At 47.8% G+C, this 70,214-nt stretch overlaps 3 protein-coding genes across 5 annotated transcripts in view; 2 read left to right on the forward strand and 1 right to left on the reverse strand.

Moving 5' to 3' along the window:
* Positions 1–7,929, reverse strand: part of SCNN1D (sodium channel epithelial 1 subunit delta) — an 11,000-nt gene extending 3,071 nt beyond the window's left edge. Inside the window, exons 1-2 of the mRNA XM_056826206.1 lie at positions 7,606–7,929; positions 184–504 (exon numbers count right to left, since the gene is read on the reverse strand). Of these exons, the coding sequence (XP_056682184.1) occupies positions 184–494 (311 nt within the window). The 5' untranslated portion in view covers positions 495–504; positions 7,606–7,929. The remainder of the gene's footprint in view (positions 1–183; positions 505–7,605) is intronic.
* Positions 7,930–38,309: 30,380 nt separating this feature from the next.
* Positions 38,310–55,058, forward strand: UBE2J2 (ubiquitin conjugating enzyme E2 J2). 3 transcript variants are annotated; one of them, XM_001365300.5, is made up of 7 exons: positions 38,310–38,443; positions 47,436–47,566; positions 49,564–49,604; positions 51,735–51,837; positions 51,958–52,096; positions 52,977–53,057; positions 53,842–55,058. In XM_001365300.5, exons 2-7 carry the CDS (start codon positions 47,436–47,438, stop codon positions 54,124–54,126), a joined length of 780 nt encoding a protein of 259 aa, XP_001365337.1. In that variant the 5' UTR covers positions 38,310–38,443; the 3' UTR covers positions 54,127–55,058. The 3 variants fall into 3 exon arrangements, with proteins under 3 accessions (XP_001365337.1, XP_007492116.1, XP_007492115.1); XM_007492054.3 differs by lacking the exon at positions 38,310–38,443 and adding an exon at positions 38,478–38,647; XM_007492053.3 differs by lacking the exon at positions 38,310–38,443 and adding an exon at positions 43,572–43,679.
* A 10,033-nt stretch (positions 55,059–65,091) lies between these two features.
* C1QTNF12 (C1q and TNF related 12) overlaps positions 65,092–70,214 on the forward strand; it is a 15,121-nt gene continuing 9,998 nt past the window's right edge. Inside the window, exon 1 of the mRNA XM_056796047.1 lies at positions 65,092–66,454. Coding sequence (XP_056652025.1) covers positions 66,284–66,454 — 171 coding nt within the window. The 5' untranslated portion in view covers positions 65,092–66,283. The remainder of the gene's footprint in view (positions 66,455–70,214) is intronic.

Consider the following 70,214-nt stretch of genomic DNA (forward strand, 5'->3'; position numbering starts at 1 on the left):
ACCTGGAGATGGAAGGACCTGGGTTCAAATGTGGCCTCAGATGGTGGCCAAGCCCTCGCCGTTTTTCTGTTTGAGGGTGGACGCTGGGACAGGCGTCGAGGCTTTAAAACTGACCGCTTGCTTGCTGGGGGGTGGGCAAGGCGCTGCTCAGGCCCCCGGCCGCACACCTGGGCACCCCCTTACCTGTGAGGGTTCATGTCGCAGAGCGTAATGGACGGGAACATCTTGGGCTCCGAGCGGACGGACACCGTGACGATGACGGCGTACTGCCAGTACTGGTCGAAGAGGAGCCCGAACTGCCAGTAGAGCATGCCGAAGGTGGCCAGGAAGAGCAGGCTCCAGAAGGCCGTCTTGAGCCGGTTGCGGCTGGAGCAGACGAGCCGCACCGAGCCGTGGATGGTGGTGTTGGAGCAAAAGAAGTTGAACATGTCCCGGAAGGAGTGGAAGAGCTCGATGAGCTTCTCGTCCTTCTGCGGCTCCCCCGAGGTCTCCATGGGTCCGAACCTGGGGTCGAGGGGAGGAAAGCCAGCGGCCGTGATCCAGGGCTGGACACTCGCTGCCCACTCCTGGAGCTCTGGCTCGGGGCCTGGACACGGCGCTGACTCGGTGGGCTTTATTTTATTTTTTAAACCCTCACCTTCTGTCTTAGAATTCATACCGAGGATTGGTTCCAAGGCAGAAGTGTGATGGGGGTGAAGTGACTTGCCCAGGGTCACACAACTGGTTTCTCATTTTCTTTTTCAGCTCATTTTACAGATGAGGAAACTGAGGCAAACAGGCTTATGAAGTGACTGCCCAGGGTCATACAACTAGGAAGTATCTGAATCCGGATTTGAAATCAGGCCCTTCTGACTCTAGCCCAGTGATCTCTCCACTGTGCAACCCAACTATCCTTTCCTGGCAAATAATAAACACTATATAAATGTTATATTTTTGAGGGGCAGCTAGGTGGTTCAATGAAGAATGTGCTGGGTTTGGAGTCAGGAAAACCGAGTTCAAAGCTGGCCTTTGACACTTTGTAGCTGTGTGACCCTGGGTAAGTCACTTAACCTCATTTGCCTCAGTTTCCTCATCTGTAAAAATGGGGAGGTTGGACTCCATGGTCTCTGAGGTCCCTCTAGGCTCCAGATCTACGGTTCTTTAGTTTTTCTTTCTCTCTCTCTTTTTTTTAATCAGGAAGTTAATATGGAATGTAAGCTGTCTGAGGACAGGGACCATTGAATTTCTTCTTTTGTATCCCTAGTATGGAGCCCAGGGAATTAAGTGCAGGCACTTAATAAATGATTGTCAAATTGAACTGAGTGACTGCCAGAAATTAGCCTCATCATAGCCAGCCTTTGTAGAAGGCTTCAAGGTTTGCAAAGTGCTTAGCCAACATTATCTCATTTGAGTCGGGGCAGGTATTCTCACTGTACCCATTTTACAGATGAGAAAGCTGAATTTCAGGACCAAGGGTGCCTCATGAATCCTAGTGATCTATCTACAGCCTGGTTTCCATTATTTCCCTTGATTTTCCCAATGGCCTTGGAAGCTGTGTTCTATTGTGATCCCCATTTTACAGATGAGGAAACTGATATTTGGAGAGTTGAAGTGATGTGCCCAAGGTGGCCATAGAGCCAGGAAGTGTCACATTCGAACTCAAGTCAACACAATGGGTCTTCTATCTACTATGATGGACACTCCTTCTCTGTGGCGGACGTCAGGACCCACAAGGTCCACCGTGAGCGCCCACAGAGCTTGTGTCTCCACTAAGATTCCAGTCCACTCAATACAGTGGAGACCAATAGAGAAGGACCCACTAGGTACTGGGCATTGCTAGGGATGCGGCTGGGGAAGCCTTCATCGAACGGGTGGGAGAAAAAGAGGGGCTGGGGCAGGGCAATGGCATGTGGGGAGAGTCCAGGCAGGGCTCTGCTGACCTTCTGCCCACAGCCAGGGCAGGCAGGATGAGCTAGTCAGAGGGAGCGGGGAGCCAGCGCAGGAAGGGGCAGGGAGATGACCGCTCAAGTCCCTTGGTATCTGGGTCACGGGCGGGCAAGCCTGCCAGCTGGGACTGTGTCTCTGGACATTCCCAGCTGACCCTTCACCGTTCCCTTTGAGTGAATGGGATGACAAATCTCTGAGGACCCACAAGGATGGTGTGATCCAGTGGCTGGAGTCACTCACTCACTACCTGGATGACTGAGCAAATTATTTCTCTTCTCCAGACCTCAGTTTCTCCCTCTGTAAAATGAGGGGGTGGATTCGATGACCGCTAAGACCTTTCCAGCTTCAAATCGCTGGCACTATGACTTTGGGAGGCCAAGGGGCCCTGGAAGAAGGGGGGAGAGGCCAGGCTGGCATCTTCTGTATTGCCTGGGCAATGTGCATGCCCAAGGGGAAGGATCCAGGGGGCAGAGGAGGCTAGGGATATAGGCTTCCTGATGACTGGGGGACTGACCCAGAGGAAGAGCTGGATCTTAACCAATCCCTGCCCCAATCTCACCTTTCTCCTCATTCTTATGCTTCCAGGCCCCCTGGGTTGCCTTGGGAGAGGCTCATTCCCACCCTGAAAGCAAGCTGCTCTTATCAGTGGTCCTGGCTGGGCTGGGTCAGAACCAGGGCCCATGACCAGGGTGGGGAGGGCCACAAGGGCCTGGGAGAGGCTTCTTTGCCTTGGGCTGGGTGCTCTATTAAGGACAAGGAAGGTGCCCAGGCTCAACAAAGTCACTGGAGTTATCCAAGCAGTTTGATAGTTCTGATACTGAATAAGTAAATTAATTTAGGTCGAATTGTCATTTTTATTATATTAGCCCGTCCTACCCATGAACAATGAATGGTTTTCCAATTTTTTAGACCTAGTTTTAAATGCAGGAAGTGTTTTGTAGCTGTGTTCCTATAATTGCTGTTGGAGTTATCTGAAAATGTGGGGAGGCCGAGGGGACAGATGGCGGGGAGTCAGGGTCTGGGTGGGCGAGTGGGGTTCCATGAGTATTCGGGTCCCCCCTGGGAGATAAGATGGATTCTAGAAGTGTCCCCAGGCTGTAGCCTGAACCTCTCCATGGTTATCCTCTACTAGGGCCATGGAACTGGGACCTTGGCCTGGGCCCCAGGGTCAGAGGGGTGGGCCAGAGCCGGATCAGGTGATTATCCCTCCCCCCTGTTCTAGGAGGTGACTCTCCCCAGCTCCAGAGGCCAGGGATGGTTTATTTGGTTATGATTAAAAAGGTACACCTGGTCTGGCTGGGGCTGGCTTTTTCCAGGATGGCTAATCCCAGGAAAACCCTCTGTTTGCAATTCAAAGCCTTTCCCTTCTTGCCTGGTCAACCTTCTTTTTTTAAAGACCCTTATCTTCTGTCTTAGAATCAGTGCTGTGTTGCTTCTAAGATAGAAGGGCTGCAAGGGCTAGGCAAGGAGGGTTAAGTGACTTGTCCAGGGTCACCCAGCTAAGAAATGTCTGAGGCCAGATTTGAACCAGGAGCTCCCGTCTCCAGGCTAAGCTCTCAGTCCACTGAGCCCCCCCCCCAAATCATTAATACTGATAGATCATTTGACAAACTGAGCCCAGGACTGGGTTCTGCAGCTGGCCAGCCATGAGCTCAGAGAAAGAAGAAAGACCTTCAAATGGGTCGTTAAGGGACAAGGAAGTCCTGTCCTAGAGATCAGAGTAACCTTATAGATGGTCGATTCTCCTCTTGAGGCCAGGGGATAATGAGGTGATAGGGAGCAGCCTCTCACTCAAGCCTGCTGAGATCCACAATTTAAGTCCTCCTAGGTGGCCCAATCGATAGAGTGCTGGACCTAGAGTCAAGGAGATCTGAGTTCCAATCCAACTTCGGATACTTACTAGCTGTGTGATCCTGGGCAAGTCAGTTAACCGCTCTCAGCCTCAGTTTCCCCATTTGTAAAATGAGCATAATAGCAGCACCTACTCCCCAGGGTTGTTGTGAAGATCAAATAAGATAGAATTTATTTGGCAAAGAGTAGGTGCTTACTAAATGCCTGTTTTCTTCTCCACCATAGCCAGTTGGGCTTCTCTTCTGAGACAGAGCCTGGGATCCAGCTGAGGTCAAAGCTCTCGACAAGGGGACAGGGCAGATCTCTGGCTACCTCCTCTCGTCATCCATCTCTTCTGGTTCTGTTCTGATGCCACCCCTGAGCCCTTGTGTTCTCCAAATAAACCCTCTCTTGGGGAGATCCCACTGTGCTTCCTGTGTCCTCCAAGGCTTTCCCCATGGTCTCATCGGCCTGGAATTGCCAGGGTCCGAGGAGTGAGGGTACCAAGCTTCCTCCTGGTCCTGGCTGGACTGGACAGTGGGAGCTTTGGCTGCCTGGGATTCTGGGCACCCAGGAGGGTAAGGAGCCCAGGGCCATCAATGGACAGTGCGTGGCTGCTGTTGGACTTGTGTAGTGGCTCACAGATAACAAACAACTCCAGTTGGCTCCAGGAATCTTCCCTGGGGGCCTGCACATGCTCCTCTCCTGGTAACAGAGCAGGTCTACCCACATGCTCCAGAGGAACACACATATTAGTGTTGGCTTGGGTGACTCTCCATCTGGGTGGGGTTGGGAGAAAGAAGGCAGGCATGGAAATTTAGGGAAACTGAGGCATTCATTTCTCTACCTGCTGAATGGACCAGAACCCTTGGGGGGATGCTGATAAATGGGGAAGTGGGGAGAGGAAAGGGAAGAGAACAAGCATTAAGTGCTTCACAAATATTATCTCATTTGATTCTTTTTTTTTTTAACTCTCACCTTCTGTCTTAGAATCAATACTGTGTGGCAGAAGAGCATTAAGGGCTAGGTAATAGGGCTTAAGTGACTTGCCCAGGGTCACAGAGTTAGGAAGTATCTGAGTCCACATTTGAACTCAGGATCTCCTATCTCTAGGTCTGGCTCTTAACCTATTGAGTTACCAAGCTGCATCCATCTCTTACAATACTATGATTTAGGCACTATTATCATCCCCATTTTAATGTTGAGGAAATTAAAGCAGAGACATTGCCCGGAGTCACAAGTTAGCAAGTATCAGAGGCTGGATTTGAACTTTGGTCTTCCTGGCTCCAGATCCAGCATTATCTTCCGTTTGTTCCCTAGCAAGTTTGAGAACTCAGGACTGTGGCCAACTCCTGTACTCCCCTGCCCTACTGAGACAAGACAGTTTTGAGCTACATCCATAGGCATTAGTCGCCTTTCAGAAGCGGCTGGCAGCAATTTTCCCAGGTCCTATTGCCTAGTAAGATCAATCCCCTCCTTGGAGATCTTCAGGCTGCATAATCAATCACTTATCAGGTGCATCATAGTGAGGGTTCCTCTTATGCAGGGGTCTGGACCAGAAGGGATGCTGAGCAACCTTCCAACCCTCTAATTCTTCAGTTTCAGGATTCTTCTCTCATCCCATTCCCAACTCCTTATAGATTGAGAACAGCCTTCTTTGGCAAGTGGACCATCTGATTATCCAGATATTCTAGAAGTGTTTGTCTAAGTTGTAAAACAGACTTTAAGCTTCAGGACACTGTGAGCTCAAAGATGGGGGGACAAGAGAAAGCTAAGCTTGGGGATAGCCACTCAGGAAACAAGGAGAAACCCTCTTACTCCTGCAGAAGGGAACTGCCTTGAAAACACTGTAGGTTGGGAGAGGAAAAAGAAAAACCTTCCCAGTAATTAGAGTTTTCCCAAAGAATAGGTTGCTTCTGGAGGTGGTGAGCTCCCCATTTGGGAGGTCTTCAAGTGGAGGCTGAAAGGGGATTCCTGTCCAAGTCTGGTTTGGAGGAAATGCCTCAGCAGTCCCTCCCAGCTGTGAGATTCTGGGATTGCTTTTCTTCATTCTTCCCCCTCCCTGCCTTCTGGGACCCTGAGCTCCCATTGGTTCCGAGACAGTCCCTACAGAGAACTGAGTAGCCCTATTTTCCATAGGTTGGGTGAGTCTGTAACCTTTTACTGTGAATTGAATGAACTCTATAGACCTCTGAAGACCATCATTTAGGTTTGGCATGGCCAACCTCTGGTCTATAACTCCAAGGACCTCCCAATTCAGGGTGGACCCGAGTTGGCTTTCTGGAGAGTGGGAAGACGGTTAGGACTCACTTGCTCTCTCCTGAGATGAAGAGCTCACTACATGTAGGGGAGGCATTTGGGGAACCCTAGTTCCTATGGATAGCCTTGACTTGTAGAAAGACATGAGCCTCTTGGAGGCTATGCTAGTGGAGGGTGTCCTCTCTGACTCAGCCGATGGCCATTGCTCAGAGGCTCCGAGATCATCCTGGACAACTCCCTGCCTCATGGCAGGACTGACCTTCCGTCACATTGGAGTTGGCCATCGGCACCTTCTTTAGCATCTCTGTTTCTGATACCCAGTGGGAGGTGTGTGGTGGAAAGAAGACACAGACTGGAGTCCAGAGATCTGAGTCTGAACCACGATGGCCACTTACAACCCAGATGACTTTGGGCAGGTCATTTCCCTTTCTGTTCAATCTTGAATGATCTGCATCCCAGGCCTGGGGGTCCCACAGTGGCCAGATTTTTGAGAAGTTCCACCATGCAGAAAAGGAAGATCCTGGAAAGACTGTAGACCTCTGAGAAGCAAACCCGCCCTAGCCCAAAGCTGGCCATGTCCTTCAAGGTTAAGCTGAGGAACTGGCCTTCCGTTTGTTTTATAGCATCAGCCTAGCTTTGACTGGGAGCAGCCAGGGAAGCGTTGATGTGCCTGCTTTCCATTCTCCTCGGGGCTCTTGGGGTTGCCTCATTAGGAGAGAAAGACAGAGCTGCACATACAGAAACACACATGTGGAAGCGGTGCTGGCAGAGGGTGCCATAGTGGATAGAACCCTGGACCTGGAGTTAAGAAAGGAAGACTCAAGCCTTAAGAAAACTCATCTTCAGATACTGGCTGTAGGGCCTTGGGTAAGTCATTGATATTTATCTGCCTCCATTTCCGATCTGTAACAGCATCTACCTCTCAGGACTATTATGAGGGTCAACTGACATATTTGTAAAGTGTGTAGTATAGTGCCTGGCACTTAGGAGTCGCTTAATAAATGCTTATTTCCTCCCTCCCTCTTTTCCTTCTTTCCTTCCTTGGGTTCAACCTCTAGCTTTACCACTTATTATGACTTTGAATAAATCACTTCTTTTTGGGCCTCAGTTTCCTCATCTGTAAAATGAGAGAGTTAGACTGGATGGCCTCTGAGAACCCTTCCAGCTCTCAATCTATGAGCCTTACCAAAAAGGCACAGCCATGCATAAGTCTCTCTGCGGACTTGGGCACACACAAGTAATCATAATAGTTCACATTTAAATAGTACTTTAAAGGTATGAAAAATGCTTTTTATACATCTTGTTTGAGTTTTTGATCCGTAGTTGGGAAAGATCTAAGTTCAAATCCAACCTCCAACACCAGCTCTGTGACCCTGGACAAGTCACTTAACCTTTGTTGGCCTCAGTTTCCTCATCTCTAAAATGGGGATCCCTAATAGTGCCTGCCTCGGTGTCCCCCCACCTCCCCCTGTCATTTATCCTCTTCACATTCACTGATCTTCAAGCCTTTAGCTCAGGAGCCTCTTCCCAGCCTCACCCTCACCTCCAGCTCCCCCAGAAGCAGCCCCAACTCTGGGATCACTCAGTTACCTCAGCTGTCTCCCCGGAGCCTTCTGTCTTCTGGATGCTCAAGGGCTGGCAGGTGGAACTGGGACTTTGGTTGGTCCCCAGGGGAGCTCTTGGAGCCAGGTGCGCCAGTGGCTGGCAGCTTCTCCTTTATAACTGGCCGGACTGGACTGGAGCCAGGCTGGGAGCCCTGGGAGGTGTCCCAAGGGGGCGGGCCAGGGTGGAGGAGGGACCATGGGAAGCATTCCCAGGCCCTGGGATGGAGTGGGGGCAGGGAGATGGTGGTGGAGGAGACTGTAAGCTTTTCTTTTCTTTTTTTCCAGGGAAAGGGAAGTGAATTTTCAGGAAAGGCAAGTAAGGATCTAGGCCACCTGGTCAAACCATTGACCTCTAGTCTCCCCAGACTGCCTGCCCCACCTAGCCCCCTGGCCAATCCATTATCTCGGGTGGCCCAGCCTACAATGATGTCACTGTGCACCCCTGGGGCCCGGGAAGACCAGAAGCCCAGGGCACTGGCTTGGAGGTCTTTGGGGCCTTCCTCCCTTCCTTCAGGGAGCTGGAGGCTGTTTCCTAGGGAGATTAGCCACAAGGATTCTCCTCTCAGCCCGGAGCCTGCCGGGAGCCAAAGGCCTCACTGCTCAGACACGCCTGTCCCTCAACACCTTGGATTCTTCAGAAACCACCCAAGGGCCCAAGACACACTTCCCAGGCTCACCTACCTCATTTGTGATTCATACAGCTGGGAGGGATAAGGAGATTCCTGGTACTGGGAAGCAAATGAGATATCTTCTGTGAAAAGTGAGATATGCATAGGGTGAATTGAGAGCCAGGTCTAGAGATGGGAGGTCCTGGGTTCAAATCTGGACTCAGACACTTCCCAGCTGTGTGACCCTGGGCAAGTCACTTAACCCCCATTGCCTAGCTCTTACCACTCTTCTGCCTTGGAACCAATACACAGCATTGATTCTAAGGGTTTAAAAAAATGTTTTGCATAGTGCCTAGCACATAGTAGGTGCTATATAAATGCTTCTTCCCTCCCCTTCCCTTTCCCCTTCTGCTTCCCCTTCTGCTTCCCCTTCCCCTTCCTCTTCCCTTCCCTTCCCCTTCCCCTTCCCCTTTTTCTTCCCTTCCCCTCCCCCTTCCTCTTCCCTTCCCCTTCTGCTTCCCCTTCCCCTTCCCCTTCCTCTTCTCTTCCCTTCCACTTCCGCTTCCCCTTCCATTCCCCTTCCCTTCCCCTTCCCTTTCCCCTTCCCTTCCCCTTCCCCTTCCACTTCTCCTTCCCCTTCTTCTTCCCTTCCCTTCCCCTTCCCCTTCCCCTTCTCTTCCCTTTCCTCTTCTCTTCTGTTCCCTTCCCCTTCTCCTTCCCCTTCCCCTTCCCTTCCCTTTCCCCTTCCCCTTCCCCTTTCCTTCCACTTCCCTTCCCCTTCCCCTTCTCCTTCCCCTTCTCCTTCCCCTTCCCTTCCACTTCCCTTCCCCTTCCCCTTCCCCTTCCCCTTTCCTTCTACTTCCCTTCCCCTTCCCCTTCTCCTTCCCCTTCCCCTTCCCCTTCCCTTCCCCTTCCCCTTCCCCTTTCCCTTCCCCTTCCCCTTCTCCTTCTCCTTCCCCTTCCCCTTCCCCTTCCCCTTCCCCTTCCCCTTCCCTTCCACTTCCCTTCCCCTTCCCCTTCCCCTTCCTCTTTCCTTCCACTTCCCTTCCCCTTCTCCTTCTCCTTCCCCTTCCCCTTCCCTTCCCCTTCCCCTTTCCCTTCCCCTTTCCTTCCACTTCCCTTCCCCTTCCCCTTCCCCTTCCCCTTCCCCTTCCCCTTTCCTTCCACTTCCCTTCCCCTTCTCTTTCCCCTTCCCCTTCCCCTTCCCCTTCCCCTTCCCTTCCCCTTCCCCTTCCCCTTCCCCTTCCCCTTCCCCTTTCCCTTCCCTTCAACTTCAGGAAGATTTCTTAGCAATTAGGATTGTCTCAAGTTGTAGCATTCAGCCTTGGGGCTGCATGGTGGGGATGAGAGGAGGTTCTCTCTGGAGATCTTTGGGAAAGCTGGCCACGCTGGAGAGATTCTCCCTGAGCAGGGCTGTGTTTGATGGCCTCCAGGATTCTTTCCATCACTGGCATTCAGTGAGTTCGTGACTTGGCACCGTGGCAATCCTGGGTACCACTGTTTCTGATTCTCCTGGTACCCATTGCAATCTAGTGCTGGTGTCACTGAATCCCAGCATCTTGGAGATGGAGAGGACCTGGTGAGGTGGGGTAGATCTTGTCTCTGAACAAGAATCCTTGCTATAATATACCCAACCAATGGTCGTCCAATGTCGATTTGAGGACCTCCCAGGAGGAGAAATCCATTCCATTTTGGGATCGCTGTCATTTTAGGGAGATTTTTCCCTCAAGTGGAATCTAAATCTCCAACTATTGCTTTTCCTCTGGGACCAGGCATAATAATTCAAATCATTTTCTCTGCGATGGGCCTTCAAATACTTAGAGATGAGGAACATGTCTCTTGGGCAGATACGTGGTGCAGTGAATAGAGCACCAGACCTGGAGTCAGGAAGATCTGAGTTCAAATTCGACCTCAGACACCTGCTAGCTGTGTGACTCTGGGAAAGTCACTTCAACTTGTTGCCCACCACAGTGCCAAGAAAACCCCAAATAAGGGCACGAAGAAGAGTCAGCCACAACTGCACAATAAAATATCTCTCAGCCAAGCTAAGCATCCTCTGTTCCTTCAGCTACTCCATATATGACATGAACTTGAGGTCTTTCACTGTCCTCGTCACCCTCTTGGGGACGATCTCCATTCTATCTATGCCTTTCCTAGGAAGTGTCAGGACATAATATTCCAGTTGTGGTGCAACCAGGATGGAATACGATGGCCCTTTCACATTCTTTTTCTTCTATCCTTTAGTTTCCCACTCTTCGTGACCCTGTTTGGGGTTATCTTGGTAGAGATCCTGGAGTGGTTGGCCATTTCCTTTTCTGGCTCATCTTACAAATGAGGAAACTGAGGCCAACAAAGTTAAGTGACTTGCCCAGGATCATATAGCTATAAGTATCTGGGGCCAGATTTGAACTCATGAAGATGTCTTCCTGATTCCAAGTCCAGTGCTCTATCCACTGTGCCAGCTAGCTGCCCTTCACATTCTTCATATCCCAGGATATGTCACTCTTTATTCAGGCTAAGATCACATCACCTTGCTCAGATATGGTTTGGACAAGATGGTTCCCATGGTCCCATCCAATACTGAGATGCTAATATTCAGTGGCATCAACTAGGACAATCAGTAGCTTTCTTGACTGCTACATAACCCTGTTTGCTCAGTGTGTGACCTTGGACAAGTCACTTAACTTCTATTTGACTCAGTTTCCTCAACTGTCAAACGGGAAGAAGAATAATATTATGCTTCTACCTCACAGAGTGGTCGAGAGGTTCGAATGAGAGGGCCTTTGTAAAGGGCTTCACGCATGGTGCCTGGCACCTAGTAGGCTCCATAGAAATACTTGAGTCCCTTTCCTCCTTGTACTTGTGAAGTTGATGCTTTGAACCCGAGTTCTTCGTATTGATCATTGATACCTTTATGCTTGTTTCTGTTCCGGAGGTCAAATGACTTCATCACAGTCTATTCAGCCGGTGTCCCAGCCTGTCAAACAGACTCCACCATCCGGTGTGTTATAGTCATCCCTCCCAGTTTTATGTCATGCACCAATTTAATAAACAAATTGGGTGTTCCTGGGACTCCCCATGCCCCACGTCCTCTGTTTCTCTAGGCATTGGGGCTGCTGTGTCAGGGTGGAGGCCCGTCTCTGAGGCACAGGAGCATGAAATGGGCTTGGTGGGCGGTGATGGATTTGCCTCCTATCTTGGGGATGGAGGTGGGGGGAAACCGAGGCAGGATGGATCTGCCCAGCTCGGCTCAGCTCGCTCATCCACCTCTTGCAGTTGGGTTTGACCAGAGTTGTTTGTGGGGGAAGTACCCTGGGTGTGGGGAGGGGGATCTATCACAGAGACCCAGGCGTCCTGGCTGGGGAGCTCTTTGTGGCCCCAGCTAGCGGATTGTGGGAGGGGAGCCACAGCCTTGTCAGAAAGAAAGCAGCCGGTCCCCTCAGGGGGCACTTGGTGCAGGTGAAGCCCAGGCTCACGCCCTTCACGTACATGCCACGCACCACAATATCATACCACAGGCCACACGTTCCACGTAAGACATCACGCCACATCACGAGGCACACCCTGTACAATTTGTTGGTATTTCATGCCACATGCCATCTGCCATAGATCATCCCCCCACATCCCTTCAAAGTCTAAAAATAGGAATTAGGGAAAGGAAGAGGTGAAGAAATCACGTGAATGACACAGAACATCTTAGTCAAACCCAGAGAGGATAGACTTCCCTTCCGGGAGAAAATGGAACCAGGACATGGGGCGGAATCAGGGGAGGGAGGACCCCGGAAATAGAGCCTTTGCCCAGGACACTGGCATGGGGGAGGGGGACGCAGTTCCTCTTCAGAGACTTCCAGGCATGGTTGGAGGTAGGCAGCTTCCCTTTGTTTTAGCATTAGAGGCCACATGGGACCACCATTCTGGGGTCCAGTCACTATGATACATGCCTCCCGGGGCTTTTCCCCCTATTCCTGATGAGGGTCCATATGGACTCCCTGGAGGATTGTTGCCCCCTTCCCCCATCCTGTCCTGCCAGGACTACACCAGGCGGTCACACCATCCTCTATGCCAATGTCAACCTTTTTCTCCCCAACTGAAGTTCCTCCAGGAACACGGTTCAGAGATATGCTGGAGCCAGCTTTTATCAGCTTCTTGGGAAAGCTGATTGTTAAATTTTCACTTTGAACATTCACATCTCAGAAATTGTAAGTGCTACAAATCAAGGCTTGACTTATTGTTTTGTTGATTGTCTCTACTTAAGAGAAGGAAAGGGGCAACTAGGTGGCTTGATAGAGAAAGAGCCAGGCCTGAGATCCTGGATTCAAATGTGACCTCAGATACTGCTTAGCTGTGTGACCTTGGGTGAGTCACTTAACCTCCACCACCTGGTCCATTCTGCTCTTCGGTCTTGGAACTGAAAACTAGTATTGATTCTAAAATAGAAGGTAATGGTTAAAAAAAAAAAAGATGCCCAGTTGTGTGACCCTGGGCAAGTCACTTGACCCCCATTGCCTAGCCCTTACCACTCTTCTGCCTTGGAACCAATACACAGTATTGGCTCCAAGACGGAAGGTAAGGGTTTAAAAAAAAAAGATGGAGAAAATATCAATAATGCAGATTAAACTTAAAAGTATGTAAGTGTACGTCTCTACCCCCAGAAAGCTGATTATTAAACATTTATCAGCATACCTCTGAAACCATTGCAAGTTATAGCTTAGATTGACAACCATACCATCCAAAGATAATTTGGAGGAGCTGGGGATGTTCATCCTGGAGAAGGGAAGACTTGGGAGGGGTATGATGGTCTGTCTTCAAAGAACCGAACGGCTATCAAGGGGAAGCCAAATTGGACCGCTTCTATTTGGCCACAGAAGGGCAAAGTGGGTCATGGGTTAAGGAAAGGAGCTTCTAAGAATTAGAACAGAAAGAGTGGCTTGAAGCAGATCTGGGTCACCCTATAGCACAGTGAATAGAGTACTGGGACCGGAGTCAGGAAAACCTGAGATCAAATCCATCCTCAGACACTTACTGGCTTGAGTGACCTTTGGCAAGTCACTTCATCCTGTTTGCCTCAGTTTCCTCATCCATAAGATGAGCTGGAGAAGGAAATGGCAAACCACTCCAGTATTTTGGCCAAGAAAATCCCAATGAAGTCATGACGAAACAGACGCGACTGAAATGACTGAATGACAACAACATGACCCACTCTGGGATATCAGTAGAGAAGACTCCTGGTCAGGTACCCAGGCTGCACTGGATATCCCAAGCCACTGATTCTGAGAGTTATTGGAACCCGGGACCGGTGGCCCTCTCCCCAGGAAGTCAGGCAGGCATAGTGTCCCCAGAGATGCACGTCCCCCAGCCTCTGGGGGAATTTGTCCTAGACCCTAATTCCTGAAGAAGACTTGATGGCAGGGCAAAACTCTTAGAGGTGGGAGGAGTCTTTCCCCAGCCTGGGCAGGGTCTGGCTTCTTGGGAAAGGCGTGTGTTCATGGGTGTTAACGGTGACGTGGGACCAGAAAAGTTTCCTCCATAGCCTACAGCCCCATACGTTTCCCTATTTCAGAGCTAGAAGGGACTCCAGGGTCCACCTGGTCTAAACTCTCTTCATTTTATAGACAAGGAAACAAGGCCAGAGGGATGCTTAACCAAGATTTTCCAGATAGCAATGAGCAGAACCAGAACTAAAATCCAGGACCCATGGCCTGGAATCCAACCCTCTCTTCCATTATATCAGGAAACAGATCTGGGGTCCAGCTGGAGCGGAGGACAGTGGAGTTTCTTGCTCTACCTGCCAGGAGTGTGGTAGGGGAGGAATTTTTGTGCTAGCTGGGACCCCGTCACCCCGAGAACCAGGCCGATGCTGCTAGAATTTCCCAGGGTATTGTTAGAGGGCATTTCTTTGGGCACAATCTCCTCTGCCTCAGTTGTGTGTGCCCTCTCCTTAGCCTTCTCTTCAGCTAATTTCTCCACTTCCACGTTCATGATTTCTGAAAATTCTCTTATCTGATCACAACTCCTCTCCCTCTGCCTTGCAACCCCACACCTAGGTTCTTCATCCTAACCAGGACCTCCCATTCCAAGGCCCTCCTGAACTGGCTTCACACTCCTTTCCTCATCTTGAAACCAGATCAACAAAATTGCCATCTTCTCTTCGGTCCCTTTACCTGCTTCTCCTATCACTGCACTACCCTGCCTAGTCTCAGCTTTGGATTTCTCCCAGCATCCAAAGCCTTCTCTCCCACTCTTGTGCTGCTGAATGAATTTGGAAAAACCCACAAAAACTTGCTGACTGGGTCCACTAAAAACTTATGATACAGAGTTGCTACTGGGTTCTCACCGAAGCAAGGCAATCCTTTTACTCTTTCCTAATTGGCTTATTGTTCCATTCAGCACAGCCTCTTTTCCTCTTCTCTCAAACTTCCTAGGGGCTCTCCTCCCTCATGCTGTCAGCATGTTTCAGTGAAAAACTGAAGCCATTAGCGGAGATGTCCCTCTCTCTTTTATCCTTTTCTTCATGTCCTATCATGCAAATACCTTCTACCTCTGCCCCGACTATTTTGTCTTCTTCAGTTTGTTCATCTGTCAAATAAGCTGAAAAAAAAATGGCAAAGCACTCTGGAATCTCTGCCAAGAAAATCCCAAACCATCCTTCTTAGCGGTGTGATCCTGGACAAGTCACTTTCACCCTGGTGGCTTCCATGTCTTCATCTGTTAAATGGGCTGGAGAAGGAAATGACAAAGCACTCTGCCAAGAAGACCCCAAATGATCCTTCCTAGCTATAAGACCCTGGGCAAGTCATTTCACCAATTGGTCTCAGTTTCTTTATCTGTCAAATGAGCTGGAGAAGGAAATGGCAAAGCACTCTGCCAAGAAGACCCCAAATGATCCTGCCTAGCTATAAGACCCTGGGCAAGTCATTTCACCAATTGGTCTCAGTTTCTTTATCTGTCAAATGAGCTGGAGAAGGAAATGGCAAAGCACTCTGCCAAGAAGACCCCAAATGATCCTGCCTAGCTATAAGACCCTGGGCAAGTCATTTCACCAATTGGTCTCAGTTTCTTTATCTGTCAAATGAGCTGGAGAAGGAAATGGCAAAGCACTCTGCCAAGAAGACCCCAAATGATCCTTCCTAGCTATAAGACCCTGGGCAAGTCATTTCACCAATTGGTCTCAGTTTCTTTATCTGTCAAATGAGCTGGAGAAGGAAATGGCAAAGCACTCTGGGATCGCTGCCAAGAAGGCCCCAAATGATTCTTCTTAGCTGTGTGACTCTGAACAAGTCACTTCACCCTGTTGGCCTCCGTTTCCTCATCTGTCAAATGAGTTAGAGACAAATAGCTCCAGGGTCTTTGCTAACAAATGGGTCATTAAGAGTCATTCATGACTGAATATTTCTGGACTCTTTGTTCTCTATCCTTAGCAATTAGCACAGTGCCTGGCACATAGTAGGTGCTTTGGAATTGCTCACTGACTGACTGATTATCCACTCAGCACAGTGTTTCTCTGGCTGGGATATCAGATCCTCTAACCAGTTCTGAGAGGTGTTTTATCATCTCCCTTTTACAACAGACTCTCAGAGAGGTTACATGATTTACTTCCGGTCACATGGCTAGAGGTGACCCTTGCTCCTGGGTCTTCCCACAATGCCCCTCCATGATCCTGTCAGCCTGTCACACACCCAAACTTCCACCCCCAACCCCAGACACCCAGTGAACAATCCCCAAAGACGTTGGGGGGCCCCCAAGACCCCCTCCCCTCCCAGACTTTCTCACGGGGCCCTGACATCACACTCCCTGTGGCAGACAGTGGCCTGCCCCATCCTGTGATGGGAGGAGTTGGGAAAGAGAAAGGACAGTTTTGAGATGTTTCCTGGGTGGCTTGGCAGGAGGGTGGGGTGGCCTGGAGCAGCAAGAGGGAGAAGGGAGAGATCTCTGAGATTTCCACACTCCCTTGGGGAGGGGGAGGAGAGAGAAGACAAGAATGCTGAGAGCCAGGGGCCAGGAGGAAGGAGGATTCCACTGGGCTTAGTGGCTCTGGCTTTAGGAAGCAAGGGGAGGAGGATGGGTTTCCACCGGCCCCCAGGGGGTGGGGCAGCATTCTAGGGCCTCACAGGGAGCAGGAGGACATCAGCTGTTCTGGGGTCCTTACCTAGGCCTCTTTCCTAGGCTGTTTACCTGGAGAGGAGACAGGCAATCTGGGCTCTGGTTCTCCAATGACTTGGACCAATCAAAGTCTCCCCCATGATTTTGCTGGACAGGCCATGTCTAGACCCCTGCCTCGACATCCTGGAGAGTGAATTAAGCAGTTAATTGGCATAGTGGATAGAGATTTGGACTTGAAATCCACAGATTAGGTGCACAACAGGTCATAGTCAATGGCCATAGTAATCTAGTGTTTGCTAAGCCCAAAGATCTGAGCTTTTGGGAAAAGGACTTATTATTGGGGGAAAAAAAAACAAAAACAAAAACTGTCGAGAAGGAACATCTAGGTAGTGCAGTGGATAGAGCATCACGGAGTCAGGAGGACCTGAGTTCAAATCAGGGCTCAGCCACTTCCTAGCTGTGACCCTGGGCAAGTCACTCAACCCCCATCACCTAGGTTTTGCTGCTCTTCTCCCTTAGAACAGACACTAAGGGTTTCAAAAAAACACCCACAAAATATGCTGAGAAAACTAGAGGTTTGGATCTGGGGTGAAGGAAGACCTGAGTTCAAGTCTGTCTCTGATATTTATTAGCTATATGACTCTGGGCAAGTCATTTAACCTCTTTCTCTGTCTCAGTTTCCAAATTTATTTTTTATTTTTTTTAAACCCTTACTTTCCATCTTAGAATCAATACTGTGTATTGGTTCTAAGGCAGAAGAGTGTTAAGGGCTAGGCAATGGGGTTAAGTGACTTGCCCAGGGTCACACAGCTAGGAAGTGTCTGAGGTCATATTTGAACTCAAGTCCTTCCATCTCTAGGCTTGATGTTCTATCCACTGAGTCACCTGGCTGCCCCGCCAGTAAACTTTCAATGATGTGTTTATGAATCGTGTTGTGGATTTGGGGGGACCCCTCCTTTAGCTTCCCATGCTGCGATGGGGGCTGGCACCAGACAAAGGAGTGGGGGTGGGTGGATTGGACCAATCTGGTTGTGTTGGTTAGATTGAGTGTGTGTTCAGCTGGATCTGACTGTCCATTTAACTGTGTTGGTCTGGCTTTGAGCCTAATGGGTGTGCTTCGGTGTGTTGACATGTGTGATCTGGGTCCTGGAGGAGAACCGTGTGCTGGTCTTGGTGGCCTGTTAGACTCCACGGATCTGAGTGTGTGGATTTCACCGCGTTGTCAGACCCTATAGGATTCCGCTGGTGTGTGGGACGGGTTCCCCTGCGTATAGGGTTCTGTTCATCCAGCTGGGAGCCCATTCGGTATCTCAGGTTGTGGGCTTGACCCCAGTCTTCTAGCTGGCTCGCCTGTGTGTACCCAGTTGGGTAGGATTCTGGGGGAGTCTCATTTGGTCAACAGATTCTGTTTTCTGACCGTCACAGTCTGACTCCACGAATCTGATTCTATGTATTCAATCGCATGTTAGACAGACTGACTGTCTTGTGTCTGGGGGAATTTGTCTGGCTGTATTCCAAAGCCAGCAATAACAGATTCTGTAATTATCCTGGGTTCTGTCTTATCCAAACATCCTCCCCCTCACTAATCACGAGAAATCCAACATCTGGCACACAGCAGGAACTTAATATATACTTGTTCAGGGACGGCGAGGTGCCTCAGGTCCTGGTTCCGATATAACTTCAGAGGCTTCCTAGCTATGTGACCCTGGGCAAGTCACTTAACCCCAATTGCCTAGCCCTCACCACTTATCTGCCTTGGAACCCATTCCTAGTGTCAATTCTAAGACAGAAGGAAAAGATTTAAAATGTAGACTTTGTATCTATTCTAAAAAAGATGGGAAGGGTTTTGTACTCATTCAATAGTATTGGATTGAATCGGAGAGTTCCCAGAATCTCAACTGGAGGTGACCACATGGTCAAGGAGCCCAATTCACGGCTGCTGAAGAAAGCCCCTCTCCCCCGTAACAGCCCGACGAGCCAGCGGTCAGCCCGCCTCTCTCCTTGTCCACCTCCCAGGCCAGGGACCCTGCCCTAGAGAGCCAGCCCATTCCACTTGTACCCATCTAGAAGCTCAAGTTTTTCCTGACTTCTGGTTTCCCCTCCAGAACTTCTATTCACAGTGTCTAGTTTCTGATAGATAGAAACAGAATAAAGAACCAGCATTTTTATTTATTAAGTAACTACTATGTGTCACTTTCACAAAGAGGACCTCATTTGATCCTCCCAAGAACCCTGTAGGTAGACACTATTATGATTTCTATCTTTCAGAGTAGGAAACTGAGGCACATAAAGGTTAAGAGACTTGTTCAGGTTCACATGAGTAATAAATATCCAAATCTGGACTTGAATTCAGGACTTCCGGACTCCAGCCCAAGTCTTATTTCCGAGAAAATATCTAGTTTTGGTTTAGTTTTCCCTTTTCTGTTTAATAGGCAGATCATGTCTCTAAGGTGGTCATTAAAAAGTTTGCATCATTTATTTAGGGATTGGGACGGCTCCTGGAGTAGCCATCAGGAAGTCACAGTCAATGGTCAACCATGTGTTTACCCACCTTGGGGATTATCATGGACTCCTCCTTTACTTTCCAAGAGGGGGTAGGGTGGGGATCATCCCTACAATGGACTGGCCCAACCTGGTTGTGTTTGTTAGACTGTGTGTGTGTTCAGCTGGGTCTCATTGCTTGAGTCCATCCCTTGGACCATTTCTTGCCTGATGGGTGTGCCCTCCTGTGTCCCTGTGGGAGCCAGGCTATGGGAGACTGGGCTTGTTTGTCCTAAAGGCACGACATGTGCCTCTTCCTCCTACCTTCTTCCTCCCCCAATCTAGAATTTCTCTGCTGGCTAGAACCTTCCCTTTCCCATCTGAATGGTGTCTGTGACATCAAGGGGTTGGAAACCAATCAGAGATTGGCCCCATGGGTGCATCTGGGTGACTCAGTGGATAGAGGACCAGGCCTGAAGATTGGGGTCCTGGGTTCAAATTTGGCCTCAGACACCTCCCAGCTGTGTGACCCTGGACAAGTCCCTTGACCCCCATTGCCTAGCCCTTACCACTCTTCTGCCTTGGAGCCAATACATAGTGTTGACTCCAAGAGGGAAGGTGAGGGTTTAAAAAAGAAAAAAAGATCAGCCCAAGTGGGGGAGGTGGGTACCCCTCCCTTACTTCCCTTTAAAATATGTAGGCGAGCTTTGATTCAGGAAGAATCTGGAAACCTGAACCCAGGAGTCCTAGAGAGAGTTTGGTGGAGCCCTGGGCCAGGTCCTAGGAGCATGTTCTCTAGACATTATCATGGATTCCTTTTTCCTGCTACTGTCTAAAGATCACTGACAATTTAGGTTGTAGCCCTTCCCCACCTTCACAAGAGTGCAGTGGATAAAGTCCTAGGTCTAGGCTCAGGAAGACCTGAATTCAAATCCAGCCTTAGATACTTATAGGCTTTATGAGCATGGGCTGGTCACTAAAAAAACAAACAAACAAACCAAAACCCCTTTATCTTCTGTCTTAGAACAGATAGGCAGAAGAACAATAAGGGCTAGGCAATTGGGGTTAAGTGACTTGCTTAGGGTCACACAGGTAGGAGGTGGTTGAGATCTGATTGGAACCCAGGACCTCCCATCTCTAGGCTTGGCTCTTAATCCACTTAGCTACCCAGCTGCCCCCAAGACCAATATTTTTATATATGTACAGTGTGGGAATTTGTCTTGTGTCTTGAGGATGCATATTCATGATTCAAGGGTTTTCTTTTTCATTTCTTCTTCCTAATCGGGCTAGGGTAGAAGAAAGAACAAATAAATGCTTAATTAAAAAGTTTTAAAATAAAAAATAGCTCCTCTATGGAAAAAACAGAACTTGATTCTGGGCCATGCGTTCTACCCATTTGACAGATGAAGAGACTAAAGTTTTGCTCATGGTCTCACATTAGTAAGCATCAGAGACAATATCTACTATATTTACTAGGTCTTTCCTGGCTCCACAACTACCATTCTTTTTTTTTTCACCCTTACCTTCCATCTTGGAGACTATAGTGTATATTGGTTCCAAAGCAGAAGAGTGGTAAGGGCTAGGCAATGGGGGTTAAGTGACTTGCCCAGGGTCACACAACTAGGAAGTATCTAACCACTGGATAGCTTATTTTCTTCTTTTAAACCCCGACCTTCCATCTTAGACTCAATATTGTGTATTGGTTCCAAGGCAGAAGAGTGGTAAGGGCTAGGCAATGGGGGTTAAGTGACTTGCCCAGGGTCACACAGCTGGAAAGTATCTGACCACTGGATAGGTTCTTTTCTTCCTTTAAAGCCTTATCTTCCATTCTAGAATTAATACTATATATTGGTTCCAAGGTAGAAGAGTAGTAAGGACTAGGCAATGGAGGTGAAGTGACTTGCCCAGGGTCACATAACTGGGAAGTGTCTGAGACCAGATTTGAACCCAGGACCTCTAGGCCTCACTCTCAATCCACTGAGCTACCCAGCTGCCCCCTAGACATCCATTCCTTGAAAGAAATGTTTTATTGATGCTTCTTTAAAATATTCTTTTAAGTTCCCAGTGATTCTCCCCTTCTCCCAACTGAACATTCTCTTATTAAAAAAACGACAGCTAAGCAAAACAGCCCAGTGCATTGGCCAGCTTTGACAACGGATGCCTCACTTTGCCCCCATTGTCCTCCATCTTCCTGGGGGGGGGTAGATGGCTAGGCTTCATCCCTAGTCTTTGGAGGCCCGGAGATAGGATCACTGCTCTAATACCTTTCACTGTTATTTTTCTTTGGGGAAATTGTTTTCCAGTTTGCTCATTAATGGAGGACTTCGGTGTATGATTTTACCAGTGGGAGCACCCTGGAGCGAGCCTTTCCCCAGCATCCAGGCCTCCCCCGGGGGCCGAGCCTCTTCCAGGGTGCCAGGTTTGCCCCTCAGTGGTCAGCAGACCTTCCCCAGTGACCAGGCCCCAGCGATGGCCAATCACCTTTAAGCACTGGGGGGGGGGGGGGTTCCAGAAGCTTCAGCTCCCCTCTGACCTCTGGGCAGGGCTGTGAGAACGGAAAACAATTCTGAATGCTCTGCAGAGTTGTTTAAACCTCATAATGGCGCTATTCATGGTCCCAGGAAGGAGCCCATCCAGAGGAAACATGGGCTGGTTTTATGAGGATGGCTTTCGTAATGGGCCATCATTAGACCTGTAAGAACATACCAGCTGCATGACTGGGAGCTCACAGCCTTGTTTTCCACCTGGAGGAGCAGGAGAAGAACTGAGACCTACCTGGGACCTGCTCTGGAACCTTCCGGGACATCCCAGAGTTCTCTGGGCTGAGTGAATGGCTCTTGGGGACTTTCCTGAATGGGCAGGAAGTTCAAAGGATCAGACTGATAAGCAGGAAGATCCTGGAGGAGCATCTCCCAGTCAGTGAGTGGCCAAGGTGGCATTCCATCCACGGTGCTTTGAAGTCTTCGGGGCGGCTCTATCCCAAGCCTGTGAAGACTTCCCAGGGGAATGGGTGGAGGCGCAGTTTGTCCCAATGGCCACAAAGACGGCCGGAGCAGGCCTTATGGATAGCTCAGAGCTTGGTCAGCCACGGATGAAGCCAAGGTCACCCACGGCATCCTGGGCCATCACCGTCATCCTGACGTTTGTCCTGCCGCTGGACATGGATGACTCTGGAAGGGAGAGTGAGGCTGAGAACTTTGTGTGACTCTGCCTCACTTCAATCCAATTTACCCACAAGTCATTGCCTCGGTGATGTCATTGGTCCTCTTCAAAACAAAGGATAAGCAACATCCAAAGTCTCCTCCCTAGTCCTTTGCCAGGGATGCTCTGTGCAACTATGTCCACCTGTCAGGTTTAATAGATCCCATCAGTCCCCGCTTGAGTGCTTGCAGCCTCTTCCTTTTCCTTTGAAAGCCATCCTGGTAGGGTGGGTAAGTCACTGAACTTGGAGCTGGGAATACCAATGTTCAAAGGTCATATATAGGGTGTCTCAAAAGTCTTCATTTAATCTACATGAATAACATTTTTCTCCATCCCTTTTTAAACTCTTCCCTTCCATCTTAGAATCAATACTGTATACTGGTTCCAAGGCAGAAGAGCAATAAGGGCTAGGCAATGGGGGTTAGGTGACTTGCCCAGGGTCACACAGCTAGGAAGTTTCTGAATCCAGATTTGAACCCAGAACCCTTGCCTCTATGCCTGGATTTCAATCCACTGAACTTCTCCAGCTTCCTCAGTTTCTTGAGTCTAGCCAATGAACTGATCTAAAAAAAATCAAGCCCTGCTTTGCAGCATTTGTCCATTTCTGAGCTTGAAAATGGCACAATTGGTTCTCATGAGCCAGTGGGAGCTGGGCACTCCCCTAATGATAGTAGCTGAGGACTGGGTTAAGTGCTGGGACTCTAACCACAGGGATGACAGTCCCTGCCCTCGCCACTCTCTCCAGAGTTAATGATGATCTCTTAATTGTCTAACCCAATTACTTTTTCTAGATCTTTATCCTTTTTGACTTCTCTGCAGCAGCCTTTGACACCGGTCGCCATCTTCTTTCTAGGTTTTTGTGACACGGTTCTCTCCTGGTTCTCCTCCGGCCTCTCTGATTGCTCTTTCTCTGTCTTCTTTGCTGGATCCTCCTCCAGATCATGCCTTCTATCTGCGGGTTCGGTCCTGTGCCCCTTTCCCTTCTCCCTCTAAACCTGGTGATCTCATCAGTTCTCATGGATTTAATTACCATCAGACCCACCTTTCCTGCCCCCACCTTTCTGCTGTCCTCCAGGCTCTCATCTCCAACAGTCTGTTAGGCATCTCAACTGAATGGCCAAAATCGAACTCATTATTGTTCTCTCCAAGCCCTCCTCACATCTAAACTTCCTCATTTCTATTGCGGGCACCATTATTCTCCCGGCTGACCTGGCTCAGGGCTTAGGTGTTTATCCTCAACCCCTCACCATGTCTCACCTCCATATCCAAGCTGTGGGCAAGGGCTGTCGCTATTACCTTTGTAGCCTCCTTCATACACGCTTCCTTTTCTCTTCTGCACCCCTCTGCTGTGTCTAGACCCTCATCACCTCATGACTAGACCATGTCAATAGCTCACTGGTGTAATTTCCTAGCTGTGTGACCCTGGGCAAGTCACTTAACTCTAATTACCTACTCGTAACACTATTCTACCATGGAATCAATACTTGGTATGGAGTCCAAGACAGAAGGTAAAAGTTGAAAAAAAAATGCATGCTGATGGGTCAGCCTGCTTCAATCTCTCCCCTCTCTAGGTTATCCTTCACTCAGCTGTCAGGGTGCTCTTTCTAAAGCCCAGGGCTGACCATATCACCTTCCTAATCAACAAACTCCAGTGGCTCTCACTCACCTCCAGGATCAAAAACAAAATCCTCTTTTCCATTCAAGTTGATTTTTTTAAGTCTGACTCTTTGTGACTTCATTTGGGGTTTTCTTGGCAGAAATACTAGAGTAGTTTGCCACTTTTTCTTCCAGCTTGTTTTTCAGATGAGGAAACTGAGGCCAATAAGATTTGGTGACTTGTCCAGGGTCATACACCTAGTAAGTGTCTGAGGCTGGATTTGAACTCTGGAAGTTGAGTCTTTCTGTCTTCAGGCCTGATCTTCTGTGCACTATGGAGCCACCTAGCGGTTCAGCTGGTACATAGAAGTTGCTTAATAATTATTGACTTGTTACTTGGTATTCTAACAAGGGAAGAAAATAGAGGGTAGTTAGGAATGTGTGAAGGGGAGGGGATGGCTGGGAGGTAGTGAGACAGAGATCCAGACAAGATAACACAAAAGCTCATCTCTCTGAACCTGGGCTGGTTCCAGGGGAGAGTCCCAGGTTCTAGTCAGGAGGAAGGGAGAATGTTGGCCAGAATAGAGGTGGAATGACCTGGAGGGGTTGGCCTGGAAGCGACCAGTGAGTTTTTATGGAAAGTTCTCTGCAAACCTAAAAGCACCGGAGAAGTGCCGGCTGGTACTGTTATTGATTACATTTATAGTGTCACCCTCTCAGCTCCTGCCTGTCAGGATGGGAGGTCCCTAAGGAGAGGGGCCAGCTCTCACTGATCCCAGACTCCTCCTCAGGAACTAGCACAGTGCCCAGAGCTGAAGGTGCTCAGGGAGGTTCTATGGACTGATTTTGTGAAATGACTTGTCTTTCCTGTGCTACAATTGACCCTTAGAAACAAGGATGGAAGGAAGGTGGGGGGTGGAGGAAAAAATGGAGGGAGGGAGTAAAGGAAAAAAGGAAGGCAGGAGGAAGAGAAGGAAGGAAGGGAGAACGAAAGAGAGAGGAAAAGAGAAAGAAGGGAGAGAAAGAGAGGGAGGGGGGAAGGAAGAAAGAAAGAAAGAAAGAAAGAAAGAAAGAAAGGAAGGAAGAAAGAAAGAAAGAAAGAAAGAAAGAAAGAAAGAAAGAAAGAAAGAAAGAAAGAAAGAAAGAAAGAAAGAAAGAAAGAAAGAAAGAAAGAAAGGAAGAAAGAAAGAAAGAAAGAAAGAAAGAAAGAAAGAAAGAAAGAAAGAAAGAAAGAAAGAAAGAAAGAAAGAAAGAAAGAAAGAAAGAAGGGAGTAAGGAAGGAAGAAAGAAAGGGAAGGAGGAAGGAAGGAAGGAAGAAAGAAGGAGAGAGGACAAATAAAGAGGGAGAATGGGACCTCTTGACAGAGGGGTGATGAACTCAAAATGCAAAATTAAATATATATTTTTGGACATGACCAATATGGGAATTTTTTTGCTTGGTTTTGTTACAAAGGTTTTATTTTTCTCCATTTTAATTTCTCTCTCTCTCTCTCTCTCTCTCTCTCTCTCTCTCTCTCTCTCTCTCTCTCTCTCTCTCTCTCTCTCTCTTCTTCTTTGGAAGGCTGGAGTCAAGAGATGTTAGGAATATAGGGATAGGGTGTAGAAAGAAAAGTAAAGGAAGGGAGGAAGAAAAGAAAGAAAGAGGAGAAAGGGAAGGAGGATCATTGAGGCATCTTTTTTTCCCTCTAATGTAATGAAAAGAACAGAAAAAAGTCAGAAAGAAGCTTAGAGATGCAGGACAATTTTGAAAGCTACAAGCTGGAATTATTCCATGTTTAGAAGGAAAAGCCAATTCTCCAAAATGAAGATTTACCATTTCATGTCTAATCCTCTTTCTGTTCCATAGTGCATCTGGAAATGTTCTTTTTTGGGGCGTTAAGTATGTTCAGAATAAAAGTAATTTATTTGACAAAGGAGGGAAGGAGAGAGGAAAGGGAGGGAAGAAAGGAAATGAGAGGGAGGTAGGAGGCTGAAGGGGGAAGGCATGGTACACTGCAAAGAGTGATGGCTCTGATGTTGGAAGAATTGGGTTCAAATCCCAGCCCTAGTTCTTCCTGTTATCTTCCCCCTCAAAGTCCTTGCTGTCCTCCTCTGTAAAAGGAGGTTGGACCCAGTGGTCTCTGTGGTCCTTTCAAGCTCTGAAGGAAGGAAGGAAGGAAGCAGAAGAGGGAGGGGAATGAAGCATTCTGCCAGTTGGAGTCTACTCTGTGGAGGAGCCATGAGGCCCATGGCCCGGGAAGATGGCCAATCAGAGTGGTGGGTGGGTGGAATTGTACACAGAAGAGGGACAAAATTACCCAAGGAGGGCACCCTCTCTCCTAGGATTGGGTCCTTGTTTCCCAGTCGTCAGACAGGACTTCCAGGCCCCCAGGGCAGAATCCAATCCTTATTGGTCATGGAAGTCATTGAGTTAGAGGGGAAGAGACATCATTCATTTCAAGGCAAAGAAGAGGAAACAGGTCCAGAGAGAGGGAATCACTTGCTAAGGTCATGCATCTATTCAGTAGCAAAGCTGGGCTTGGAATCAAGATGTCTGCATTTCCAGGCTTGGCTTCTCTCCATGAAACAGTTGCTCTTGGATGAGGCCCATCTGAGAAGGACACCTCAGCCTCTCTGGCTTTCCCCTTTTTAATTCCTTCCTTCTCTCTCTCTCTCTCGCTTTCTTTTCACCATTCCTTCTTTTTAAAAGAATTTACTTTTATCCTGAACCTAATAAAATGGGAATTTCCAGATGCATTGTGGGCTCTCATGGAAGAGTGAGGACAAGAGGAAGGAAGGATCCAGCATCCACTGGACCAGGGGTTCAAATGTAGAAACTGAAGCTATGAGCTTCAGCGTGGCTCTGTGGTGGCTACACAGCACCCTCTGGTGTCTAAGGAAGACATCAGCTCCCTCCTGATTGGTGGCACAGCACCCTGGGACCGCAGAGCTCATAGAATCATGAATGTAGTGCTGGAAGGGAGCTGAGAGGTCATCTCATTGAAGAGGAAGATGAGATGAAGTGATTTGTCCATCTCACCTAGAGGCAGCTAGACTAGGTTGCTCAGTGGTTAGAGCAGTGGGCTTAAAGTCTGGAAGACCAGAATTCAAATTCAGCCTCAGACACGGAGGCTGCACATTATTCAATGTGCAGTTGAAGCAAATCTGGGAGGAACAATAAACCTTTTGAAGTGCAGGAGATTCTAAAATGATCCTGACAGGCTCTTAACTCTGTGACCCTGAGCCAGTCATTTAACTTCTGTCTGCCTCAGTTTCTTTATCTGTAAAATGGAGATAATATAGCACCTACCTTCCAGAGTTTGTTGTTAGGATAAAATGAGATAGTATTTGCTGGGCACGTTGCAGCCTTGAAGTGTTATATGGGTTCTGGCCATCAGATTTCATTCTTTCCCCAGTCTTGAACAGAATCTTGCCTCTCTCACTCTCCCATTGCTATTGTTGTTCAGTCATGTCTGACTCCTCATGACACCATTTGGGATTTTCTTGGCAGAGATGCTGAAGTGGTTTGTCATTTCCTTCTCCAGCTTATTTTACAGGTGAGGAAACTGAGGCCAACAGGGTGAAGTGATTTGCCCAGGGTCACACAGCTAGGAAGTATCTGAGACAGGTCTTTCTCACTCTAGGCCTAGCACTAAAAAAATCAACCTCCCACATGCAAAATGAGAAAAATGCGGTTCGACAACAATTTCTGTGACAGAGTTCTGAGTGCCAAACCAATGCAGAATGGAGTGAAACAGAAGAAACAATTTATAAAGGCCATTAAAATATAAAAGAAAACAACAGAACTCTGATCAATGGAGTGACTTCTTGTGATTCCATGATGGTAAAATATGTTCCAATCTCTTGCAGAGAGGTGGGGTACTATGGGTGCAGAAAAAGGCATCCATTTTCAGCTACCATTAACTGGGTTGATTTGCTTTTTTTGCCTGTACTTTTTTTTTTTTTAAGAAAAGGGAAGGTTCTGGTAGGGGAAGATTATTGGGAAGCAACAGTGATACGAAAAGAGAGTAATTTAAATTGTTTTTAAATAAAATAAAGGAAAAGAAAGATCTAAGGGTCTTAAGGGACCACAAGTATAATGCAAATTTGTGAGATCCCTGATTAATGCCCATGCATAGTCTCATTGATATGAGACTATGAGAATATCAGTGATGCTGATATTCTCTGGCAGGTGTATCAAAAAGGCAATGAGCTGCTCCTACCATAAAATGTTAAAAAAAAAAATAACCAACCCAGTTATGGTGGGAAGAAATTATTTACCTATACTTAAAACGTGCCTCACCTGCTTTGCCATTTATTTCACTGTTCTCTATTCTTTCTAGATGCTGAGTGTAGCATAACTCAAAGTACAAATGTGTTTTTTCCGTTGGGAATAAGACAGGGCAGTTGGACCTCAGAACAAAGAATCTATTGTTTTCTCAGCTACCAAAGTCACTGACTCTCCCTTTCTTGGATTCCCAGAGGTGTTGCTTTGCAAGAGGTGAGACCTTATTTCCTAGAGAGGGATAACTTTGTCTCTCTCTTTTGCCCAGTCTAAGAAAATATTCTCTGTTGGTCAGTTTTATTAGTTAATATCATCCCAAACTCCTCTCCTCAGTTTCCCAGTTCACCTGATAAGAATATTAAATTAATAAATGAGCTCCTTGGCCTCTCCCCATCTCTCTAAAGCCAAGATGTAGGTCCCAGAATTTGTCACTTGTATATTTATACTATCTACACACACACACACACACACACACACCGTTTATCACGAGAGTGTCCATTCTGCCCAAGTTCTCATGCTGCATGAGGACAAGAAATAACTTTGAACAGCCTGTCTGCTCTCCAGAATGTGGTCTTGTTTGTGCCACAAGTCCATAAGGTCCCCCAAATCGTACTCATACTCACATTTGAGTTTTGAAGTCTAGAGGGTGACTGCTACAGATTCTAGGGGTCACTCTATAGAAGACTGTAGCTCACAAGCCCCCACAGGAATGCTTCTCATTGGTAATCAGTTAGAAGACCAGAGGAACTTTTATAAAAGGTATTTACTTTAAAGGGATGTCCCACCATTGGGGAATGGCTGAACAGATTGTGGTCTATGATGGTGATGGAATGAAGAGGATGACTTCAGAAAAATCTGGAAAGAGCTACATGAACTGAAGCAGAGTGAAATAAGCAGAACCAGGAAAACATGGTGCTCAGTAACTGAAACATTGTGGAATGATCAAATGTGATAGACTTTGCTACTCTCAGCAATGCAATGAGCCAGGACAATGCTGAGGGACTATGACAAAGAATGCTCTCCACCTCCAGGGAAAAATCTGTTGGAGTCAGAATACCAATGAAAGCAAACTATTGTTCACTTGTCTATTTGGGTTTATGTTTTGGGGTTTTGGTTTTATAAGACTACTGGCTTACAAAAATGAACAACATGGTAATATGTTTTACATGATAATACATGTATGACCCAGATGGAATCACCTGCCACCACCTGGAGGGGGAAGGGAAGAGAGGGAGGGAGGTAAATTCAATCATTAAATTTAGGAAAATTTGTGTGAAAATTTATTATTACATGTAATTGTTTTAAATACATATATATCTACAAAAAAAAGTAGAAAAAGTATTTACTCAAATGGCATAGCAAGAACCCTAGTTTTGGAGCACCCTCACCCCCAATCTTGGGCATACTCTCTAACAAAGACCACACAGAGTACAGCAATGGGGAGAGGTGGGCACAAACTTAAAGTTCAATGATAATGAAGTACATAAGCTCACAACGCTAGAATTAAAATGAAAAAAAAAACTCTGATATCCTTTCTCTCTTAGAATCCTCATGGCACCACCTCATACTTAGCAGATTGGCAGTAAAGGAAAGTAGTGAATGCTGGAGGGGATGTGGCAAAGTTGGGACATTAATGCATTGCTGGTGGAGTTGTGAATTGATCCAACCATTCTGGAGGGCAATTTGGAACTATGCCCAAAGGGCAACAAAAGACTGCCTGCCCTTTGATCCAGCCATAGCACTGCTGGGTTTGTACCCCAAAGAGATAATAAGGAAAAAGACTTGTACAAGAATATTCATAGCTGCGCTCTTTGTGGTGGCAAAAAAAGGGAAAATGAGGGGATGCCCTTCGATTGGAGAATGGCTGAACAAATTGTGGTATCTGTTGGTGGTGGAATACTATTGTGCTCAAAGGAATAATAAAGTGGAGAAGTTCCATGGAGACTGGAACAACCTCCAGGAAGTGATGCAGAGTGAAAGGAGCAGAACCAGGAGAACATTGTACACAGAGATGGATACACTGTGACATAATTGAATATAATGGATTTCTCTACTAGCAGCAGTGCAATGATCCAGGATAATTCTGAGGGACTTAAGAGAAAGATCCCTATCCATATTCAGGGGAAGAACTGTGGGAGCGGAAACATAGAAGAGAAACAACTGCTGGATCACATGGGTTGATGGGGATAAGATTGGGGATGGAGACTCTAAATGATCACCCACCGCAGTGCAAATAACAATAATATGGAAATAAGTTTTGATCAATGACACATGTAAAATCCAGTGGAATTGCTCATTGGCTACAGGAGCATGAATCTTGTAATGATGGAAAAATATTCTAAATTATTTAATTAAATAAAAAATTTCAATTCAATTTAAAAAATAAATGTATTGAGCACAATATGCCATTAAAAAAAAAAGAATCCTCATGAAGGTCACTTCAGAATGAGACATTAATGTCTTTGCTGGGTGACTCTCTCCACTGCTGCTCCCTACAGGACACAGCTTTTCTACTGGAATCTTTCGACTTCCTTTTCAGTGGGTAGCTGTAGAAGCCACCATTTCCTGCCTCAGGCCTGGGGAGTTGCCACTGAGCTCTTTCAGGCCTCTATTCCGAGGTCTGTTGCCTCTTAGATGGGGATTGGGAAAGGCCCATTATTTGATTATTCTTCCTGGTTCAGAGACAGATGCCTTCAATAAATGGTTCTCTCTAACTTCTGATGGGCATTGAGCAAACTTCCCAACTTTCTACTGGATCTCTGCAATTAAGTACCCGGGGAAAGGAGGAGAAGCAGTATGTCCCCAGGAAGAAAATCACGAGTTACTTTCTTGGTTAGTCCTTAGGTAGGGGATGTATCATTTAGACTTGAATAGTCCTCACCTCAACATTTCATTGTCTCACTTTTGACCACTCAGGACCACTAGCTTTGTGGAAATAGAAGAGGAAAGTATACCTCTGCGAGTTTGGGGGACTTCATTTTATTTTTTATTTTAATTAAAAAAACCCTTAGCTTTGGGGGCAGCTGGGTAGCTCAGTGGATTGAGAACCAGCCCTAGAGACGGGAGGTCCTAGGTTCAAATCTGGCCTCAGATACTTCCCAGCTGTGTGACCCTGGGCAAGTCACTTGACCCCCATTGCCTAGCCCTTACCACTCTTCTGCCTTGGAGCCAATACACAGTATTGACTCCAAGACAGAAGGTAAGGGTTTAAAAAAAAAAAAAAACCCTTAGCTTTGTCAACTAGAAGAAACATAGAGCTATTAAATAGTCAAAATCACTCTTTAATCAAGGGGAAAAGGGGTTCAGCACTACTAGGTTCCAGGACAAGTCCCCGAGACTGCACAGGGTCTGGACACCCTGGTCACTGACCCCTGGGAGTGCCACCCACTCTGGATGGACTCCGTGGAACAAAAGAACTTGGGGAACCTCTATACCATTCTAGATGATCTGGGGGCTTGGAGTGAGAGGGACAGTTGACTGACTTTACAATGGTAAGAAAGGAAAATGAGGAGTTCCAGACAGGAATGACAGTGAGGGGCTGATGCCCTACAATGGACCCCAAAGGGAAAGACTCAGCCCAGGGCTAGGCTGCCTAGGTAATGGACCTTAGCCTAGGGTAAAGGACTTTGGGGGGGGGGGGGAACCATTAGGATAAAAGAGATACTCAACACTTGATGGGATTAGCCATCCTTGCTTAAATTATTTTAAGGTCTATTGTTAGTCTGAGATTAGTGAAGTGGGACTTTCCCTTCCCTCCCTGGGACTTTCACCTTCAAGCTAAGTAAACTGGGGGGGGGGGGGGGCCTTAACTCTTTTTTTTTTAACCTTTACCTTCCCTTGGAATCAATACGGTGTATTGGTTCCAAGCAGAAGAATGGTAAGAGCTAGGCAATGGGGGTCCAGTGACTTGCCCAGGGTCACACAGCTGGGAAGTGTCTGAGACCAAATTTGAACCTAGGACCTCCCATCTCTAGGCCTGGCTCTCATTCCACTGGGCTACCCAGCTGCCCCCCATCAACTCTTACTAGGTCGAAATTTTCAGGGACTTCTAGATTCCATGTTGACAGTTGAGTCAAAAGGGCAAGGCAATGGAAGTTGCCCAGGGTAACCCAGTTTAGAAAGCATTTGGTGTCAGAATTGATCTCAGGATTTCCCTTCTCTAGGCCTGTTTCTCAATTCACTGAGCCACCTAGCTGTCTCTGAGGAATCTTTTATAGGATAGAAGATTCCAGAGAAAAAGCAATCCAAAATTGCCAGGAGGAGAAGGAAGGAGAGGCCTGTTTAGGGTAAAGACAGACTGTTTCAAGAAAGGCTAGGTTGGGGGGAGATTTTCCCAAGAACAATAGAACTTGGGGAATTTATATACCATTTGGGGAACTAAGGACCGGCAAGTATGATGGATTGGCATTACCATGGCTACAAGGAGAAATCCAAGACAGGATTATCTGGGAGAGGCTGATGCTTTACAATGGACACAAAAGGGCAAAATCCAGCCAAGGGCTGGGCTACCTGGGAGAGGACTTTGACACAATGGGAGGAACTACCAGGACAAAGAAGGTACTGTTTAACATTTGGTTTAGATCTACTAGTTCCACCCAATGTGAAGTACCTTAAGGTCTATTAGTAGAGGATTGTCTTTGTGCATTTTTGTGCACAAAGATACTTGTGCATGAAGGAGATTTAAGTGGAAAAGTCGATGCACAGAGACAGTCCCACTCTCTTGGTGTTGGAAGCCTGGGTCCATTGGCACGAAAAGTCGTTACATCTGGAGACTTCCTCAGCTGCATTGGATGGCCGTGTTGTCTTTTGTGCTCCAACACGCCCGCCCTGAGCACTCCACAGTGCTTTGCTGCGTTGCCCTCTCAGCTGTTGAACCTTCTTATTGGTTTCTTCCGTCTGTTCAGCCGAAGCAGTCTTCACATGCTGGGTGAGCAAAGCCCTGTTTCACCAGGGACCCATCCGGCCTGTGGAAGCCATTGCCCGGGGTTTGGCCACTGCTGCATGCTAGCAGCTACTGGGAGCCACAAGTGAGAGCTGGGTGTTGTGAACCTTAAAAATTCTCAGACCCTACTTCATAGGGTTAGGATTGTAAACCTTGAAGAAATTCCCAGACCCTACTTCATGGGGTTGGGTTAAGATCATTCCCCATTGGGTCCATTCTCCATTTGGGCAGTGAAGGTACTTGATCAGGAATGTGAGAACTCTACTTCACCCATACTTAAGCATGCCTTAGGGGAAGATAAAGTTGTAAACTCTTTGCTGAACAATGAAAAATACTTAACCCATACTTATAGTAAGGCAAAAGCTCTTAAGCTCTGCCTATTTTTAGATCTAATACAAAAGGGTGCTAAGTACCTATAAAGGTCAGGCAACTTGTGAACTTACAAGGAGCAAAGAGGAAAAAACTTACTCAGAGATTCTATCCTACTCAGGTGTGGATTACTAAAAGGATTAATCTACTCAGGTGTGAATTCAGAATGGGCTGTCCTTTGGAAAACATCTACTGTGATTGGTAGATGGGAAAGCTTAGGGGAGGTGACATAGGAGAAAATTCCCTTTATAAGGAGATGAAAATCTGAGAGCTAAAGACAGTCTCTTGAAGACAGTCTGAGGGAGGCTGACTGGCTGGAACTCCCTCTGAGGAGACTTGATCTAAATTTCTTCATTGTTTAAAATGGGGAATGGTCCCAATGGGGAATGATCTTAACCCAACCCCATGAAGTAGGGTCTGAGAATTTTTAAGGTTCACAGTGTCAGGTGGGGGTTAGAGGCTGGAGAGTTGCCCTAGGAGGGCACGACAAGCCCTCCATACCAATGATATTCCTCCTCCCTGAGCACCACATACACCCCTAAGGTCTATTATTCAGTCTGAAATGGCTAAGTCTGGGACTTTCCTCAGGGTGAGTTCTCAGGGGACAGGAGCAGAATTAGGGTCTCCAGATTTCAAGTTGGCAATAAGCATTTATGAAATGCTTCCTATTTGATAGGTGTTACATTAAACATTGGATCCCAAACCAAAAGTTCCTGTCCTCAAACAGCTTACATTCTAAGCAGGCAGTTGTGAACGGTGTGGACCCAAGTGACCATCCAAGAGGATGAGAACCCCTGAGGCACTGGTGATTTGAAGGACCTCCCCATCTCTAGGTCATACAATGTTAAAGACCCCCCCCCCCCCACACACACACACAGGCTTAATGTCTCCCTATATTATTGTGCCTTGCTTGCATTGATAACCAGTGGATTTTTGAACAGTTGTCTCAGTGGTTAGGTTGATTAAGGAATCATATATTAATATCCACGATCTATAACATGTTTTTTTGTGTATATGGGAGTCAAGGGCAGAGCCTTTAAGCTGGATCCCTGCTGCACCATCAACTGCTTTCTAAAAATAATCAATAAATCATAAGCACATCAAGATCTTGTGTTTTCCATATCTTTCCCCCTCTAGGTCTTTGCCCAAGCTCTTCCCCAGGCCTTCAATATTCTCTCTCTTGGAATGACTAGCTCAATTCAAGGTTCAGCTCAAGTATTATTTAGTTGTTAGTAGTCCACCCCTTCCTGAAATTACTTTGCATATAATTTGTATTTATTTGCATGCCAGAATGTAAATTCCTTAAGGGGAGAGACTTTTAATTTTTGTCTTTGTATCCCAAGTGGATCATATTAGGTGCACAAGTGTTTGTTGAATGGAATGGAACTGAACTCATCTTTGGTGACCATGAACACTAGGTCTGCTGTGGAAATCATGTGTGGAAGTCTGGCTATTTCCTCTGTGTATTTTCTTCTTTTTAAATAAAAATTCTATTTGGTAGCTTTTGTTTTTACATCACCTATATTTATTTCATGTTTCCCCCACATTGGGAACTGCTATGTGGCTCAGTGGATAAAGCACTGGGTCTGGAGTCAAAAAGACCTGAGTTCAAATCTACCCTCTGATACTTAACAGCTTATAAATAAGACAGTCTTTCACATATTTTCATCAAGGACGCTGTCACTACATGTGAGGACTATATATATATAGATTTGTCATATAGATTTATATATGTAGACTATATATAGAGATTGTCATTGTATAGACTATATATAGATTGTCATATAAATTTAGATAAGATAATGTACCATAGTTGTTAGTTACTGATGCTCTCTTGACTATTTTTCCTCCCTAGCAATAGCATCCATGATTTCCCCCCTTATCATTTCTCATCTTCCTCATTCAAAGTCTTTAGGCAAGTCACTTCACCCTACTTGCCTCAGTTTCTTCAGCTGTAAAATCAGCTAGAGAAGGAAATGCCAAACCACTCCAATATCTTTGCTAAGAAAACCTCAACTGGGGTTACAAAGAGTTGAACATGACTGAAATAACTGAACAACATCTTCCTCTTTTCCCCCCCGGGGAGGGAATGAATATATATATCATTTTTTTTTAATTTAAAAAAGGAAAGAAAAAAATTTCAGGAAAACTAACCAACATTTTGAAAAAAGTCTGCTGTTAGACACAGTGTTCCATGCCTGTAGTAGTCTTTAACCTAAGAAGTAGAAAGAGTAGGGAAATGCTTCTTTGGGGCCAAACTTACTTATCATCATTTCAAAGCATTCACTTTGGATTATTTTGTTCTTGTGATTCTTACTATTTACATTGTTGTAGTTATGTATAGTTTTTCTAGTTCTCCTTAATTCATTTTGTATCATTTCATATGTCTTCCTATGTTTCTCTGTCATCATTTCTTATAACACAGCAATCCTCCATTCCAAATGCATGCACCATAATTTCTTTAGCCATTACTCAGTGGGTGGTTATCTACATTGTTTCTAGTTCTTTGCTACAAAGAATGCTACAAAGAAAACATTTTGATTTTTTTTGAGGCTGACATTTTTGTCTTTGACCTCCTTGGAGTATACGCCTAGCAGTGGAATCTCTAGGTCAAATAGATATTTTTAGTCCTTGCCTTTGCAGAATTCCAAATTGTTTTCTAGAATAGCTGGGCCAAATCACAGTCTTTCACATGTTTTCATCAAGGACACTCTCACAACATATGTAGACCATTGTCATAAAGATTTTATACAGATATGACAATAAACACATGGTTGTTAATTACTAATAGTCTCTTGACTCTTTTTTTTTACTAGTAATTCCATCTATGATTTTTCCCTTTATTATTTCTCATCTCCCCTATTCAAAGCCCTTCCTAACCTAGACTCCTAGCTACCTTTCCAGTCTTCTTACACCTTACTCCTTCTTTTCTCACTCCTCTACCTGCCCATACTCTTGAATCCAATGATGTTAACCTTGCTCTTCCTTAAACAAAGCAGATATTCCACCTGCTCATCCATTTGGGCATTTTTTTGGTTTGTCCCTGTTAACCTGGGAAAAACACAGAACTACTAAAGTAGTCAGAAAAAAAAAACCCAAATCATTAATCAGGAAAGAGATAGCATTCAATATTTGTCCACTACAGAGCGTCAAGCATCTAAAAATCACACAGAGCCAAAAGCTCTGACACTCTGGCAACAGCATTTCTGAGAGGATCACCAAGCTAGAAGATTCTCCCAAGAACAATAGAACTTGGAGAACTTATGTACCATTTGGGGAACTAAGGACAGGGAAGTATGATGGATTGGCATTACCATGGCTACAAGGAGAAATCCAAGACAGGGTTATCAGGGAGAGGCTGATGCTTTACAATGGACCAAAAGGGCAAAATCCAGTCAAGGGCTGGGCTACCTGGGAGAGGACTTTGATAAAATGGGAGAAACTATGGGTTTAGATCTACCAGTTCCACCCAAGTAGGACCATTAAGTACTTTAAGGTCTATTATTCAGTCTAAATGGCTAAATCTGGGACTTTCCTTGGGGTGAATTTTCAGGGGCAGGAGCAGAATTGGGGTCTCCAGATTTCAAGTTGACATTCCCTATGCCTGGAATGCTCTCCCTCTTCATCTCTTCTCACTCTTTCCCTGGCTTCCTTCAAGTCCCAGCTACTATTGGAAGTCTTCCAATCTTTCTTAATTCTGTTGCCTTCTCTGTTATTTTTCTTTAGCTTATTAATACATAGTTGCTTGTTGTCTCCTGCCATTAGACTGAACTTCTTAAAGGGGGATACGATCTTTTGCCTTTCTTTGTATTTCCAGCAGATTATAGTTTTTTCAATGGTCTGACTCTTGTGACCCCTTTTATTGGTGCAAAGATACCTGGGTGGTTTGCCATTTCCTTCCCCAGCTCATCTTACAGAGGAGAAAACTCAGGCTGACTGGATTAAGTGACTTCTCCAGGGTCACACAGCTAGTATGTATTTGAAGTCATATTTGAATCAGGTCTTTCTGACTTCAGGCTTGGCACTCTATCCATTGTGCCATCTCTGTCCCCACCTTGGCACAGAGTAGATGCTTAATAGATGTCATTGACTGACAGCCCACACACATATGTATGTAAATATTATGTGCACACCCTCATTTACCATTTGTAAACACACATAGATGCACCTGTATACACCGGCATATATGTGTATATAAATGTTCCTACTCCCTCCCCCAAGAGCTTCAGCTCCTTAGAGGGTAGGGACTGTCTTTCTCCTTTTATGTATCCCTACAACTTGGCCCATAGAAGGAAATGTTTTTGACTAACATCTCACGTAAGCATATATATGTGTGTATATGGAAATGGCATATATTCATTCATACACATTCTGTATAGAAATAATGTGTGTGTATATAAATATAGCATACTCTCGTACATATGCTCTCTTGAAATGATGTAGGTGTATATAAATATACTCTCCTACACGTGCTCTATAGAAATGATGCGGGTATATACTACGTAACACGGTCACTCCTACACATCACCACATGGAAGTGCACAAGCCATTCACACAGTGGCCAGGGGGGCGAGTACACGTCCATTGGTTTGTGGGTGTTTGTAGGTGGGGGATGTGCCCCCCCCTCCCCGACCCCAAGATCCTCCAGGGCAGGGCTTTTGGTCTTGCCTGGGTAGCCCCAGCGGTTGGCATAGTGTCAGGGGCACAGTAAGCGCTCGTGGGGTTAAGGAGAAGGTCGACCCTAGGCACTGGGCACGAGCTCCCAGCTAGGGGATTTGGGGGAGACAAGCGGATGGCTCCTGGGCAGGGACGATGATTTCGCCAAGCTCCGCGCCTGCGCCATAACCCCCTCGTGCCCTGCCCCCTCCCTGGCTCCGCCCCCTCCCACGGAGTAACGAGATGACAGTGTCCTTGGTACCCACGCAGCCTAGAGCGTCCGGGGTGGGGGAGGGGGAGGGGGAGGAGGGGCTCGGCTCGTTCCCGGAAGCGGAAGTGGCTCCCGGCTCGGCCGGGAGGGCGGCCATCTTGGAAGCCGGAGAAGCGGCGGCGGCGGCGGTGACTGAGGGTGTGACGGGCCCGCTCCCGGACGGCGGCGGCGGCGGCGGCTCCCTGGCCCGGCCCGGCCTCGGCTCCGCCTCAGCTCGGCTCCACCGCCCGCCCGCCCTCCTTCCTTCGCCTTCCCGGCGGGCGGAGCGAGCCCGGGCCCGGGCCCAGCGCGGCGGCGGCGGCCCCGGGAACGGCCCCGGCGGCGGCGGCGGGAGAGGTGAGCGGGGCGGGGCGGGGTGGGGTCACGGGAACAATGGCCGGGGTCACGGCGGGCTCCGTGCCTTCCGCCCTCCCCACCCCCCAGCGCACCAGAGCATCCCACTGAGGCCCCGAGAGGTGACGTGACCGTCCGGCCAGTGGTGGGCGCCCAGGGCTTGCTCGCCCCCACCACCCCATTACTGTCCCCACGGCCCAGCCCTGGGTAAGTCGAGTCCCGTGGCCTCAGTTTCCCCGTCTGTCAGAAGTCGGGGGGGAGGGGCTCCGGAAGCTCGGGGCTGTTGTGCGAGCCCTCCCTTTGACAGGCGAGGCCATGGAGACCGGCACGGGGGAACAATTCCGAGCTTGGGGGGGCAGCCTCTGGGCGGGTGGACCCACACGACCCAGACAAAAGTCTCCGCTTGAACAGACCCTACGGGAGCCAGGGAGCAGCGGGAACTGAGACCAAGCATCCTCTGCCCGCCTCTTAATGCCTGATACCGCCCCTACGTCTGGTTCCGTATCTAGGGTTGCCCCCCCCTTCGCCCCCGACTTCGAGCTTCTTGAGGGCAGGGAGGCTGTAAGCCCGCTTTCTTTGTGCCGTGGCCCACAGAAGATGCTTAATAAGTAATCTAGGGAGAAGGAGCCTGAGAGGTCAATTTATCTACCCTGCCCATTTTTCACATCGGGAAGCTGAGGCTCAGAGTGTGGAACAGGTGGTAATAGTAACCAAAGGGGCGATTTGGACCCAAGTCTGCTCACTTAGGAGCCAGGGTTTTATAGAACTTTATCTGACTTAACCAAGGTCACATGAGTAATAAGGATCAGAGGTGGAATTTGTATGGATTTGGTTCTCATTTTTCTGGTTAAAAAACAGGTGATTTGCTCAGGGTCAAACAAATAGTAAGTAGTAGAGTCTGAATTTGAACCTTGATCCTCATTTTATAAATAAAGAAACTTGGGATCAAAGAGAAAGTGATATTTGCCCAGGATCACATAGCTAATAATTATCTAAGACTGGATTTGAACCCAGGGCTTATTGAGTACTAAACAAGCAGTCTCAAACTTTTTGGACTCAGAACCCCTCTACAATGAAAAAGTAAGAACCTCAAAGAACCTTTGTTTATGTGGGCTATATCTATCAATATTTATTGTATTAGAAGTGAAAATGGATAGTTTTAAAGAATAGGATTCATTAAAATTAATAAACCCGGGGCAGCTAGGTAGCTTAGTGTATTGAGAGCCAGGCCTCCCTGGAGACAGGAGGTTTCAGGTTTCTGACACTAGGGTTTCTGACACTTCCTAGCTGAATGACCCTGGGCAAGTCACTTAATCCCCATTGCCTAGCCCTTACTGCTCATTGGCCTTAGAACCTTTAGGGAGTATCAGAAAATAAGGGTTTAAAAAATAATAAACCCATTATATGTTAAGAGTAATATTTGTGAAAAGTAAATTTTCCAAAACAAAAACATTTAGTGAGAAGAGTGGCTTTGCTTTACATATTTTTGCAAATCTCTTTTATGTCTGACCTAATAAAAGACATTTGGTTCTCCTATCTATCTCTTTTTGAGTTCAGTCTGTGATGTTTTGTTGCCTTGATTTGAAGTATATGAAAAAAGGTATGAACATAGTTTTGGCCTTTCTGTCCTGTCTTCTTCCTCCTCCCCCCCAAAAAAGTTCTTAGGGACCTTTGGGAGGACATGGGCCACATCTGAGAACTGATGTTCATGGGCTTGTATCCTGAAGATCTATCCCAGAAGATCCAAGCTTTAGATATAGAAGGAAATTTGGAAGTCACAACCTTCTCATTTTGCAGATGAGACCCAGAGGGGATAGGATGAACCTACAGATCCAAAAGTACCAAGTGGCAGAGCCAGATTTGAACTCAGATCTTCTGACTCCTTTACACTGGACTAGTGGGAAGATTGATGCTACCTGGTCTGAATATGAGCTGTCCCCCTAAAATGAGAATTGTCTTAACAGGAATCTGTAACTGGAGACTCAAAAAAATAAAACTGATTACAAACCACATCCAGGTTTCTCTAAGACAGATGAGGTTGGAGGTGGTTAATGTATGTGTTGAATTGAATGGAGTCATCTAGTCTAACCTCTTTATTTTGCTAAGGTGAAAACTGAGGCCTAGAGAGGGAAAGGACTTGCTCAAGGCAGGAGCCTTTCACAGATAATAAGCGGAGCCCAGGCGGGATTCACCAAAATCTAGTAGTATGTGGACTCTGACCTGTCACATCTGGAACTGAGGATTCTTTATGTTTTTCACTTTTATCTTTCCATCCTTCTTGGCCTTGCCCACTCCCCACCCCCACCCAAAACAAAGCCCAGACTTCCTAAAAACTGTCATCAGCCCAGCACCCCTCCCAGCTCCTGCCTGAGCCTGAGGAAGCCCTGCTGTGTGCACCCAGGATGCCATTCTTACATTCTGGTCAACTTACCTGGCCCTTACCCTCCTGGTTTCCCTCTTGGCTGCCTTGGAAACATAGTCCCAAAGCCTCTTGGACTGCCTTATGTTTTCAGAGAGGGGTAAATGAGGGTGACTGCAGGGTCTGGTCAGTGGATCCTGCTGTTACTCTTTTTAGTGCAACAAGTGGTACCTGTTGTGTTGCCAGGTGCTGTTGGGGGCAGGGGGCATTAAAATTGAACACAGCAATCAGACTTTGGGGGCACAATATATAAGGAAGGAAAAAGGCCTTGCTCCTTCCCCAGAGTTCAGTAGAGAAGATGAGACTGTCACACAGGTAATTGTAGTAAGAGCAGACCAATTGGCACATGGCTGCTGTTCTGTTAGGCTTGTCTTACAGGCCCTGGGGGTAGTTTTACTCCTTCATGGGGGGTGGGGCTGTGTGTGTGTGTGTGTCTTTTATAATAAAATTTGGGGCATGAAGAGTGACAAAAACTTTCCTAGCAGTTCACTCAGTGCTTTCATAGCCCATTTACTTTGGTGAAAGTGGGTTCATAGCTGTCAGAGGAGCCTAGAACTTAGTGATAGAATGGCCCTGCTAGCCCATTAAGTTGACTTGTTCATTTCATAGATGAAGAAAAGACTTTCTCTGGGCTGGCATTCCCACTTGGGTCCTCTGACTGTCCAGTGCTCTGAGCATCTTGGAATGTTGTATTTGAGGGAAAATTAGGTTTTTGTTCAAGTCAGTCCTTTGTGTGCTTGCAACTGAAGCACTCAAGTCATTCACCATTTCAGTTATAGAGGGCACTCAGGGAAACCAGATGAACATTAATATTTGCAGAGAAGGTGAAAGGGGAATATGTTGTAGAAGTCATGATGTATTAAAATGTGGTTTACAGCTTGTGGTTTCTTGATACCATTTTCCTGAGAACAGTCTGAAAGTGAAACGAGCATAGACCAGGTTGTCAGGATGTCTGTATTTTAGTCTCACTTGTGCCACTAACTGGCTACAGAACCTTCTAGGTTTCCTTTGTTTCATGATGGTCTTTAAGGTTCCTTCCAGTGGGTATGTTTATATCTCTGTTATAATGCATATACCTTGTATTTGCATGCATTGATTTAAAAGCCAAAAGATGCATTCTGTTTTGCCTACAGTCTCCCATCTCCAACTGACTTTAAGAAACCTGGTTGTAGCCTATAATCAGTTTTATTTTTGAGTCTCCAGCTGTAGATTCTTTTAGAGAGTTCTCATTTTAGGGGCAGAGCTCATGTTTAGAACTGGTATTGTTAGGGATTGATCTAGATCAGTAGTTGTAGACTACACTGTCTTAACTTGGTGATCTCTGCTCTTGTGTGTTCAGTGATGATCTTTTTACAGAAGATTCCTCAATTTGTATATTCAGCCCCATTCTCTGTTGAGTTACATAAAGTCACAGCAGACTCTCCAGGACAGCTTGAATTGCATGTTCTGTGGGTATCTGACACTCAGAATATCCAAAACGGAACTCATCTTCTTACTAAACTTTCCTGTTACTGACAAGGCACCACCATCCTTCTAGCCACTTTGGCATAGACTTCGCTGTCATCCTTGGTTCTGCATTTGTGAAGTGTGTATATCTGGTCTATAGCCCACTCTTTATCATTTCCACCTTTCACAACTTCCTACCTGCTCTGCTCACCACTTGTGTAGCCACAACCCTATTTCAGGCCCTTGGCACCTCTAACTTGGCCTGTAGTACTCTCTACTCTCTGCCAAGATGATTTACCTAAAACCTAGATCTGACTATGCTCATTAACCTTTAGTGGCTTTCTAACATCAAACATAACAGAAATCCTTTGGCATTCATATCTGTCTGTCATTCTCATACATCCCAGTAGCTACTTCTTAGCTTTCCAGCCCTCTTCCCTTCCAAGTACTCTGTAAGTTGTAAATACTGTCCTCCTTGCTTTCCCTCTGATAGCTTTACTCCATTTGCCCTTCTGCCTTTCCATTGACTGACCTCTGAACACCTTGAATACTTTTCCCCCTCAACTCTGCCTCATACTTTCCCTGCCTTCCTTCAAGCCTTTCTCAGGTGCCTACCCCCATGCCCCAGTGAATGTTGCCCCTCCCATTAGATGTATGCTTCTTGGGGAATGAGTTGGATGTGGCACCTTTCTTTGTATCTTAGCACATAGTCTTGCACATAGTAAGAGCTTAATGTTCTTAATGAACATTGTTCATACAGTGTTCATAACATAATATTTGAGACTTGAGAAAAATCTTTGAGACTTGATTTTTATATATATTTTCATATTGCATATATCTATATTTAGCTGCTTAATATAAATGCATGCATTATCAAAGAATTATGAACTCCTGGCTTGGGAATGACTTCAACTGATAACAATCCCAAGCCCTTTGTGTTCATGAGTTGCTCAGCCCAACTTCCCAGTCCTGAATCTCCTTGAATTTAGCCAAGTTGAACCTTGTATGCAGATACCCAGCCAGATCAGATGTATTTGGTTTAACTTGATGACCTCAATATTTGAGATTGGAGAGAAGATACATTGGGAGCTAGTCATTTCTTGAATTGCTACATGTTCAAATGATTTCTCTTCTGGTGTTCTGCCTATTCTTCTTGTGGCATACACACAGAGTACATTGCATGGTCCCTGCTCTCCAGGAGCTCTTTTATAGGCAGCATGGGTCATAAGTAGTAGCATCTTTACATGGAGTAAGTGTTCTTTCTAGTTTTGACCTAGACAGCTCAGAGAACTTGACACTTGGATCAAATGATTTGAGAGAGGCAACTGGCCCTGGGATGGAGATCCTAGAAGAATTGTCAAGGAAATGAAGTCGGTAGGTGATAGAATTATATATACATACACATATACAAGCATGCATATGTACATACACATGATATTATTTATATTCTTTTTTATGGATTGACTTACATTTTCAGATTATGCTTCTGAAGTATATTCCAGATATAGTTCTAAAGGTCTTGTCGAGCCTTCAATTTGTCCATAGAATAGCCAAAAATACAGTGATTTTACTTGATTTGTATTAATGTTAATTCACGCACAACATCCTTTGAAAAAAATTGAGCGTGAAATTCAGACTATTAGTAGTCAGTTTTGTTTAAAGTATTGATGTATCTGGTCAGAATGACCTTTGTATTAATCTCACTTTCACTTTTGTTTATGTGACAGGTTGTTGCTTTACTTTTCAGGGTGAATAAGTCAATATTCTGGTAGTAGGGAATGGATTCTTTTTGGACCTGCTACCATAATTGTAGTCTTAGCTGTCTTCCATACTAGGTTTGAGTAGGTATTTGCCAATGTTGGTATTATATGAGCTACTCGATCTGTTCTGGCTGCTCAGGTAACATAGTAGGTATAGCCAAGCCCTGTGTGGAAGACTCTGCCCAAGCAGTATCCTGATCAGAATTATCTACATGGAATATGATGGTAGTGGAAGAGTGATCTCATGCCTTCCTTGGGCAGGGAAGAAACTCAGAGAGGAACTGGTAACCTTAGAATTAACCTGTGGTTCCTTTCACCTTTCTTTTTATTCCTTATTGGAGGTACACTGTTTTCTTTCTTTCTTTTTAAACCCATATCTTCCATCTTAGAATTAATACTAAGTATTGGTTCCAAGGCAGAAGAATGGTAAGGGCTAGGCAATGGGGTTAAATGACTTTCCCAGGGTCACATAGCTGGGAAGTGTCTTGAGGCCAGATTTGAACCTATTACCTCTTGTCACTAGGCTTGGCTCTCAATCTACTGAGCCACCCAGCTGTCCCCTCTATTTTAAGACTCAGCATTAAAGAAATGAAAGGAAGCTTTGAGGTCATGTTGTCGAATGGCTTCATTTTAAAGATGAGAAAACTGAGCCCCAGAAAGGAAAAGCAACTTCTCCAAGGTAAGATAAGGGATCAGTTACAGTTAGCCAGGGTCACCCAAACCTTCTGACTCCATAGCCTTTTCATAGAACCATATTAAGGATTCCTTTGGTTTCTAATCTTGAATGTCAAAAACATAAGGAAATAAACTCATGTGAAGAAACAGTTAAAGATCACTGTATGTGGTAAGGAGACTGATCCCTAATTAAAACAACTATTTAGTACTTGAGGGTGCTAGTTGCTGTAGAAGCTTGTAGAGGTGAGTAAGACTGGTAGCTTGGCCTCCAGGATTGATAGGATTTATAGAAGAGATAAGCAGAACCATAACACAAGCTGGAAGGTGATGAATGTGTAATAGGGGTAAGGACAAAGCCCTGGGAAGAGGCCCTGGACAGAAGAATTCTTTTGAGAAGGGGATGACTTCTTTAAGGAGTTGGCTTGAAACTTGTACTTGTGGAGGGAGAGTAGGATTTAAAAACAGAAGGCCTACAGGAGCTGCCCCAAGAAGAGATGGAAAAGGATCAAGGGTTGGAGGAATGGCAAGTAAGTCATGTCTGGCTGAAGCTGTGAGTTGTATGATGAAGAGTTATAGGGGAAAAAAAGGCTAAGAAAGTCAGTTTGGGTCCAATTTTGGAGTTTTGAGTGCCAGGCTGTGGAGTTTGGATTTATATCAGGGAGCTACTGAATATTTTTGAGCAGTAGAAGGGCTTAATTAGAGCTCTATATTAAGAAGGTTCAAGTCACTAGTCTTAAATTGCATTGGAAGGGGGGAGGGACTGAAGGTGGGGAAGACTAGGTAGGAGGTTAATGCAGTCTTTCAGGCCAGAGGTAACAAGGGCTTTTGAATTAGGTCAATAGCATTGGAAAGAAAAAACAGCTAGAGGTGTTTTGGAGGACAGAATCTCCCAGGATTTGGTGAGTGACTGAATTTTATGATCTATAGGAAATTGGTGTTTCCAGGACTGGAGCCCAGATCTCCTGACTTCTTAAATCCAGCGTCATTTTTACTATACCACATCACCTTTGGCTTCCACTCTTCAACTTGAAAAGTCTTTTAGAGAGAGAGGGATTCCATGGTGATTGGGAATACCTTTTCTTTTATAAAGCCTTTTTTGATCCCCCTATTAGGCCTCACTCTCAAATATTCTTTGTTTCATTTGTGTCCTTGGTTTGCTGGAAAAGAATGTGTAATTAATTTCCTTGAGGGCAGGTTTGGGATTTTTGATCCCAGAAAATGAATAGGAAGATGATGATGCCATTAATAAAAATTGAAAAACCAGAAGGAACCACAGGTTGGGTGGGAAGATGATTTCAGTTTGGGACATGTTGGGTAGGGATGGGGGAGAGTGGGAGTGGGTCACAGTCTGTGAAATGATTAGGAAGGATGTTGAGCAGGCATGTGGGCTGGTGTGAATTTTAAAATTTCTCAGATTCTACTTCAGAAGATTTGATTAAGCTATTCCCTATTTTAAACAATGCAGGTACTTGGTCAGGAATGTATTGAGAACTTTAAAATTATTCCACCCTGCTCAGACAGTGCCTTAGGGGAAGATGAAGTTGTAAACTCCTGATGGAACAATGAAAAAGTCCCTAACTTATAGTGAAGCAAAAACCTTAAGCTATTAAGTCTATTTTTAGATCTAAAACTAAAGGGTGCTAAGTACCTATAAAGGTTAAATTAATTACTAAAAGGTCAAGCAACTTACAAAGGGCAAGCTTAGCAAAGAGATGTGAAATACTCAGAAGATTAATCAGAGAAGGTGATAACAAAAGAAGATGTGAACTAAGAATGGACAGTCCTAGGGAAAACGTCTACTGTGATTGGTAGATGTGAAAATTTAGGGGAGGTGACACAAGAGAAAATTTTCTATAAAAGGAAGGAGCTCCAGGTGGAGTTTTTTAGTTGGAGTTTGGAGTTAGTTGGAAGAGCTGGGTCTCTGAACTCAGTTCAGGAGTTGAGGATTTCAGTGAAGGACTGGAGTTTTGCTTGGGACAAATCTTGTGGTGAGTGATTAAAGACTGACTAGTCTCTCTTAAGGCTCAGGCCTAGGTCCTTCATATTATTTTCTCTTATTCTCTCTCCCTTTCCTTAATTCCTTCATTTGTATTAATTAAAATCTCCATAAAACCCGGCTGACTCAGGTATTTTCATATTTGGGAATTTTCCCCATGTTGACCACTTATTTTTTATTTAAATCAAGACACTAAAAATTATCTTTACAGTTTTGGCAATTCACAGTCTTGAAATCCACATTTTTGCGGTTACACTGGGAAACTATTGGAGATTTCTGGTTAAATAGTGACTGGATGGAATTGGTATCTTGGGAAGATTAACCAGGAAGACCTAGGTTGGATTCCCAGGAGAACCTGGAAGCAGGAAAGCAATTAGGTTATTGTTGTCAGAGGGTGAAGAGATGAATAACTGGACTGTGGAGGTGTCAGGGAGAAAGGAATGAAGACATTTTGGAGGAAGAAGTCATAGGAGTTCATGGCAGATGAGCTAAGAGGAAGCAGGGGAATAAAAGAGTCCATGGTGCATGGCCACCTGGGAGATGATGGTGCCAGTGAGTGTGGGAAGGGAGTTGGGAGGGGAGCTTTTAGGAATGAGCTTGTCACAGTAATGGACTTAGGAAAGTGAAATATTGGTACTGAATGACCTGCTAATGAGCTCTGGAGCTCTTTCATAATTCAGATGTTTGTGTTTTTGACAGATGAGCAACAACAGTAATAAGAGAGCACCGACCACAGCAACCCAGAGGCTTAAACAAGACTACCTTCGAATTAAAAAAGACCCAGTGCCTTATATCTGTGCTGAGCCCCTCCCTTCCAATATTCTTGAATGGTAAGGCCCTGGATTGGCTTGCATTCATTAACAAATAAGAAAAGCACTTAGTAATAGCATTGGAAAAGCTTATGTCTCTAGAAGGTTGGCCTTCCTTCTCTATTTTCATGTTTTTTGTTTTCAATCCCAAAAGCTCCCTAGTAGATCAATACATCTAATCTTTTTAATTTTAACCCTTACTTTATGAGAATCAATGCTAAGTGTTGGTTCCAAGGCAGAAGAGCCTAGCAGAAGCTAGGCAATGGGGGTTAAGTCACTTGCTCAGTTACACCGCTAGAAAGTGTCTAAGGTCACACTTGAACCCAGGATCTCTTGTTTCCAGGCCTGACTTTCTCTCCATTGAGCCATCCAACTGCCCCCTTAACTTATCTTAATGTAGAAATAACAAATTTTAGATTTGTTGCTGACTAGGCAAAAATGTAGATGAAAAAGTATTCAGAGTGATATTAGAATTTTCTGCATTGAAAGAAATGTATTACTTTGTTACTGCTCATGGCGTTCTTCGGAAGTCTTTTTTTCTTTTTTTAATTTTTGTTCCGGTTTTCTAGCTGAGGGAACAGAAACAGGAGAGAATCATAGGGTTATAAAATTTTAGCATTGAAGAAGACTTACTGATCCTTAGATTAAACCTCCTAATTTTATAGATAAGTAAATTGGAAGCTTTGGGTGCTACAGGGAATTGTTCACAGTCCTGTGGCTTATGATGAGAGAGCTGGGACTGGCTCCTGTCTGACTCCTTTCCCATCATCCCCTGCTGCCTCTCAAGTGAGTCAGTGTTATAGTAGCCCATGAAACCGGTGTCTCTAGAAATGCCATTTGTAGGAATTGATTCCTTAGCTGAGGCCCAAACCCTCCTACATTGGAGCCTCGTGATTTCTATTACTTCTCATTTTGTACACATGACACTCTATGGGTTGACTATGTCCCTGAATTTTCTGCTTTAGAGGCAGCAATTTGTTCCTCTTTCCATATTATGTTTTGACTTTAAATTGGCCTTTTCTTTACCAGTTTGATGATTGTTTTTTTTCCCACCTTAAGGTAGCCATATTACTTCTGGATTTGTTGCAGGTGATGCTACTCCACATTTAATTCATCAGATTGGCTGTGTATGTGACTGGGAGTAGTTGGATTGTACAAAATCAGTAGGGGAGATGGGTAGAATATTTTTCAGGCTTCCTTTTTTCTGTGGAGACATATTAACCAGCTTGTTGTAGTCTAAATAAATGGAAGAACATATGAATGTATCTACATTAGAAAAAAAAGTATAAACATTCCAGCCACACTTTGATTTCACCTTTTTAAAATGTATCATCTGAAAAGTGACTTAAGCCTCTCATCAGGCATTGAAGAGTTTGTAGACTGAAATATTCATTGGAATTGAACTTTAGTATAACTACTGAGTAAGACCAAATTTTATTAATTTATCTTATAGGACATTTACATATATGATAATTTTATTTAATAGAAGCAAAAGTTCTTTGATGGAGACTTAGGAGAAATGACAAAAGTTGTCATCTTTTATTAGCTAAGATGAGTTAATTTATTTGTAAATTGGCTAAGTTTAGAATAAGTCCTATGATGAAGAAACAATAGGACTCTACAGAGAGAGCTTTAATTAGACAATACTTTGGGCACTTGTACTCTGCTCCTTAAATGCTTTCTTGAAGAATATACAGCAGGTAGACTTTTCAGAGGCTTTAGCGAGGCATTTAATAAGTGTTTATTGCATTGAATTTGTTATTGAATTGAGTGTAAAGTCTTTAAAGCATTTGGGGAATTTTTACCCATTATGATATGAGATCTAAAACAGATTTTTTTGGAAAGAGGCATCTTTACTTTCCTTTATCAGAAGGAGGCTCTATCAGGACTTGCTCTTTTTGGCAAGTCCTACCTGTGGTACAATAGCTGACCAGGCCTGTTTTAAGGCTGAGCCTGGGGCAGCTTTGGGCAGCCTTGTCCTGGGCAGATTCTTGACATTTCTGCTTCATCTCTCTTAGGCACTATGTCGTCCGGGGACCTGAGATGACTCCTTATGAAGGTAAGCAAGCCAAGGCCTCAGTAGGAGCAGCCGCCTGTCTTTCTTCATGCTTCCAAGGAGGTCACTCTGCTAAGTATCCTTTCTATGGCCAAGACCATGCCCCCCTCTTGCATTGCAGCTTAAGGAAACTTGGCACAGGCTTTACTTGATACCTATATATCTAATATATCTACAAGTTCTAAAGAGACTTATTAAAGTTACTTTTTTAGTAGACATACTTTTATTCAACTTTTTAATTTTTTAAACTCTTAACTTCTGACTTAGAACCAGAACTGTGTATTGGTTCCAAAGCAGAAGAGGAGGGGTAAGGGCTAGGCAATGGGGGTGAAGCAACTTGCCCCCAGGGTCACACAGCTGGGAACTGTCTGGGGTCAAATTTGAACTCAGGACCTCTTGTTTCCAGGTCTAACTTTCTATCTACTGAGCCACCTAGCAGCCCCCTCAATTTTTAAAGGTGGAATTTAAAGGTAATAGAATCTTGGAGTTGTGAGAGACCTTAGTGGCCGTCTCTTGTCCAGGAAAGCATCAGCAGCATTCCTGACACAGACATCTAGCCTATCTTTTGGAATACCCAGTAATGGGGGGGAGCTCACTATTTTACAAAGTGGTTTATTCTGTTTTACCTTTGTTAGCTTTTCCTTATATTGGGATTGCTTAACCTATCTCCCGATAAAAAGGGGTGACGGAAAGAACTGACTTCAATGAATGGGATAAAGCCATTCCTATGAGCAAGTTAGGCACTGTGGGAAGAACACCTTCAGATTTTGGCTGACTGTTGGGAAAAAAATCTTGACAATTAGAGCATCTCATTGCTGCCTTGGAAGATAGCAGGCTTCCTCACACTAGAGGTCTTTAAGCAGAGGCTGAAGGAATGGATGAATGAATGAGCCAGGCCTGCTTAGAGGCATTTCCTATACTAGTACTGGCCTGGCCTCCAAGATCTTTGCCAGTTCTCCTCAGATCTTTGAAATCCTGGGCTTCCATGTGTAAAAATGGGCCTTCAGTTCCCCCCCAAATTTTAATCTTTACACATGGACTCTGAAAGCCCTGCCCTAAAGTCCCTGGGAACCCCTAAGAGCCACAGTAGCATTTTAGGGCACTTCAGAGTAATTTACTGTGGAGGCATTCATAGGTATGCCATCATGTATTTATGGAATACATAAATTAGGGGCAGGTCAGCAGAGTTATCAGATGAACAAACAAGAAACTTCCAGGTAGCATATTATATACTTGTTATATTATATGTACACATTGAAACTCAAGGAGATCATGAAGGTTGGGATGACACACAAAGCTTTGTTCAGCATTTGGACTTTGGAGTGACTAAGTAGGAATGGGATTGGTGGGCTGGAAAGGAGGATTTTCTTGGTGTGTGAGGGTAGACAGAATGATCATAGAACTTAGGGCAGCTGCTAGAGTGGGGTGGGAAGTGTGGGAGAGTACAAAATGGGGTGAGTAGGCCTGTTGATCGGCTACTTTGGGCAATGTCAGGAAAAGAGCTTTAGGGAGCAGCCTGTGACTTGGGGGGCTGTATTTCACTATCTGGGAATACACTACCAATATCTAGCCAACTGAGTTCAATGTATTTTGACTTTTATGGGCCAGCATGGTGAGGAGTAAAATAAATATTTACCATGGGATCTCCACCAGCCTTGTTTGTTTTGTGGAGGGCAGTTATTCCAGAATACTTCTTTAATAATTTTAATAGTGCTTATTGTATGCCAGGCACTGTGTTAAGCACTTTATAGTTCTCATATTTAGTCTTCACAAAAATCTTGGGTAATATTTTACTAATGAGGAAACTGAGGCAGACAGCAGTAGAGTGTTTTGCCAATAGTTACATAGCTAGTAAGTACCTGAGGCTGGATTTGAATTCAAGCCTTCCTGCCTTCAGACCTGGTGCTACCTAGCTACCCTAATTGTTCTCCAAGTTTGTCTAAGATGTGAAATAGATATTTTCTGTGCAGTTAGATTGAGGTCCTGACCAGTGGGCTCATCTGCATTTGGGGAAGATGTAAATGATGATTCTTTTTTCACATTTTGTTTGCAACAGGTCTGTCTTTCTAAATTCTACAGAGAAAATTTCCCAGACTACTAAAGAAGTTATTCTTGGCTTCTGTTTTAATATAGGTGGCTATTATCATGGAAAACTAATTTTCCCCCGAGAATTTCCTTTTAAACCTCCTAGTATTTATATGATAACTCCCAATGGAAGATTTAAATGTAATACAAGGTAAGACCTTACCCTTGTCCCACCTGTTGTCGTTCCTGCAGTTGTTATCTTTGGGAACCCTACAGGGGGCATTGTGTATACATTCTATAAATAGATGTCTTTCCTTCCCTTTTTGGGCAGGTTATGTCTTTCAATCACTGATTTCCACCCTGATACATGGAATCCAGCTTGGTCAGTCTCAACAATCCTGACGGGTCTTCTCAGCTTCATGGTGGAAAAGGGCCCCACATTGGGCAGCATAGAAACTTCAGACTACACAGTGAGTTTTTAGGAACATAATCAAGATGTGTGTGGTTTTGAGATGGAAAATGGGGTTGTGAATCAGCAGTTCAAAGTAACCAATCCTATAGTGTGCTGGGCTGGAAGTTCCAAAATTGTATAATGACAGTTGCTTCCCTTAAAGAGCTTCCTTTAAGCCAGAGCCATGTATTCTGATGGTGAAGATCATCTCACTCAACCACCTTCATTCTCTCAGCCTCTCATTGATATCTAGCCTCTGTTGGAGGGTTGGTTCTGGCCATGGGGTAGAGAAAGCTTCATGAAGGGAGTAGTCACTTGAGCTGTGGGGAAAGAGGTCTAAGGGCAGAGGGATCTGTCTGAGGCAAGGGGGAGATATGTGCAAGGACCCAGAGTTGGAGAAGAGCAGAATGAAAATTGAGAACCAGCTGTTTATCTAGAGCACTGAATGTTAGGAAGGGAAGACCTCCAAGTCAGTCTGGGATGTAGAGTAGATTGTAAGAGGCAGTCAGGGCCCTGGATCATCCCCAGGAAATCATGTGGCAATTTTCTTACCTGTTTATGGTATTCTGTCTTAGAATAAATCAGTGTTTTGGTTCTTAGGCAGCTAGGTAATGGGGGTTAAATGACTTACCCATGTCCACATAGCTAGGATGTGTCTGAGGTCAAATTTGAACCCAAGACCCCCTGTCTCTATCCACAGAGCATGAAGATGGTAGACTGCTCAGTTGATTTAATTGCGGGGAACAACGGAGCCAAATGTTAGGCTCTATTTTATTTATGGCTTTCTACAGCATTGAGATGGCAACTTTTAGCTGAAAAATAGTCACTTATTAGAGTGTCTGAAAGTTACTGTGTGATTGAAGTTTTGTTCTTTAGCTAATATTTTTCTTTCTTGGCAGAAACGACAACTGGCTGCACAGAGTTTGTCATTTAACTTAAAAGACAAAGTATTTTGTGAACTGTTTCCAGAAGTGGTGGAGGTGAGTGCTCCTTAAAAATGGAAGAGAAAGTTGGGAATAGGTTCTCCTTCCCTACAAAAAATTCTAGGCTAGGAGGAAAGAGGTGGGTCCTGGAGTGTTTGCTGTATAGCTACAAAATCAGCAATCACCCTTCCTGAGGAAAGAGCCTCCTGTGGGCAAGTGCTTTGGGCTTGGGAGCCTGGGAGGCTTGCACCTCCTTCTCAGAACTGTTTGGTTCTGTGCTCTCTTTGTCATGTCATTTGATTTGATCTCCTTTGGTTCAGGACATGTTCCTGTAGAGTATAAGCATACCTGTTGCTTCTCCTGGGGCCTGCAAGCTGATGGCAATAGTAGCAGAGAGAGAACATCATATGTGGTGACTTGTTGTTTTAAAATGCCAGTAGTTAGGAAAATCAATAAAGAATTATTAAAGGCCTCACCAGGTAGGCACTGTGTTAAACTCTGGGTATACAAATATGAAAAAAAGGCTAGAATCTACCCTCTGGGAGCTTATAATCTAATGGAGAAAGAAGACCCCAAAAGGAAAGAGGAGGGAGGGAACTTGTAGCTTGGGAGCACAAGGGTGTCCCATGGTCTTGCAGCTTGGGGAGAGAAGTGGTGGTCTAATGAGGGGAAGCCAGCTAGGCAGGTGGAACACAAGGGAGGAGGCTATTCTTGAGACTCTGGAAGAAGAGGGTGCTTGCTGGGACAGACACACTTTTCTCTAATGAATCATTGTTCTTTGAGTAGCTCTTTAGCTTCTCTGTGTAGGATAGTAATTTATTATTTGTCTTTCTTTTTGTAGGAAATAAAACAAAAACAGAAAGCACAAGATGAACTCAGTAGCCGACCCCAGCCCCTTCCATTGCCAGATGTAGTCCCTGATGGGGACACTCACCATGGTCAGAATGGGCTTCAGCTTCTAAATGGGCATGTGCCGATGGCTGGTCCCAATCACGCGGGCCTACAGCAGGCCAACCGCAACCACGGACTCTTGGGAGGCGCACTGGCCAACCTCTTTGTCATAGTTGGCTTTGCTGCCTTTGCCTACACAGTCAAGTATGTTCTGAGAAGCATAGCCCAGGAATGAGCTGCACGCCAGGATTCCAAGACCTTGGTCAGAGCAAAATGAGGGAGACTCTGGGTACCAGCGTGTGACCCTGGGACAGATGACAAACAAGCTGGGTCTGGGCCTGCTGGGCTCCTGGGGTTTAGTTTTGGAAGCCTTTACAAAACACAAACAAAGCCAGACCCCAGAGCGGGCACAGCTGGGATCCGAGAAATATGTGAGAGTCTTGAATTCCTGTCTTCTTAACCTCCCTGTGTGTCTGTGGCTGTAGAGCAACTCAGAGCGCTGTGGATGAGAAGCAAGCGCTCGTAATGCTCGGTTTCTTAGCACGGGCCCCTATTCAGTTTGTTGGACCTGTTTGAAGTAAACACGTTTTTAATTTTACGTAATTCGGTCGTTCAAAAAACCTGAAACTCGATGCCTAGCCCATGTTGTACGTAATGTTTTTAGTTTAGGTGAAGGACTTTGACCTGCAATGAGACGGAAGTGGCCAGTAGTATCAAACTGGGGAGGGGGGCCTGGGGGACTCTGGGGAGGGGGGTGCTCCTGGTGCACTGTGCTGCTACGGAGGAGCCTCACTGCTCTCCGTCTGATCGCTGATCTTCAGCCATGCTTTGTGTTGGCTAATTGGTTTTTGGGGTTTTGTTTTTTGTCAAAATGGATGTCTTAATAAGGCTTAGGATGAACTCTTTAGAAGTTCAGGTAGCCAGTCAACTGTTAGTCGCTTCTGCTGGCCAGTGACAAACTTGTAGACTAATCCAGGGCCATCATTGATTTATCTCAGCATTTTTAGTGTGTTTCTGTTCACTTAGAATGATAAAAGAAATGACTTTTAGGAAAGAGTATTTTTCCTTCTATACCACCCCCCTCAAAAACGTGAAATTAAGATTCTGTTTTTGCTTTCTGATCGCAAGATGTCATTGTTTACTTAAATAAATCTGCAGAGAAACTGACAGGCTGCCCAGAATGTGTTGCATTTGTCCCAAACTTCCTGGAGGGCTTGTAGTGGAGAGAAGTAATAGATGGTGTCTGGTGGAGCTGGGGCGGGGAGGGGTAGAGGAGGGGAATTCTGGACTAGCTCATGTCCAGATGAGGATCCCCTCCTGCCACATCTGCCTTGCCCCATAACTGCTGAGCTGCTTCTTACTTCAGGCAGTTGGCAAAGCCCACCTATAACCCACATTGTCTCCTGCCAGTATCTCCCCTTCATGTAGGTAGGTAGCCCTCAGATTCATGGGTTGGCTCAGAGGCTTTCTGCTTCTGGGTTCTTGGTTCAGAATTGACTGAGAAGGTAAAAATTGCCCCTTTTTGAGGGCAAGAAATCCTGTCCTATGCACAGGGTCTTTTTCCTGAAGGGATTCCAACAGAATGGAGGCCTTTCTCAGGCTTCAGACTTTTCTTTATCCTGCTTGATTCAAGTATTTTGACTTGGTCTGGAAGCAAGTTTGATGCCCTTTGCAGTTGAATGTCCCAGGTCAACCCCCGCCCCATGACAAGACTCCCACCTGTGACGAGAAGTCTGGAAGGAGTTGGCATGGTCTGCAGAGAAAATATTGGCTCCACAGCAAGGGGCCTGGGCAGGGCAATATTTGTTCTGGGTACCCAGTGAGCGTCCTAAGAGTGGACTTTTCCTTGGGCTGTTGAAGCACAATTGAACTCTGGGGTCTTTTCTGCTTCTGGGGCATGCTGGGAAGTAGACATCAAATTGTATCAGAGCCAGCGAACTTAGGGAATTGGTTATATTCTGGGACCAGTTTTGTCTGCAGGTGACCAATAGGCCAGTACTAGAGTGAAGGAACTGTGAGGCCTGCTGCCTTCTAGGGATGATGCAAGAGGAGAGGGATCTCAGAATAGCAAAAACCAGAAATGAGCCTTTGACTGTCTTTGGTTTTTTGATCATCTATTCTTGAATTTACTATTTGTATTGCCTAATTTGACCTTGTGCAAAGAGCGTCTGTCTTTGTTTCTAGGGCTAGCTCGGTTTTGGTCTGGGCCTTGGGGGAAAAGATGCTTTGGTATGTGTGTCTGTGCCGAGTCAGGGGGAGGAAGAGCACTGCCATTTTAGATTCTGAAGATGGTTGGACTAATGGGCCAACCCGTTAGGCCCATCCTCAAGTGAGCTTGTCACCAGATCTCAGGGCTCCTCCACCTTTGTTTCCAGATATGCCGATGGAATGACCCAGCAGGAAGGCAACACTATTGTCTTCAGTAAACAAGGCAGCAAAGGTGGAAGGATTATGAAACTAGGTGGTTCACTGATGGTCACACGGGGGTGTGGGTGTGGGTGGGATTGGTACTGGTTCTGGGTAATGACAGGTCCTAGAAGTGAGCCCCTTGTACCTGAAGACATTGCTGTGCAAAGAGTGCCTCAACTGGAAATGCTAAAACCACCTTCACCACACTATCATTTGCTATTGCTTCCCACCCTTGTTCTGTGCCACCCCTCACCCCCTCCAGTGGTGTCTTCCATCTCCGTTGCCCTTTGTTACCTAGGAGATGAGGGAGAAAGAGGTCCTGATTTCACTGGGGAATTTCTCACAGCCCAGCCACTCATACACAGGCGTGTCTTAGATGGGTTTCAGCCAACAAACAAGGAGCCCCTTGAGTCCAGCCTGTGGAATCTCTGCTTGTTGTCAGGGAGAAATTGATCCTTTTTTTCCAGACTGAAATATTGCCTACAACACTAAGGCCATATATTATCCAAATGTCAGAAAATAAAGTGAACTTCCTTTTTTTGCTGATGGAACCATTGGGGTTCTGACCCTTGTTCTGATCTTCTTGGAGCCCGAGAAGGGTTTGGGTCATTAGGAAATGGGCAGGAATGGTTTTCCCCTCCTCGTAAATCACTTGACTCTGCTTAGTTTATTTGAGAGAATCACATGTTTTTGGGCAGTGGTGTACAGTTTAATTTTTTTCCTTGATCTCTTCATGGGAATAATATATCCTGTTGCTGGGAATAGCTGAGACTCGTATGCAGGTTAGAAGTGACTGCATTATAACGTCTTTCTTTAATAAAAGAAGAAAAGTCACAGAAAATCAGATTCTGGGGAGCTGCATGTATGTATGTATGTATGGGTGTGCTGATGTGGTGGTGGTTCTCCCCTTGAATTTAACCTGTGGATAAGATCTTCCTGGCCTTCAGTGTGTGGATGTGGAGTATTCAGAGGTACACAAATCCGACTGTCGGTCTCAGGCCAAAAGAGCAGCACTTTCTTTCTCATTTTCTTGAGTTCTTAAGGAAGGTCTTTTCTCTGGAGGAGCTGGGAGAAGCTTTGGGGAATTCCAGTTGAGACCCAGGCAGGATGGCAGCTCTACCCATGATCGATAATTCTTGCCTAGGCTGGAGGTTTTTCCAGTTGGAGTTGAATGGTTATCTATTGGGCTGAAAGAGAGGTGGCCCAGCAGTGTGGTTTTCTTGTGTAATCCCACTGTCCAGCAGGAGGAGCACAGGACGGGATGTGAAGATGGAATGGCCCTAGTGCATTTACTGCTCATTAGAACAAGAGAACCCAATTGAGACCTGGAATTGGGGTGATTTACTGTAATTCCAGCTCCTGTCAAAGGGAGCCAGTGGGTGAGATGAAGCCCTGAGGTGTCCTTTGTAGTCCAGGGTCCATCAGACAGAAGACGCAGTCAGGTCTTGGGGCTTGAATGTCCTGTGTCCTAGCACCTACTTGGGGGGGGGGGGCTAGGATTGGGATATGTCATGGGATGGCATGAGAGGGAAGAAGGAAGGGACCTGTGGTAGAGGTGTCTGGGGGTAGTCCCAGGGCTTTTTGGGAGGAGGGGGAACCAGGATATGAGGGTGGAGCACTGGTAGAGCTCAATTGGTTGGTTGGTGAGAGAAATCGAATAAACTGTTTTCAGGCACTGTGCAGCTGTTTTCGTGACTTGAGGCAGGGAGAGAGTTTGCTGTTTTAGGGCTATGGCTAGATTCATCCTCAAATCCATCAACACAATTCTGTGGTTGGAGCTTGATGTTTTACTGAAGGGCTAAAGAAAAAGGTCTGTCCTGAGACCAGGGGTCATTCTGAAGCCTCCTGTCCTAAAGTACCCCAGACCCATTCCTTTGGCCCCCTAGAGGGACATTGGGTTCTCCCAGAGCAATCCAGCTTTAAACCTCCCTCAGCCCAACCTCTGTCATCCTCGAGTCCCAAAGGACCAAGTGTGAGGCTTCTGATGGATGGGAATTGAACATTTCTGGCCTGACCCCCACCCACCTTGTTGACCTCTGGCCATTTTCACCTATGCCACTGGCATGCAGCACATGGATAAATCCCTGAAAGGATGAGTTAATTAATTTGCCCCTGGCTCCACTCATCCCTCTGACTTCCCCAAAGAAAAGGCCTTTTTCAGCAGATGTGTGTTAACCCCTTTAGATTGTAAGCCCCTTGAGGGCAGGAACTGTCTTTGCTTTTTACGGTGGTATCCTCAGCATTTCACACAGTGCCCGGCACATAGTAGGTGCTTAATAAATGTTTATTCATCTCTGTAGTTTTCTGGCCCTAATTCCTGGACATTTCTGTTGAATCTTAAATTCTCCACATGCCCAGCAATGACTGCAGGAGAGTTGATTCTGGGCTTTGTGTCTGAGTGAGCTGTTCTTTTTCCTGGTGACAAAGGTTCTTGCCTCTTGAGAGCCATCTTCATTGATGTTTGCTCCTGCTGGTAGGCTGGTAGAAAGAGTGATGGTCTGGCTTTGGGAGTAGCTTCCTGTCCCCCTACCCGGTCTCTGTTAGCCAGTCTATCTTCTGGCTGGTCCACAGTTGTGTGCCTGACTTGGCAGGCTCTTCCCCTTTGCAAACCTGAAGAGGATGCAGGTCACCCCGAAAGCCCATGCCTCCCCAGTGACCAGAATCCTGTTTGTTGTGCAGCACTGTAGGAAAAAGCATGCCTTAGGCCCAGCTTGCATTGCCAAGAAAGGTTGGGCATTTGACCCGGAAATTAGAAGCCAGCTCAACTATGACAACAGGGCAACCTAATTGCTGAAAGCCTGTGCCTCAAGGGATTGGACTTTTCAAATAGCCCATTAAGGGAAAGCAGGAGTTATTAGATGGCCATTGTCCCCCACTGAATAGCTGCCAAGCCGGAGACCAGAAGGAAGGATGTAGGGTGGCCCAGAGTGATTAACTAAGGCAGCCTGGGGCTGGAGGCTCCAGTCTGACCAAAAGAATATGGCTTTGTGCTTGTCCAGCGCCGTTCTTCCTGAGTCCAGAGGCTGCAGACACATAACCCTATTGCCCCAGACTCCTTGGGGAGCTGGGATCCAGGTCTGCCCGCCTCCTCCTTTGTGCCCTTGTGCTTGCACTCCCCTGAGGCTCTCTGTAGGACACGATAACTTCCTGGATGCTCCCTTTGCCTAGCACAGTTCCTGGCACATAGGAAGCACTTGAGTAAATTCCCTGATTGATTGGTCAGTTGGTTAGACAGCAGGTGGACTGGAAGGAAATTGTGGACGTCCAGCTATTGGTATGTGGATGGAAGGGAGCAGGTTCTGGTAGTAGGTTTCCTTTGGACTGGTTGTGAAGAACCGTAGGAATTCTGGAGGACACTTTGGTGGTGCTGGGATGGGGGAGGGTGTCTGTCTTTTCACCTTCCACTTATGTGACTACATGCCCTCTGCCGGAGACCGCAGCCTGGGCAGCCTGCTCAGGTCCCCCCAGGATGCAGTTTGGGTGTGAGGGAGTGTGTGTGGAGGTAGGTGGTGTGTTCTGTAGCTCTGCGGGGGAAGGAAAGCCATCCACATGGCACGGATGGAGTCGGGGTGGCAGTGCTTCATGCCCAGCCCTTCTGGAGGCCAGTGTTCAGACTCACAATGGCAAAGCCTGCCCCCTTAGCAGGGAGCATCCCAGCCTGTGTCTGAAAGGCCCAGATCTGCTCCGGCCACTCCTGCACCAGCTCCCCAGGCACCAGCCATCCTTCGTTAAGCTTTGTTGGTCAAGGGAGTTCCCTCCTGGGTCCCCAGCACCAACCACGGCTTTCCTCTCCATCTTGTCTGAGAGCTTGTAGAGGAAAAGGCCTGGACCTGCCACCAGTTACTCCTGGGGAGGAAGCTCCCTCTCCCCTGCCACAGGGACAACACTTCGGCCATCTTTGGAGAGTGGCCTGGAGCGGCCACGTCAGACACGAAAACCGGACCCTGCCAGTCACATAGACCCAGGAAACCCCAAAAGGGCATGTGGTTGTAAGGCTCCTCTACTTATCTTATTAATGTTTTTCCATCCTGTGTTAATCTAGTTTGATATGACTATCCTAGAGCTCTGATCGACCAAATGACTTGTGTCCCCTTTGGGTCAAAGGGGAGGCTCAAACCCAGGTCTGGGGGCTTTTTATCCACTTCACAGTGGAGACTCCCTCCTTCCCTCCTCCCTCCCTCCTTCCCTCCCTCCCTTCCTCCCTCCCTCCCTTCCTTCCTCCCTCCCTCCCTTCCTCCCTCCCTCCCTCCCTTCCTCCCTCCCTCCCTCCTTTCCCTTCCTTCCTTCCTTCCTTCCTTCCTTCCTTCCTTCCTTCCTTCCTTCCTTCCTTCCTTCCTTCCTTCCTTCCTTCCTTCCTTCCTTCCTTCCTTCCTTCCTTCCTTCCTTCCTTCCTTCCTTCCTTCCTTCCTTCCTTCCTTCCTTCCTTCCTTCCTTCCTTCCTCCCTTCCTCCCTTCCTTCCTTCTTCCCTCCCTCCCTCCCTCCCTCCCTCCCTCCCTCCCTCCCTCCCTCCCTTCCTCCCTCCCTCCCTCCCTCCCTCTCTCCCTCCCTGTCTCCCTCAATCCCTCCCTCCCTCTCTCCCTCAATTCCTCCCTCCTTCCCTCTTTATATATAACATTTCAAGGTTGGCAAAGCCCTCTTTTCATACATTAATTCTAGCTAACATTTACATAACGCTTTAAGGTTTTCTCTTCACATTTATCTCATTGGGTCTTAACTACCCCACGAAGTAGGTGATATTATTATACCCATTTTGCTGATGAAAGATTTGAGAAAAACCACCAGTTAAAAAGTGACTTGCCCTAGATCACATGGCCATTAATTGTCTGAGGCAGGATTTGAACTTGGATCCTCCTGACACCAGGTCCATCAAATACTCCCCTTAGCTCACTAAGCTTACAAAAAGCTCTTGGATAGATGAGGAAACAGGGTGCCCCATCCATAGTCATATACTTAGGAAGTGTTGGAGGTGGGGATTTGAACCCAGGCATTCCTGAGTCCAGGTCCAGCTCTCTTGGCTGGTTATCTTTATTCAAGGCTTGGGTTTGAGTCAGTTGAGGAAGGACTTCTGGCATGATTCTTTCCTGGAGTTCCTAGGATGCTGTGCCCTTAGCTCACCATCCCTGGCTTCCTGGACACCAGTGTGCATCTCCAGGCACGTGTGGCATGCCAGGCACTGACAGTCTTATCCCAAGTGATAGAACTCTGGTGGCCGGAGGTGGAGACTTTCACTCCCCTCTGGTCTTCTCTAGGCTTAGAGCCAGCCTCAGAGGGCAGGGTTTTGTCACCTGGTTTTGTGGCCCTGAATTCGAAGGTAGAGAATCCTGGGTCTACCCTGGGTGCTCTGGGGCAGACACCAGACCTCCTTGTCCTTCCTTTTGTTGTCTGTCCAGTCCACGCTTCCTTCTAGCCTGCAGGCAGGCTTCAACCCATCTAGGCCTCCACCTTTGGAGCTCTAAAGGGAAGGAACCCATTCTGGGGGGCCCCTCCTCTTAGGTAGGGGTTCTGGGATTCTCCTGTGCGCTCCTGGTAGAGAAACATGACCAGATAAACAGAAAAGCTAGAAAAAAGGATGGGGAGGGGCAGGCCCACACACTCCCCCAGGAAAGTCCTGGGGGAGACAGCCGCTGCAGTCAGGAAGACCAGAATAAAAAATGAACCTCAGACTCCTAGCTGGGTGACCCTGGGCAGGTCACCTCCCCTTGGCCTCAGTTTCCTTAGCTGTAAAATGGAGATCATAATAGCATCTTGCAGGATGTTTGTGAGGACCAATGAAAGCATCTTTGTAAAGTCTGGCACTAGTAGGCACTGAATATACTTGCTACATTTGCCCATACATAAACTCAGAGAGAGCTGGGGGTTTCATGTGGGAGAATCGAGGATTATGGGTAGAAGTGCTGGGAAAAGCTAACGGGCCTGGAATAATGGCTGGAAAATAGGGGGAGTACTGGGCAATCAGGCTGGAAAGAGGGTACCCTCTGTCTTGGGGTGAGTGGGAGAGCTTGTCTGGGCCAGACACGGGGTGCGAGCACAGCAAAGGGGCCACTCAGTGATGCAAACGTGGGATGCAAAGAGAAAAGTGGGAAACGGGCTCTTCCCCTTGAGGGGTTGTCCTTTGGGGGTCAGGCAGGGATGGTGCTCCTGATTGGCACGGAGTGTGCCATGCTTGGAAGCGGTGACAGTTTTTCAGACAAGAGGCTGACAGATCTACAAGAGCCTGCCTAGGACAGGTAAGGTTATGGATCAGAGATCAGGGGAACTAAGGCTCAGAGAGCTTGAGGGACCTGCTCCAGGTCACCCAGCTTCCAAGTGGCCAAAGTGGGATTGGAGGGCTCCAAGTCTTACCCACCCTGCAGCATAAACTCTCCCCACAGGCTCGGCTCTCTCCAGGGATCATGTTAGGGCTCCCCCCATCTTCCAGGCTGTGTGTGGGGGTCTTTTCCCAGTTTGGTCATAGAAAAGAAGACTGAGTTAGAAGTCAGGGGCCTGAGTTCATTCAGCCCCTCATTCCCTTGGGGACTGGGTGGCACACCAGCTCTGAGCCCCAAGGTTTTGGGGGGCTCTCTTTGAGGAAGCCTTCAGGAACCTCTCCTCCTTGGTCCCTCCTTAGCTGCAGTCCCTCCTGTCAGGAGAAGCCTCCCCATCATTGAGCTGCCCCCCAGAAGTGGACAGAGGGCAAGCTGAGGCCGGATGACCACCGATGGACCTACCTCTGGCGTGTAGGGCTCGAGGGACACCTGGGATCTGTCCCTTCACACTCTGGGCCTCGGAGTTCTCATCCAAATGACAAAATTGGATGAAGTGGCCCCTGAGGTCCCTGGCAGCTCCCCTCTGTGCCCTGGAACAGCCAAGTTCCTTCCTCTGGGTTCTGGGGTGTCCTCAAAGGGCTGAGGTTTCCAGTCCCCTCCAATAGCCTTTTTACAGCATTACTAGCAGTAAGAGGAATCGGGGTCCTCCTCTTGTCCTCTCCTGGGGGTTAGGGCCTCCCCTTTGGGAAGAGGCTGCCGCCAGCCAACCCTCCTCCCTCCCCTGGCTCTGCCCCTTCCTGACTCTCCAGACATGTGCCTTTTGTACCTCATCCCTCACCTTAGAAGGGCAGGGATGGACTTTGTTTGGAGGGCACCCTGGCTCCTATTTGTGAGCCTGGCCCATGGGGACTTTTTGGTTTCTTCTAAAACCCTTCCCTTTGGTCTCGGCATCTACTGAACTCAGAAGGGCCAGGGCTAGGCAGTCAGGGTTAAGTAACTCACCAGCTAGGAAGTGGCCACATTCGAACCCAGGACCTCCCCTCTCCAGATCTGGCTCTCGCCCCCACTTTATTCTTTCATCCGTTTATGCTTTTGATCTATTGATGGAATGGAGCGGGATTTGAATTCGAGTCTTCTTGACTTCAAGTCTACCTCTGCTCTCGGAGGCTGAGGGACCAGCAGAGCCTTTTCAGCCCTGAGATTCTGCGATTCTCTCCCTCCTAGAAGTAAGGGAAACTCCTATCGCCTGGGTGACTGGGTCGCTGTGGCCACGAGGTGGCGCTGTGAGCCCACGAGGCCGCCGGGCCGGACCTCCCCACAGCCTTGCTGGTTTGTGGTGGGCCTTCGCTGAAGGGAGACAGCCCTCTCTAGGGCTGGGGCACCCACGAGGAGCCTTTGGGGGACCCCTCACTCCCCACTGAAGATACGGCTCCCTGGAGGAAGCCCCGGCACTGGGGCCATAGTGGTCTCCAGGCTGGCCCCTGTCCGGCGCGGGGTTCTGGGTGACTGGGAAGTCTCCCTCTCTTCGGCCCGCCCAGGGGGTGGGCCGAGCCTCGGGCCCCAGATAGCGGGTCGGGTCGTACCCACTTTGCAGACGGTCCGCTGAGGCTCAGGGTCTCGCCCGCTGGCACGAGCGCCCTTTCCTTTTGGCCGCCGGCGGGCCTTCCCTAGCCCCCTCGGAGGTGTGGGCCAAGGGCCGTCCTGAGGGGCTGGGAGGCTCAGTGGCTAGAGGGCCAGGTCTGGGGGCGGGGGGAGGCACGGTGCCCCCGATAGACGCATAACTGTGCTATAAATAGTCTGGACTCTCGGACCCGGGAAGGGTAAAAAACGAATCAGTGCCGGAGGCTAGATTGGAACCCAGGCCCTCCCCTCTCGGAGCCCCGCTCTCCATCCACCACAGTTTTAATTCGAAGATGGAAGGTGAAGAATGAAACAACAACAAACCCATTTCGGAAGCACCGGGCTGACCTCGGAGGAGGGGGGTGCCCCCGTGCCTGCACGTCTTACCGGCAGTGCCCCGAGTCCGTGCCTCTTATTTTTACAGAAAAGTAAACTGAGGGCGGGAGGTCACACAAGTCCGATAAGGGCAGAGGGAAGGTCTGAACGCGAGTCTTGGGCTTCCAAAGCCAGCCTGCGGTTCACACCGGGCCATGCCTGGGATGGGGACAGAGTAAAGGAATGAATGAATCTCCTCCCCACACGCACACACCGGGGGACTAGCTGGGAGCGGGACGGAGGAGGCGCCTGCCTCCCTCGGGCTCAGCCGAGTCTCTGGGTGCCCGTCGGGCCGGGCGGGAGCCCCCTCGGGCCGCCGAGGTGCCCTCTGACAGACGGGGCCATTAACATGTCATCAGGTGCCTTCTGACAAATTCAGGGCTCGGCGGCTGCCACTGGCCAGGGCGGGGGGGGCTGCGAGGGGGGGCGGCAGGAGGCGCCGACGGAGGTTAAATATTATTAACAAATAAAGCCGGGCGCACAGCGAGGCTGGAATGTGAGCTGGGGGGGGGGGGGGGGAGCTTAACCATTGAATGGCCCGGCCGGCAGGGTGGGGGCAGGGGACAAAGGGCCCCGGCGGCGGCGCCTGGGACTCCCTGGGAGCCTGATACCCATCAGCTCTCGCGGGCGGGCGGCCCTCTCCTCGTTAATCAAAGCGCCAGCGGCCGGTGATTGGGCCGGGCGGCTCGGGGGCCCCGCCAGCGGCGGGCCGGGCCCAGGAGCAGCCTGGGGCTCCCCAGACGGCGCGGGAGATGACCCCTCCCCCTGGATGGAGAGGCTCGCAGGAAAAGGAGTATTTATTTCGCGAGAGGGAGAGAGAGAGGGAGAGAGGCGTCCCGGGCTGGGAAGCGGGCACCGCTGGGGGGAGCCGCCAGAGCTGGGTAGGGCACGGCAGAGGAGGGCCCCCTGGCACCGGCCCAGACCCGACTGAGCAGCCCCGGGCACCGGGCTCGGGACAAGCAAAACTCCTTCGGGCTGCTTCGGAGACTCAACATGAGTCTGGAAACGGATTCCTCCCCCTGACAGCCGGAGCCGCTCGCTGCCTGCCTGCCTGCCTGCCTGCCTGCCTGCCTGCCTGCCTGCCTGCCTGCCTGCCTGCCTGCCTGCCTGCCTGCCTGCCTGCCTGCCTGCCTGCCAAGCGGCCAGGGGAGCCGGCTGGAGCAGCGAGCAGCGGGCAGGGGGAAGAGCCTCACCTCTGGCCCGCTCCCGGCGGTGCTGCTCCTCTGCTCCCTTTGGATGTCATGACATCTGGCCCCGGGGGCAAGCATCAAGGCTGAAGATGGGGCGGTGGCTACAACCGGGGCATCGAGAGGGGCCTGGGGGTCGCCCTGGGGCCCTATGAAGGAGGGCCTTCCTGAGGCAGGTGCTCAGCAACTCGGGATCTGAGGGACCCCTTCCCTGGCCCATGGGGCTCGGCCCCTCCTGCCTCCTCTTGACCTCTCTTACCAGCACCACTTGAGTTTTGGCTCTGGGGACCCCAGTTTCCCATCCTCTGGGGAGAGGGAAACTGAGCCTCGAACTGCTATCACTAGCTCAGGGTTCTTGAATCAGAGCGGATCAGAGCCCTCCAACTCTGTGCCCAGAGGCTCCACCTTTGGATCCCACTCTTGGCTCCCTGGCATCTTCCCTGGGCCCAAAGCCCCCAGCCCAGACCGTCCACCTGCTCCCACCCTCTGGGTGCGTGCCTGTCTGTCTGTCTGTCCATCTCAGACCTGAGCTGCCTGCCCTGCCCTGAGCCCAACATGAGGCTGTGGGTCTGGGCTGTGACTCTGGGTCTCCTGTGGCAACACCTGGCCCTCCTCAGGGGCATCAGTGCCAAGAGGGAACGCAAGAAGCCCAAGGAGATGAGCCAGTACACGGAGCCCTTCAATGCCACCGTCTCCAACAGTGAGGAGCTGCCCGGGCACCCCAAGGTACACACTGATGGGGTGGGTGGGGCCAGATGAGGAGAGGGGGTGCCCAGGGGTGCCCTCCACCCTCAGGTCACCCCATCTATGCATGTGTGTCTCTGTAGATGTGGTCTGTGTGTGGGGATGTAGATCCCTGCTCTGGGCAAATCCTGCTCCCTTATTCTAGCAGCCCTGATCCAGGGGGGACACTCATGGCCTCCCGCCAACCAGCGTGGCCAGCCTTTAGCAACTCCTCTCCCTCTCCTTCCCTGATGCTGGGGGGCTTCTCTGACCGGCTCTCTGATTTGGGGCTAGGATCATGGAATAGTCATGTGGACGGGACCCTAGACAGGAGGTGGCAGCAACTCTGAGCCCTGGAGCCTCTTCCCTGCTGTCTCTCACTGCCCTTGGACCTGGCTCTCTCCGTCTCTCAGTCTCTGTCTCATTCCCTCTCCCTGGTCTCTATCATTTTCTCTGTTATCATCAGTGTCTCTGTCCGTGCCGTCTCTGCCTGTGTCTCATCCCGCCTCTCTGCCTGCCACCCTCAGCATCTGTCTCTCTCTGGGTCTGTGTCCATCTTCCATATCTCTGTCATTGTCTCCGTTGCCATCAGTGTCTGTTTGTCTGTCTTGGTCTCTGTCTCCGTGTCTGTGCCCACCTCTCCCAATGTCCTGTCCCCCGTATCTCTGTCACTCTCTCTGTCCCCATCAGTGTCTGTTTGTCTGTCTTGGTCTCTGTCTCCGTGTCTGTGCCCACCTCTCCCAATGTCCTGTCCCCCCTATCTCTGTCACTCTCTCTGTCCCCATCAGTGTGTGTGGCTCTCTCTGTGGCTCTGGTTTTGTGTCTGCCTCTGCCGGTCTCGTTCCATCTCTGTCACCCGCAGTGTCTGTTGGTTTGTCCGTCCCTCTCAGGCTTGGCCTCTGATTCTGTTTCCATGTCTGTCTCTTTCTCTGTCTCAGTTTCTTGGATCTCTCTTTGGCGCCCTGTTTTAGCTTCTGCTTCTTGTCCCTCCGTGTTGCCGTTGGCATCCACCCTTCTGTCTCCGTCTGTCTCTGCGCCTCCCTGGCTGTCTGTCTTGAGGGTGATGACCACCTGGCAGTCCTTGATGGGGCCTGGGGGTTGGCTTTGGTCCCTGCCGACAAGGGGACGGTGGAGGAGTTTTGGGGAGTGAGAAGCAACTCCAGGGAATGCCTGGAGAAGCACTGAGGCACCCCAATCCATCCATCTCCCTACCCACCCTTCCATTCATTCTAAAGCCGGGGACAGGGCTGCCTGTGGGCAGGAGAGAGCATCTGGGGGTGTGTCTGGATCCCCAAAGGAAGGGAACAATCCAGCCCGTGAAGCCTTTTCTCTCTTGGTCCAAGGGGAGGCTGCTGGTCAGGGAAGGGGCCGTAGAGTGTGGGGGCTGCCAACCTGCCCTATGGAGCTCGGTCGATGAAAGGGGTGGGGTGGGGTCTGGGCCCCAGCCAGGGCTTGGGGGGGTTCCCAACGGCACATCAATTAACGCTTTGAAGCCCAGATCGTTTGGATGATCTTGTTGGCGGGGCTGAGGCCCATTAAGTTTAATTGGCTTCCCGGCTCCCCAAAGGGGCGGCCCAGGTGAGAAGCTCCTCCTAGCTTGAACAGAAGGGTCAGGAGAGGTCCCCCGGGAGCCAGCAGCCTGCAAGAAGGAAGCCTCAGTCTGGAGAACTGGGGTTCAGGCCCCATGCTACCCTTTATTCCCCGGGGATGCCAGCGCAGAAGCTCTCTTCCTTCTAGTGGTGCCCACGGCCACAAAGTCCCAGTTGGCATCAGAGAGCATAGACTCTGGCTCTCCGTTAGCCTGGGCTGGGCAGGCTCAGGGCACCCTAGGGGAGGCCCAAGTAGCTTTTGCTGCCCCCCACTCTGTGTAAAAGACCCCGCTCAGCCCTGGGCTTGGGGAGTCTCAGCCGCCAGGGCACCAGATTCTGATGTCTGCCAGTGTCTGGCCCTGGGCTGGGAGATTCCAGGGGCGTCCCTGGGGAGCCCAGCAAGAGCTTCCCTGGATCTGGGCCCCCCAACACTGATCAAATGCCCGCTTTGCTTGGGGCTCCGATTGGAGGTGCAGAGATGGAAACAAATGGGCCCTGGCCTCGTGACAGAGCTGGCAGGGTCCTCAGCGCTCACCCATTTTACAGAAGAGGCCCAGAGAGCTCCTAGAACACTAGCCTAAAACTAGACGGGGCCTCAGAGGCTGTCCCTTCCCTTCCCTCATGATGCCAGTCGGCATTCCCGAGTCATTGGCAAAAATGCCGCTCCTACATGGCGCTCTTAGAGACAGCAGAGGGTCCTGGGTAGATGGGCAGCCCTGGGTTAGAATTCTGCCCTGAGGGGCCCAGCCTGCTTCTCCAGGGGCTGGGGGGCTTGGCTGCAGCCCGAGCCACGGTGCCCTGGTCCCCTGCTCCTCTGGGGGGCAGGCCCGCCGAGGAGGGGCTTCCAAGGTCCTGGGGACATTTCCAGACTTGGGGTGTGGCAGCCTCTCTGCGCCCCGCCGGTGTTTGATCTCCCAGTACATCATCGATGCTATCTGCACATCCATCTTCCAGCCTCCAGGGCCCGTGTGGAGCTGGGTGTGCCCTGGCATGGATGTGCCGGGCCTGCCGGGGTCCCACTGCAAAGATGGGGGAGGCCCCCCCGGGCCTCCTGGGCCTGCGGGTCACAGGCGGGTGCCTGTGAAAACTGACTCCCCACCCAGAGGAGCTCTTCAGCTGTGTGTGGGTAGGGGCAAGGTCTGGCGTGTCAGAAGGTGCCCGGTGCTCCGAGGGGCCTGTCGTGCCAGGGGCACGCGGCCCTGTGGCTGGCCTGCCACAGGAGCAGGTGGCATGTTGGGGGCAGGGAAGGAAGTGTCTGAAGATGCCGGGGGCACGTGGGGGGCGCATGGAGCCTGCTGGGGGGCTGCTCTTGGGCTATCAGGCCAGGGGAGAGATCAGAGTCTGCTTGGTGGAAGCAGAGGCGGGCACCGAGCCTGGCTTGGCCCTCTGCCTCCGGCCCAGTGAGCGGCAGGACCAAGGAGGGCAGGGCTGGGGCACACTCCGATGGCCTCTTTCAGGCCCCGGGCTCCTTGCTGCCAAGGCGATGCCGGGGGCACCGTCCAGCCTCCTCTAGCCTCCTGGTTAATATTAGCCCATTAGCTCCAGGTACCTCTATTTACCCCTCTCTGGGCACAGATGGCTGCTGTCACCAGACCACAGGTCACCCCCTCTGTCGCCAGGAAAAGGAGGACCCCAATCCTAGGCTCTTGGGCTTACAGGGAGAGAGGCGGAAGGGACCCCCGAGACCACCTGGGACCCCCTCTCCAATCCCTTCCCATTTTAGAGGAGGAGGCTGAGACTCAGGAATGTTAAGGGACTTGCCCCCAGGCACATGGGTAGTAAAGTCAGGAATGGATTCAAACTCAAGTCCCTGATTTCCTTTTTTTAATTTTAAAGAATTTTTTATTTAACCCTTACCTGTCTGTCTTAGAATCAGTACGAAATATCAGATCCAAGTCAGAAGAATGCTAAAGGCTAGCAACTGAGGTCAAGTGACTTGGCCAGGGTCACATAGCTAGGAAGTGTTTAAGGTCAGATTTGAACCCAGGATCTCTAGTCTCCAGGTCTGGCGCTTTATTCATTGAGCCACCTAGCTGCCCTTCCTTTCTACTGTAATCCACTGCCTCCCACCCCCCAATACAACAGAGGAGTCTAGACTTTGGTAAAAAAAGGGACCACTTAGTCCCACTCCTTCATTTTGCAGATGGGGAAACTGAGGTCCAGGGAGGGGAAGT

Source organism: Monodelphis domestica, chromosome 4 (genome assembly GCF_027887165.1).
Source record: "Monodelphis domestica isolate mMonDom1 chromosome 4, mMonDom1.pri, whole genome shotgun sequence".
NCBI classification, from domain to species: domain Eukaryota; kingdom Metazoa; phylum Chordata; class Mammalia; order Didelphimorphia; family Didelphidae; genus Monodelphis; species Monodelphis domestica.

What these genes read in the sequence shown, in the direction of transcription:
- UBE2J2 (XM_007492053.3), top strand. An exon ending in AGATTTAAATGTAATACAAG is followed by an intron (nt 51,838 to 51,957) that starts GTAAGACCTTAC and finishes CTTTTTGGGCAG; the next exon opens with GTTATGTCTTTCAATCACTG. An exon ending in TAGAAACTTCAGACTACACA is followed by an intron (nt 52,097 to 52,976) that starts GTGAGTTTTTAG and finishes CTTTCTTGGCAG; the next exon opens with AAACGACAACTGGCTGCACA.